This window comes from Ornithodoros turicata, chromosome 8 (assembly GCF_037126465.1).
Source record: "Ornithodoros turicata isolate Travis chromosome 8, ASM3712646v1, whole genome shotgun sequence".
Taxonomy (NCBI): Eukaryota; Metazoa; Arthropoda; class Arachnida; order Ixodida; family Argasidae; genus Ornithodoros; species Ornithodoros turicata.
The window spans coordinates 18,382,603-18,438,263 of record NC_088208.1 but is presented as its reverse complement, the minus strand read 5'-3'; the positions used below and the strand labels follow the sequence as shown (position 1 = coordinate 18,438,263).

At 45.8% G+C, this 55,661-nt stretch overlaps 2 protein-coding genes across 5 annotated transcripts; both read left to right on the top strand.

Annotated features, from left to right (window-relative positions):
* The first annotated feature begins 2,049 nt into the window (after window positions 1–2,049).
* On the top strand, window positions 2,050–50,815 carry LOC135366590 (uncharacterized). 2 transcript variants are annotated; one of them, XM_064599365.1, is made up of 4 exons: window positions 2,050–2,309; window positions 32,641–32,911; window positions 42,481–45,185; window positions 45,248–45,369. In XM_064599365.1, the coding sequence occupies exons 3-4, from the start codon at window positions 42,505–42,507 to the stop codon at window positions 45,273–45,275; spliced, it is 2,709 nt and encodes a 902-aa protein (XP_064455435.1). In that variant the 5' UTR covers window positions 2,050–2,309; window positions 32,641–32,911; window positions 42,481–42,504; the 3' UTR covers window positions 45,276–45,369. The 2 variants fall into 2 exon arrangements, with proteins under 2 accessions (XP_064455435.1, XP_064455434.1); XM_064599364.1 differs by adding an exon at window positions 49,704–50,815 and having other exon boundaries at window positions 2,051–2,309; window positions 42,481–46,165.
* Window positions 4,707–14,032, top strand: LOC135366587 (uncharacterized). 3 transcript variants are annotated; one of them, XM_064599351.1, is made up of 7 exons: window positions 4,707–8,329; window positions 8,393–8,489; window positions 8,583–8,780; window positions 9,220–9,556; window positions 9,673–9,830; window positions 9,909–10,226; window positions 11,480–14,032. In XM_064599351.1, the coding sequence occupies exons 2-7, from the start codon at window positions 8,447–8,449 to the stop codon at window positions 11,512–11,514; spliced, it is 1,089 nt and encodes a 362-aa protein (XP_064455421.1). In that variant the 5' UTR covers window positions 4,707–8,329; window positions 8,393–8,446; the 3' UTR covers window positions 11,515–14,032. The 3 variants fall into 3 exon arrangements, with proteins under 3 accessions (XP_064455421.1, XP_064455420.1, XP_064455422.1); XM_064599350.1 differs by having other exon boundaries at window positions 4,707–8,489; XM_064599352.1 differs by lacking the exons at window positions 4,707–8,329; window positions 8,393–8,489 and adding an exon at window positions 8,942–8,996 and having other exon boundaries at window positions 8,743–8,780.
* Window positions 50,816–55,661: the final 4,846 nt, after the last annotated feature.

Below are 55,661 nucleotides of genomic sequence, written 5' to 3'. Positions count from 1 at the left end.
AACAAAAAAAATATATACGGAAAAGATAGTTATTATGTAAATGCACAACATGTAAAGTTCCGCCCTTAGTTAAGTATGAACCCTTATTTGAATCGGTTACCGGTGTTTTTTAACGGGTCAGTTCCGGTTCAGCTCCAAGATGGCGTCGACTTTTCGGTTCGGTTCAAAAATAACGGGTAATAATGGTTTTCTGTTGGGGTTCGCTTCGACTCCCTGCACTGGACACATTAAATCTGAAACAGCGCATTACATCGACGTCATTTCAGAGCAGCAAGTACCTGACGGTGCGCGAGCGCCGCGCTAAGCCGCGGCCACAAATAGCATGACAAATGGCCTCGAGGCTTCGGGGAATCGGGACAACCATGGAAGAAGGAAACACAAGGAGCGGCTCTTCCTGCCACGCTAGCGTAGCCACCCTCTAGCGGTCGCTCGAGTGAAAATCCTGTCCACCCCGTGATCCTCTCTAAAGTTTCGGTTTTGCTAGGCTTTGTTTCTCGTGCTGCTCTCCGTGCGTATTTGCTCTTCGTAAGTCATTTATTGTGAAAACGTGAGCACCAGTACGTGTGTAAGCAGCATGTATGAGCACCAGCAGCTGCATGTATGGAGGCTGACGTGAGCGGTCACGTGGTAGACAGGATCATACCAGAGTGCAACGCGAAGACGGTCACACTCGTTCCGATGGAAAAAAAAAAAAAAAGTCGGAGAGGTCACTTCTGTGTCTCCTTGCTCCATGGGGACAAAGCATTCTCATGCGGCGTGGCAGACTCTGGTCTCCTGCTTACTTCTCCTCCGTGACCCCCACCACCACACTTCAAGGAAAATGAAAAACCGCCGCCTATGGCTGGCGTCACCGCTCGGTTAACTGGCAAAGTAGTAACTGGTTGAAAGATGAAAGATGAAAGTCGCTGAAAAGGTCAGCCAGCTGTAGGATTCGAACCCACATCTTCTGGATTACCGGTCCAGGGCTAATTTCTTAGGCAATTTGAGGCTTTGTTTGTATTTGTCCCTTCTATGTTGTTCTAGCCTCAGAACATCCGTCCTCTCATGTTCAACAGTTGCCTCTTGCGTCGATCCCGTCGTATGAATGTGTGTATGAGTGAGCAGAAATGTAAGAGTGAAAGGAGGATGAGTGAGAGAGTGTGGCTGGTTTGTCCCTTCAGATTACGCACCCTGGAAGTCGCTGGGGAGGGGTGTTAGCTTAGCTCAACTGGTAGAGCCCAGGACCGGTGATCCAGAAGATATGTGTTCGAGTCCTCCAGCTGGCTAACCTTTTCAGCGACTTTCATCGTTAATTTCTTAGGCAATTTGAGGCTTTGTTTGTATTTGTCCCTTCTTTGTTGTTCCAGCCTCAGAACGTCAGTCCTCTCATAGTAACTGGTTGTCAATTATGGCGTCAACTAAGCCCATGTGTGTCCTGTCTCTGTTGGTCATAATGGGTTGTATTAGACTGGTTCGATGAGTCACAGAATTAAGTGGTTAACTTGACATAACCTGAAGTTCATTGAGCGTACGGGATGCAACACTGTTGCTGTGGGGTACTTATCTGTCATCACAACCTGGAACAAGGTTACTACCTGTGTTCTCTACACGAACAGCGAGTAAACATTGAGCTTCTTCTGCTGTAGGTTCAGTCGTTTGCACGGAAACCGAAAAAAAGCAAAATGTTTCCCCCTTGCTGTACTTTGCTTTGCCGAATGCTGAACGAACATGCTACTACCATCTTTATCGGGATGTCTTACGCTCCATGAGTTCACGAAACGTTGCCTCTCATCTCGCAAAAATATGCAACCCGATACCATGTGGATAGCGTGGTAAACTACGAATCACAACCAAACTGTCTCGCCGAAGTTCCGATAGAATACGCTACCGTCTTACTCAGTTAATATCTTATCAAATGGCCAGTTGCCTTCGTGTCACTTCCAACGAACAAGCAAAGAAAATCCCAGGGCGCTCTAATCGCCGCGCGCTATCAGCCCTTTGGACATCTCTTCAAACTAGGTGCAGGTCTATGCATACGGCTGGAACTCCGCTATTTGCTGCTCAATGAGCGGACGTCATCCCATATCATCGTCACCATGTATTTCTCTCTCTCTCTCTCTCTCCGCTACTTGCCGAGCCGCTTTCTTGGAAGCCTATACTGTTTCGATTGCACAGTGTAGAGGTACACGGCGGCAGACATGAGAGATATATGGCACGTTTTCGTCAGCTTCACCCCAGGCCACAGTCATGATTTAGCTGTTGTTGTTGTTGTTGTTTCGCACTGAGCAAAGTTGGGCCAGTTTGGAGCAGATACTGAACATATACCTGAGGTAAGTGATTCGGTTCGTCTTGGTTTCGGGTGCCACGCAATGAAAGACGTTCGTCTGGGTTAATTGACGCCAGTGAATTTTCGCGAGTGTAGCGGAGTAGATCTAGCACTTCAGTCTTCGCTTCTGTTTTTTTGGGTTTCTCTTTCTGGAAACACAATTCATAGCGCTATCGCAACCATCGACGCATTTTATCCGTGGCCGAAAGATGGGGGTCTTCGAATCGTGAATGCTTTGAGGAATCTAGCTAGGCCTTGCACGGCACACGCCATATTGGCATTCACCCTCGCATAAATGAAAAGTGTGAAGATAATTACATTTATGACCCTGTAAAAGATCGACTTCTTTGCAACTGCATTTATGCATGTTCTGCGAAGTAAATTGTTTGGTGAAGTTGCTGGTTTCGTAAAATAATAAAATGAAGAAAGGATGGGGAAGGGCAGCTTCATCTCCTTTTCTGAGCGGGTACAAACCATTTCCTCGTCCGTGAGCTTTGCACTTTTTAATATAGACTTCTCTGGATGGGATTTTCTGCGCATGTTTTACGTCTTCTGCCGGGCGTGTTGATCGGTTCGACAGCGTGGCCGCAGTTCCCTAGAAGAACATCCCTAAAAGTAACATATACAGAATAGTTGAAAACAGTATTAATTCAGTATACAGGAACTACAGACATCAAAGCGTATTCCCCGCATGGGCGGGGGGGGGGGGGAGGGGAAGTGGGTGATGTCGAAAAAAGCTTGTTGCTCGCACACAAGTTCATTCTGCTCATAACTAGTGTTGGAATCCGGCCAGGGGAGTATCTACGGCGTGGCAAGTGGAAACACTCGCCCTGGGAGTCACTTCAGAGAGAGCTGCCCTGCTGAGTGAGTGTAGAGAAACTCAATAAAAAAGAAAAACAAGAACAGTTACTTCAATGGCATCATATAGGCCAGAAAGAAAGCCACTAGACAGAAAGTCAGAATGCCCAAGCTGTAAATTTCGTGTTGTGTCATCATATATCACAATATGTTATTTAATGCACTAAATTTATTAAAGGGGCTGTAAACTGAATGGTAAATCTGCAGAAACTGTGTGCTTTTCTGGAAGCTCTAACTATTAGACGCTACAGGTGCATAACAACTCAGCTGAACACAGAGCGCTTCCAGAAATTTACTTCGAGATGATGAAAGGGGAGTTTCACTGCCGGGGGCGATACCCTTCCCCGTTCCTGGTGGTGATATGGGGAATTAAATACAGTCGAGCCGCGTTTATCCGGATCCTGCGCTATCCGAAAAACAACAACAACAACAACATGGGAACGGACTTTTTCTGATGAGGTGGGAGTTACACGGGTGGGTTCATGAACCACCTGATGAAGGTCAAACACATGACACAAATCAATGAAAGAACGTTCTTCACTGCCAGAGGCTGAGGTGGATCTCCAATTAATTGAGGGGTAGTTGAGATCACCAAGAAGAATAACCTTTGGATTTGGGAATTTGTGAAATATATGATGTAGTGATTTGTGTAATTCTGGGATGAATGCATCACAGCGATTGAAGTTAAAGCCAGGGCACTCTGGTAACAGCTCACTGTCTCTTATATCCGGCGATAACCAAGTTTCAGTAAGTGCAACAGGGTCACATTCACAGGATTGCAACAAACTACACAAATCCTTACGCTTTGGAATCAAACTGCGGACGTTACAAAAAAACAACAGATAAAGCATGTGCGGTAGTACAGTGGTGGGAAACAGAACAGATCAGCTATGGTGTACAGGTCCCGACAAAAGTTTACGGAACACGCGAGCGGTGTATTTTCTCCTCGGTACGACACCCTAGCGGCAAGCGGAAGCTGGCGAAATCAGGCCAGTTCACTGCCTCAGAGGGGTGGACGACCGCACTTTTAGCGACACACAGCGGTAGTTTCGGTATGATTTCTGTTGTATGTGGCCGCAAAGTGAGTTGAATTTTACTGTTGTGCTCGCCAACAACACGTGATTCAACGATTGTTGAGACAGGGAGCTCGCCGCTATCATCGTGATAACAAGGATGAATCATAGTGGCAACACTTTACCGTGTATTGCTTTTATTGGAAAGCCAGGATATGTAGACAAGACAAAGAAAGGTATCTGGTAAAGAGTTGCCTTATTATGGACGACGCGTGACGAGCTGATAAACACTTGACGTTGACATTGATAATTGATTGATAAACAACTGATGTGAGTCACGAGTTGTTGACGAGCGCAACAGTTTAATCCAACTCACTCCACGGGCACATACAACAGTAATCATACCGAAACTACCGCTGTGTGCCGCTAAGAGCGCTGTCGTCCACCCCTCTGAGGCAGTGAACTGGCCTGATTTCGCCAGCTTCCGCTTGCCTCCAGGGTGTCGTACCGAGAAGAAAATACACCGCTCGCGTGTTCCGTAAACTTTTGTCGGGACCTGTACGTTCAACAACCTGTTTTAAACATTGTTTTAAAGCAACCTGTTTTAATGCATTAAAAGTGAAGATTTTGTAAACATGCACGACACAGTTGCTCTGCACCTCCGTTCTCATCAAACAAGTAGCTCAAGGTAAAAGTCGGACGCACAATCGTGCCGTAAAGGTTGCGGCAAAGTCGGAAGTAGTTGGCGCCTTCAGTAACCTAGCTACTGTAGTTAACTACTTAAAATGGTAGTTTAACTAGTAGTTGCCACTACATTTCTGCAAGTAGTTGATAACTGCTTTTTAACTACAATCAGGTAGTTTAACTAGTAGTTTAACTACATGTAGTTAACTACTGGCCATCACTGCGTTGAAGCTTACCGATGACCAAAACCGAAATGTACCAAGGAAACATGCCATGTGGGAAAAGATCGCTCTTGAAATAGAAAAGAGACACCCGGATGTCGAAGCAACGGTAGATGTGTACTTCAAAACACTTTTTGGGTCCCCATATTCACGGCGCAGTCGTTGTATCAGTTGCTGTTAATTAATAAAAACGAGTTGGCAGCATTCGCGTTCCAAACCAAAAGGTATCGGCTCAGGACGCTAGCAGTTTGGTTTAAAAACGACAAATGTGTGAGCAGTATCGCACGCCGGGTAAGACAAAGAGGGGCAAAATTTTATCCCCAAGCCGGCCACTGTGGGGTCACGTATGTTCATAGTTGTCTGGCATCATAAATTAACCTCCCTTCTGCAGAAAGAGGACAAGGTTTCTTGCTTTAGCGGAACGTGCGGCAAAGGGACCACCACAGACACACACACAATTGACACAAAAAGGTGTACGCTCCACTCTGTCCTCCAATCAGAAGTGAGAGCCCTATCATTCACGGCAATGATTGGCGCAGAACCTGCTATGCGGTGAAGCTGTTTTTACTGTGTTCGAAAGGTGTGACCTTTACGCCACAGCAGTCTCTGCTTTGCACCACACTCAACACCGTCAGACTGCTGCGGAGTCACGGTAAAAAACGACGACAGCTTTCACAGTACTCTCTCCTTCACTCTTTCCCGCTCACTCTTATTTACGAACGTTTTATGCATTTAGAGGCATGTTTAAGCGCACATAATTCGAACGAACCTGTTGCAGGCGGGTTACGGAAAGACGATCACTGGCTAGTATATTGTCCCGCATATTGGCCTCTATACGCTCCTTCTGCGCTTTGCTATGCGGAGCAGAATGTACTTAAAAGTGGCCGCATCCATTCTCAAAACCTTGCGGTAGACAAATGGGTCCTCGTGTCGTAGCTCTCGTAGAAGGCAATTTTGCAGACCGTACTCTTTCCTCAGCACCCATTCATTCGTCCATAGCTTCTTTAACCGCTTCTTTTCGTGGCAGCATTCACTATCGTCAATGAGAAAAGCAAGAGCCACAAATTTTCGCTTTGTTTCGTCCATTGTGTACCAAGCGCCGTGCATATAAAATTAATGCTGCAACGTTCAACCGCGGCGCGAACGTTATCCCCGGCTTCCCCAGCATCTGAGCCGACAGCACATTGTAACACTATCTGTGTAGGCGTTCCAAAAGGGCGTAGCCTCAGCGCCGTATTATTTACCCCTCTCGCTCCTTCAGTCGCTGCGCCGTCAGAAAACACGCTCGTGTGAATACACGGTAGTCGTCGCCTGTCTAATCCGCGGGCCGGCTGTGCCGTCTGGGGTTTTTCCTGGGTTTCCCTCAGATGTGTAATAGGCGTATGCCGGCACAGATCCCCTGAAGTCGGCCCATGGACGCAGCTATCCTCCCCCCGAGCGGATTCCGCTCGGTCTTCCACTTCACCCTTTCCTCTCCTCCTCTCCACCACCTTTCCCTTCCCGAGAAACATGCCACCTAATCAGGCAGGCGTGCAGACCTCTCGGGTTCCTCCCAACGACACTCCTCCTCCTCCTCCTCCTCCGTCGCCTGTCTTGTTAAGCGTAACATGGTTTTCTTGCCGTCCCCTTTTTCAAAAGCGCGTCAACATACACACGGAACCGCGCCATGGCCATGACCAGCAAAGTCGCAATATGTAAGAGGAAGAAATGAAAGCCGACATGAAAATCTGATGTTGAAACATGCAGCAGTTGATGACGGTGGATACGAAAAGCGCCGCCCTTGCCCTACGCCTTCGTATGGTATGACGAATGCCGAGGCGGTCTTTCCATTTCTGGTTTCGCCATCTGTATTTGCTGCTGCAGACGTAAAAACTTCTCGTCTACCAGATCATAAAATGGGCCTGAAGGACTTGATGGAGAACCTAGTCTCGTTGTTCCGGAAGATTCTGAAGGAAGCTTACGAAGGTGGGTGGTACCGGCTGAGTGCAGGGGCATCCGGAGGTGTTAGATCCTTAGCTACGAAGCGGGTGAAACTCTGGTGTGTCCTCTGCGCTACTCGATAGCTCCTACCGGATCCTCAGGAGAATTCGATACCGCCCTGACAGCGACTTAGATTGCTTGCACCAAACGAAGTTTGCGGATTTCATGTCTCAGCAACCCTGAGGCGACTTGCGCCATCAATTGAGGATGCGAGCAACATGAGTACGCGATGAGGCTAGTCATCTGGCGGAACACGATGGCCAGCTCAAATGTGGCTTCGCAGAGTTGTGTGCCGCGCCGCCAATTGACCCAGCGAACATTGACGCCTTCGCCTGCATGTTCATATTTGGTACGTTCGTAACGGTTATGAATAACCTAGCTTCCCCACCTTGATTGACTCCTTCCTCCTCCCTCCGGTGTGCACGTGCTTGGGGGAGAGGGAAGACTGCCGTGCTTGCATAGCAAATCCGTAATTTAGATGGCTGAAGCAAAAAGTGGTTAAACATACTGGTTCACCTTCTACAGTGTTCACATCGAAGCTACAAGAAAGAGACCTTGTTCGAGTACCTCTTTCGCGTCCCGAGCGTCAAATTTCTTTTCTGTGGATGTATGATGATACCAACCAGTTCGCTGCTTTCTAAGCACTCTGTCACTAATGGGTAGTTCCGCACCTAGCGAAGGAAGAAACTGAAAACTGAAGTGTTATTCGAAAAGTGCGGCAGTAGTGAGCATGCCGACGACCTGGACTGAACGCAGCCGCCGCCGCCGGAAAATAGACACAACGCCGCTGCCGACAAAAGCTGGATCGGCGTACCTCTTGCCCTCCAGCGCTTTGCCGTCGAAGCTCGAAGGTGCAGGATAGGTGCGTTCCGGAGGCGTATTTCCAAACCCGATCCTCCTCCACCTCCTCCTCCTCGGCCGCCTCCTCTAGTTAGCGCGCTGCGGCGATGTATAGGTGGTTTGCAACTTCCTGTCAAGATGATGTAGGGGAAGTTGCGATGTCACGTGGGTTTACGCTTCTGGTCCGAAGTTCTGCTGAATTGTCATTGCGTTAGCAGGTTTTTGACTTTCTTGAGGCGAAAATGGGCGGATGTTCAGCACTTAACTGTACTTATTCGGCGGAAAAAGGTCATAAAATGTATCGTGTACCCTGGGACCCTGTGCGGAAGATGCAGTGGGCTGTCGCAATTCGCCGCAAGAAGAAGAATATGGCGACTTGTGGATACCGGGCGTCGGGGCTCGGATATGTTTCGCGCACTTCGTTGAAGGTAATAAAATTTGTTATGGTTGCTTTACAGTGTCTGTTTAGTCTGATGTACGTGTCTGTACAGGGTCCAAGAGCGACGATCCAAATCATGTAGACTACCTGCCGTCCATTTTCGAGTATGACGATGCAAGCCCCGCACGTTCATACCGCAGGATCCAGAGGTAATTAATACTCATGCCTCTGAATTTTTTCTTTTTTTCTAGGAGTTGTTCATAGTGAACAGCCATTGTTTCACTTATTATGCTGACTTTCAGTCACTGGCGCCACGTCGCTGTTCAGAAGAAGCGTGCGACGGCGAGGGAACACGAAAACAAAGCCCCTTGAATACACTGCGAACGAAAACCTGCCATCCACATTGGTTGTGTCGGAGGCTCAGGACTGCGGTGACTACAATGACTATTTTGACTATCAACTAAGCCCTACAACATTGAATAGCGGAACAGTGGATGCAGGTAAGCTTCTGATGTTTTCTGTGGGAGTAGGCTAGTGCTATTTACAGCGTCACAGTTCAGGTTTTGTACTGTAGAAGAAAAAAAAAAAACAAAAAAAAACTATGTATCGGGGGGGGGGGGGGAACCAGTACAGGCACATGAAGTATACTTTATTTCCATAGGAACACAGACCTCAGACTATATATCATGGCTGCTCGAACTGTGATACACTTGCAAGTGAGTGTGAAAAACTAAAAGTAAGTCTTGAGGCGTCAAGAAAGCAGTGCCGGAAGCTAAGGGGTCGTCTTGCTGCTCAACAGAATGTTGAGAAGATGAGTGAGAAGAAAGTGGCCTTTTACACGAGCATGGTGTGCTGTTATTTGCACCTCTTAAAGTTTGTACTTGCAGTTTCTTATCACCTAGGTTTCACCATCACTTTCCTGTCTGTTACTACTTACAGGACTCACAAAGACAACATTTCTAGCACTGCTGGCAGTTGTTGCAGCTGTTGTGCCATGGAAGCGTAAGAATCTGCCTTGTGAAAGCCAACTTCTGCTACTGTTGATGCGGCTGAGACTTGGGCTACAAGTTACAGACCTAGCCTACAGGTTCAACGTCTCCATTGGTACTGCAAGCCGCATCTTCAAACTCTGGCTGGGACCAGTGGCATCTGTGTGCCGCACGCTCATTGTGTTCCCCAAACCGGACGTTGCTAGAAGCTGGCTGACAGACAGGGAGAGTTCCCATTTCCCAAATTTGAAGGGAATAATTGACTGCAGTGAGGTACCCGTTTCCAGGTAGGAGGCTCTAGCTTACAGTTATGATGATAGTGCACCATTCTGCAAAGGTACCAGGTGGTACCTGTGTAGTTGAGGCTGGTCACAATACACAACTGTTTGTTGTATGATTTTAGGCCTTACAACTTGTCCACGCAGCTACAAGTGTGGAGTAACTACAAACAAGACTCAACACTCAAGTTTTTGGTTTGTGTAAATCCACACGGGTGTATTACCTTCATCTCCAAAGCATTTGGTGGAAGGATATCTGATAAAGAAATCACAGTAGAAAGTGGTAAGAACTCTAGCCTAGCAATAACATAACACATGTAGGCCACATCGGAGCCTTAAACCAGATCTGATCTTTGCACAGGCTTTCTGGAATTGCTCCTGCCAGGGGACCAAATTTTGGCTGACAGGGGGTTCCTGTTGCATCAAGAATTCTTCCATCGCAACGTGCAACTCATCACGCCTGCATTTACAAAAGGAAGGACGCAGCTTCTTCCAAGCGAGGTGGAAAGTTCCAGAAGGATTTCGTCCTCACGCATCATTGTAGAAAGGACCGTCGGACACCTTAAGAAATGGAAGGTGCTCTCAAACACTGTTTCATATACGGTGGTGAAACACTTCGACGACATCCTTACCATAATCGCAGGACTGACGAACACTGCTCCTTCTCTCCTACGTGAATGTGAGTAGTTGCAAGAAGAACAAAAACAATGTGAAGCGACTGGATGATAAATTACAAAGCACATATACCATTCAGACAATTTATTTGAAGTTTATTTGTAGTAATGTATACTTTATCAGGTTACAAAAATGTCATTAGTCGTTATGTAGGATGAGCAGGAGAGGAGGAATACATTAGTTTGCGAAAGCTAGGGTTCACCAACATCAGTTAACATTTGGACTGGGATCAACGGTTCCTTAACCTGAATTTCACGATGAACTCTGCTTCACTAAAGGGAGTTATTGTCACTGAAACATTCATCAAGTCCAAAAACTGAAGTATAGACTGCTACACAAGGGTTTGTTCAACTAAATTTTTCTGGATGTTTATAACCATTATAAGGTCTTTTAACGCAGAGAACACAATCTTGGAAGCACAATCTTTTTGAAGAACTCTTCTAGTTTTGGCTTTTAGTGCACCATGAACTCGTTGTCCTTTTCAATAGGCACTAGTAGTCCACCCTTATCAACATGAAGGTAAAGATTACACATGTCGCACCCAGCAGTGTTTAGGTGTACTTGAGCCTGCACTTGATAGTAGTATTTGTGTGTGTGTTTCATTTGCCAATGTGAGTCCAAGCAAAAGTGTGTAAGCTTTTGCCCTTCTTCTATCATGGAGGAAGGGTCAACAGACTTAAGTGAATATAGGCATTTGACTTCAAGCACAGCAGGCGCATGGCAGTCACAATGCAGTAGTGCATCTGGGCTAAAGCCAAGGTAGGAGTAGCTGGGAGGAACCATGAGCCCGCAATCCTCCATACGTGCGTATTGGTGGCTCAACGAAAATGTTTCAAGGGCAGTTCGTTTGGCACTTTCTTTATTTTCAATGCCATACTGCACAGCGGCAGTGTTAATGAACGTAGGCCGGAAGATTTTGTTGATGAGGGAGGCGCACTTAGTCATTCTCGATGTGCACACCTCTTTAAATATGGAAGCTGTTATACGACCTTTCCTATTATCTTAATATTATCTTGATCTAATATTATCTTGATGAGCTTACTCTTGTACACTGACCTTTCTTAGTGCTGCTATGAATGAGCTTGAATCTGGTTCAGGTGTCTGCCTAACCGGCTGGTGGAGCACAGACTGCTTGTGCCCATCACGTGTGTACCACGTGTAGTTCAGTTGGTTGGCAGCCTTGGGATGTACCTGTTTGAAGTTGTACTTAAACATGTTTAGTTCATTCATGTTCATTAAGTGGTTTACCCTTTTCAGACGGGGTGCCAGCCACTGACGCGGAATGTCCGTAGGCACTGGTGTCTCCACCTTCTCCTTGTTCCACGCCTCAAGCACGAAACATACTGCGGCTGCATGACTGCCGCATACTCCGAGCCTTTGTAAAAATATAATCGTCAAGCGAAATCGAGCTACGGGGTGTAGGCACTTCTTACCAGTTCCTGTGCAATGTACTTACTGTGTGGAATTGTGCGTGGCTGTGATAACATTATAAACTCAAAATATAAAAACACCACTAAAGTCACGTCTCAAACTGAAATAGAACGACTACATGTAACAAAGCAAGTGTTTTGGCTGGTTGGTGCATATTTAATTTAAAAAAAGGTCAAATTATTCGTCCTTGTCCTACCCAGCACTGTTTTTTTTTTTCATTTTTAAGTTAAACGACTACATGTGTATGGTCCTCAGAGTGTGGAGGATTGCTGTGTAAAATATTGCCTGTATGCACATGTGCATTCATGTGACGACTTAATTATTGAGGTTTTCCCACACGTGGAAATACCCTTAGGTGGGCAAAAGCAATCCATCAGCCCAGTATAGTCCCACTTCTGATCAGTTCTTTTGCAATGTAAAGCCCTGAATTATAATATCCATGTTTGCTACTCATGAAATACCATGTATAAAGTCACTGTATAGTGCTCATGGCAACTGTTAAATTTGTTACAAAAAATATGAATACACAAATGCAAAAGTACATATATTGTATAACTACATTTTCTTAATGGGAATAAATTCTTATCCATATTCTTTCCTACGGAGAACACAAACAACATAATAAAGGATGACTGCAGGGGGTCTGTTGCTTCCAGGCCACGTAGCCATTCTTTAGAGGCGTTTTGAAAGCTGGGTAACGCAGGCAGCTGTTGTAGCCCTCCAGTAACTGCACAATACACAAGACGTCCAGACTTATTTAATGTTGTGACAAGTTCACTTTGCTGTGACCACATAAGGGAAGTACCTACCCTGCCATGCATGTACAGGTGGCATCCCTTAGTTTGCCACATGTTTCAATCGCCACCCAGCACACATAGGGTGCTGATGACCTTTGGCAGGGGCTTACGATTCCTTTCAGTATGATGTACCCTGGCTCTGGCACAGACACCAGTATGCTGTGCACTTCCCCTGTTTGTAGAGTGAACACAAAGTATGAAACAGTGAAAACAATAAACTGACAAAGAAATACCAGAGTCGCTTACCCGACGTAACATATAAAAACGCATTCAATGACTTATACGCCTTCACTGCTTCGCCGTCAAATCCGGGTCTCCCTACAAAATAATCGCAGATGTTGTCGTATGTGACACCTTGCCACAGCTCTTGGCATTCCCAGTAATTTCTTTTTTCGTAGTGGTAAGTTTCCAGAAGCTTTCCACTGAAACATCAAATTAACCGCGTTTTAATGTAGCGGAACATTTCGCACTTCAGGTCAGTAAAGATCGCGACTTCAAAGCGCGCGCCAAACGGAACCGAAACATGCACCAACTGTGTCGAAATCTAAACTTTTCCGAAAGCAAAGTGTCGGCAAGGTATCTACGTAAGTAACTTACCTGTTTGGGGGACAGGCGTTCCCAGGCGTACTCATTTTGATTATCGTTTAAGTTCACAGACTTTTCCTTTGCTCCCATTCAGTAAAACAAAAATTTCGGACCGGAAGTTCGAACTCCCAGCATGCGTAGCGCCACCTCTCCACTTGAAAACCACCCATTGCGTATTGCGGCGGTGGCAGAAGAGCCCTGTAATGTCATGACGGCCGCTACATGTATTTGTGTTCGGAGCGTGTTACCGGAAGGCTGATGAGTGAAAAGTAAACGCTAGGGCTAGTAAATGTTTAGGTGTCTTTGGATGACGATACGCAATGTCCTGTAGAGGACACGGTTGTCGAAAATTAGCACTCCGTGGTTTATCTCTTGTCAAATCTCCAGGTGTCGCAAGACTATTTCTGTCGAGTCATAAACTCGTTGAGCACATAGTCCAGCTCCAAATACGATACTAGCACCACACTTTCCAGCGCAACCAAGGTAATATGGGAGGGACAGCGAAGCACTGACAGGCATTTTTTGAGCTTGTTCTTCAAACATTTATGCGCTTTGCTTTCTGAGAACGTGAGACAACGGATAGTCAACGTTTTCAGTGAAAGCGACGTCGTGCTGCTGCTTTGTGTCTTCGGTTTGCGACGGCATGAATACACTGTTTTCGAAGAATAAAATGCAAACAACAACAACAACAACAAAAAAAAAACGAATATAGCCTAAAGCTTTGTGGTGTAAGTAGGCACCTTCGATGGAGTGTAGCAGTAAGAACAATACAGCAAGAGAAATAACGCTTGCCAGTCGCGTCGTAACGTCCTTTACTATGATTCTTCATAGCGACCACAATGTGTGCGGGGCTGTTTACGAGGAACGTTAGAATTCAATTATTAAAGAAATAAACCGTCATCTAATTATGATGTGGTCATGGCGTGTCTGTAAAACGAGCAAGACATAGTACATGTAGTAAAGTCTGTACGTAGTGACGTAAACACAACAATTTAGTGTGTGTGGATACCTGTGTGTTCTACCTTTTGGAACAACCAGCAGATTACTTTCAGTGCCCTGCTGTAACCAAAACACAACAATATGGATACATGACGGTAGCTGACAATAGAAAATCCGCTTGTTCAGAGGTTCCACGAAGTGGGGCATACGGTCGCGATTGCTGCAGTTCATCAGATAAATCAGAAGCAAATATGAAATAAAAGGAGCGTTTGCACCACACTTTTGTAATGTGCCCTGCAATGGTTTCGTTTGGAGATAATGGCAGCACAATATGTAAAACACCCAGCTACACTGAAGTGAAGTATGTAGTGGACAAGTTAGTGTTGGGAGCCCGATACCTGTACCTCTGCTTGATTGTCTCAATTTGGGAAATGCTTCTTCAACATTAGCACTGGACGCCGCAAAAGCTTATACAGGGCATCCCAGCTAAATGTGGCCATATTTAAAAAAAAATATATCACTTTTTCCGAGATGAAATCGATTGCAATATTGCGTATGTTGAAGGGCACTCCATAGGAGGGCACTAGCAGACTCCCAAGGCAATGTCTTAATTAACTTTCAATAATTAACTTTTTAATTATAAAAGCTACGAAGTTGTTCCAATGAGAAAATCTGATCTCTTCGGTCACCAAATACCAAAGCCGTTTTCAGAACAAAAATCCGTTCGATAGGTCGTCCGCAAAAAATTCGTGAAGGAACACCATATTATCTTACCATTTATCTCACCATTTATCTTGTCAGAACACCATCTCCCACGGACGTCCGAAATAGATCCCAATGTCCATATCCGAAAATGGATCTCCGTGGGACTTCCCTGGGAGGTATATCCGTAGCCGTATATCAGCAGGAGGTCCCGTTGTGGTTGTTTCACGGATTGTCCAAATCGACTCCGTGATGGGATGCTGCATGGATCATGTATTCCAAGAGAGAGAGAAACGCGGGATGATGTAGCACAGCACAAATTCGACTTGCCATAAACCAACTCAGTTTCTCAAACCGAATGAGTAAGAAACAGAGACATTACCTCCACAGTGACTTAATACGCCAAGCAGTTTCTCACATCACTGTTGTTTGTGCACGCAATCGAATTAAACTTGCACATCTCACCCTTCATTTCGACCCACAGGCGAACAGGGCTCTCGTACTTGTAGAAGCTCGCGAAAACACCAATGTACAGTGTCTGTTTTCTGTTTGGAAGTGAATACGACTTCATTTCCAAAGCTTTTCGGCTAAGTGGCCCAATCTCTTGTTGCTGTTTTTTTTTTGAATGCACAAATGTGCACTGGTCCTGACTGTCATATATTTACGAGTGCTTGTACTTTTTTTTGCGGGGTTTCGCGTTTTAATTGCACAAGTACGCTGCGCAGAATTTGTGAGCCTGGTAAACGTTGAAAATTAACACTGCATTCCCATGCTACCTGCATTTGTAGCGTTTAAAAATATATTGTTCTTAGTTCCTACGGTGTTTTTCTATATGTTACATGCTGTTACAATAAATTCCAATAAAAACACTATGCATTTTGAATACGTGTTTGTTAAGGCTGATAATCCTGCTAAGACAGCTGTGGGTGCATGAGCTCTAACAGTCCCATACATGTCCCTGCTATGACCTCTGAGGATCATAGCAGGACTTCCACAGGATATCAAACTGCGGCCACGCGGAGCTCCACAGGACATCCTCTACATGTCAACTCCCCAAAATGGTCATATCCTGTGGACGTCCGGATCTCCACCTCAGGTTTTCCACGGGAAATCCACAGGAGAGCATTGTTCCCTCTGGGGTCTTTCATTCACCCCAGTGTGAGTGAGTGAAAGAGCACAGTGCCGTCTCCCAGTCAGAAAATTCTGTCCTACGGATGTCCATCGGATATACTTTCACAGAGATACGGATATCAGCAGAATAATTAAATTCCTCCAGCGGAGATACTACGGAGATCCACTTGGCCGGGCTTCGAACTTCCTACGAACGTGCACTTTGCGGACATAACCAGGAGATACGGACAGAAACAGGAGCTCTCAGGGATGTAGCGTGTATCTCGAGCGCGTGTTACTTTTTTATTTTTCAGAAGTCAGTATACGCTTTGTAGTAAAATATAAAGCGTGTTTCCGCCATTTTTTTAACATCTGCCACCGTCGCCGGTCGTTTCACTTTCTGTTGCTCCGCTTTGCTTCCCATGAGGGAAAATCAGCGCGGCGTTTAAAAAATAAATAAATAAATAAATAAAAAGAAAAGAAAGAAGAAACAGCAACAAGAGATTGGGCCACTCAGCCGAAATGCTTTGGAAATGAAGTTGCATTCACTTCCAAACAGGGAGCAGACACTGTACATTGGTGTTCTCGCGAGGGGGGGGGGTGATGTAGGGGGAAGGTGCGGTCAGCCTGCTCTGAAGTGGCGGCTCGGTGCACCCAGGGGGGGGGAGAAGGGGGAGGGTGAAAGAGGGAGGGGAGAGATGATGGTGGCACAGGAGAGGGAGGGGCGTGCTAACCCTCTTGCTCTGGGATTTGGGTAGTCCAAGAGGACTACCCACCACAGAAAACATGCGAGCATCCCTCAGAGGTCTTCATTGGGAAGCTCCCTGTACCACGGCAACCGCCAGGATTATTGGCGAAGTTACCCCATCTTCTCGCGAGCTTCTACACATTCGAGAGCCCTATTCGCCTGTGAGTCGAAATGAAGGGTGAGCTGTCTAAGTTTAATTCGATTGCGTGCACAAACAACGGCGAAATGAGAAATTGTTTGGCGTATTAAGTCCACGTAGAGGTAATGTCACTGTTTCTTATTCATGTAGCTTGAAAAAGTGAGTTGGTTCATGGAAAGCCGAATTTCTGGTGTGCCGAAAGCCGACTTTGGAGGTGTGCGCGAAAAACGCGAAAAATAATTCCGCGCGAAAAAAAAAAACACTTCTACAGTATCTGCTATTCAAAGTGTTCTGGCAGCTCGAGTATGACCTCACAAGTCTGAACGTTACTGCAGGAAGCAGTGCACATGAAGTTCATCAAGACCTTCTACGCTGCTGTCTATAGGATCAGAATACCTGCCTCAATACCTCAGTATTTTGTAGAAAGTTTGATTTTGAAGATTACTGATTGGTGTTCTCAGAGCTTTCCGTTTAAAACCAAAGCCGTATCCCTAGTCCCGAGTAGTATGGACTGGACATAGACTGCCGCCAACTCACAACTTCGTCTAAACACGATTTAATTAGCAGTTAGAGCAATTGGGACCCCCACACTAATTGGGGAGTGTCTAACTCGTGTCCAGACCAAGTTGTGAGTTAGCGGCAACCTGTGTCCATAAAAAGAAAAAATAGAAATAGAGAGGAGGGAAACAATTTATCCAAAAACTAACGATGCAGTGGCAAAGAAACCGCTCCGCAACACCCGAGTGACAAGCGACCGCCATGATGCTTGTTGGCGACGGATAGTTGCAGAGATCGACGACAGGTGGCCATCTAGTTGCAAGGCATCACACCAGATGGCGCCACCATCATAGCTTTATGAGAGAAAGACAGAGAACAATAAGATATTAGCGGCACGTAAAATTGCAACACTGCTCAACAAGTCTAGGCATGCCAGAGAGCGTGGAAAAGGTCTAACCACTACTGCTAAACTGTACGAAGAAAACAGTACACATCAGGGTAAAGGCTTATGGGGCGACAGGTTAGGCCTAACCACAGCGTCACCTCACAATGCTACGCAACTAACACAAGACGTTAACCACAAAATGGTAGGCACACAACGCTAAACATGTGACAACACGCACAAAAGGCCACTACGGGTCATCGCTAAACAAGTCTAAACATGTGCATACGGGGCACGGCAAACATGCGAGAAAAGACTCAACATGAGCATGGTCAAACAACGTGTAAACATCGGTAAATCACTCACCTTTTCCCCCTCGGCGACGGTGCGACCAATCCCAACGGCAGCCAGGCACAAAATGAGCCGGCACGGGGACTGCGGAGCGACCGAGTAGCACGTCTGCACTCCACGAGATCTATCGATGGGTGCCGCGCCGCGGCCGCTACGCATGCGCGCGCTCACTCCTAGGGCCCTCTGCGACGCTCCTCGCTGTGGTGTCTTACACCGATTGTACAGGGCAGAGCCCAGTTACGCAGCCTGACTCCATCGTTCCATTCCCTAACTTTTATGTTCACGCGCCTTGAGCCATCATGATGATGCCTCGCCGATACCACATATCCCTCTTTGTTGAGAAAGACAATCCCATGACATACAAACTTCCAAAACAAAGAAAGAGGGGGAGAAAAAGTCAATTGCAAACGAAAGTCGTTGTAGAACTGCTCGAAAATTGTCCATATGCTCCTGCTCAGTTCGCCCGTACATGATGATGTCGTCAATATAGAATGATATCCCTTGACAGCCTTGCAGTAGGAGTGACATCATAAGCTGGAACGCTGGCGGAGCGGATGCAATTCCAAAGCATACACGTTTGAAACGGCAGAGGCCATCGTGGGTTATAAATGCTGTTAGATCCCTGCTGTCTGGATGTAAAGAAACTTGATGATATGCTGAAGCTAAATCGCGCTTGGAGAAACGCGTAGCTCCAGATAGGGCATTTAACAATTCATCTGTATGGGGCAAGGGGAAACAATCTGGTATGACTGCCTTGTTTGGCTCCCGGAGGTTCACACAAAGGTGGATGGAGCCATCTTTCTTTTTCGCCACCACGATTGGTGATACCCATTCTGACGCAGTAATCTTACTGTTCTAGTCGTCGTTGTTCATCTGAAACTTGTTCGTGAACTGTGAGCGGTAGCCGTCGCAATTTACCAGTAACAGGCTTGACTTCCGACCGCACTTTCACCTTGTGCACGTAGTTCTTTGCAATTCCTAGCATACCATCAAACAGGTGTGCGAAATCTGAAGCGAGTACTGACGGTAATGGAGTAGATACTGTGTTAGAGTACGTAAGCTGGGGCCCGTCGATCGTAAGTTCCAGTGCGGTGAGCACGTCAAGGCCCAGTAGAGTTGTACCGCTCGAAACGACGTAGAAGATCACACACACTGTGCGGTTCTTGTGGGTTACTGATGCTGGAAAGCAACCGACTATAGCGATGCGGCTCCTTGAGTAGTCGAAGAGGTTGATGGACGTCGGCATCAATGTAATGCCAGAAAAGTGGTCGTTGTAAATTGCTGCAGAAATAATGGATACTGACGAACTGGTATCCAACAGGAAATCGACGTTGGTGCCTTCAACGTTAACTGTAAGATACATTCCAGTCTTGCGCCTCGTTTCGGGTGATGCAAGTTGGAGTACTGTTGGGCTGTCGTCTTGCGAGGTCGATCCAGAAGTGCTCAGATCCGAAGTTAATGTACAAACTCGGCCAGAAGATCGGCAGACCGACCGAAAGTGTCCTATCTTATTGCAAGCCAAACACTTTTTGTTTCTTGCTCTGCATCAAGGTTCGGAACTGCTTGTTAGCAGTCTGCTTGAATCCTCGCTTGGCACCTTCTTGTACAGTGAAATCTTCTTCATACTTGTGGAATTGTTTCACTTCCTTCTGTGTTTGCTGAAACTGACGCGCGAGAGCCAGAGTCCTATCTAAGGTAAGGCCAGAGCCTTCGAGCAGCAAGCGCTCACGGAGATGAGGAACATTCGGACTCTCCACAATCTGGTCCCTGAGCATTGCGCCGCATGTGGATCCAAAATCGCAGCTGTTAGCTAGCTGACGAAGTGCAATGAGGTAATTGTCGGTTGTTTCACCCGATTGTTTACGACGTTGTCAAAAATTATGCCGTTCGGCGATTGCGTTTGTCGCGACATCATACTGCATGTCCAACGTGTGCAAAGCCTTTGCTAAAACATCCGGTTGTCCAGTAGAGTCTGATGATGTAGTTGAAGAATCACCCGATGGTAGCAAATCGAAGATCCGTTGACCTTCGCTTCCCAAGCAGTGGTAAAGAATCGCCTTGCGACGCGTCGCAGATTCACTGTCCCATCCAGTTGCGATGAGGTAATTCTGAAACGATTTCTGCCATGACAGCCAGGTCTGCGGAGGCTTACCAGAATTTTGAAGAAAGAATGGTGGCGGTGGAAGACCAGACATTGTAGCAAGTCATAAGTAGTTCCCGCTCGTCGCCAAAATATGCTGTGGTGTCTTACACCGAATGTACAGGGCAGCGCCCAGTTACGCAGCCTGACTCCATCGTTCCATTCCCTAACTTTTATGTTCACGTGCCTCGAGCCATCATGACGCTGCCTCGCCGATACCACACTCGCGGGCAGTTTCAGTTTCGCTCTCTGCGCTTCCCGCTGTGCGCGCTCCTACCAGCGACTGGTGGCTTCTCCGTTTCGGTTTCACTCTCGTTTCTTTGCGCGTTTTTATTTGTGTAAAGGCAGCTCCGCACTGCGCTCGCGTCATGAATACGTGAAAATGTTCAGCTACCACTCGTTACAAAATTGTTCTCGCACCCAAGCTTCTTGGGAAGAAGTGAAGAATGAATGTTTCAGCAACAAAAGTCCCCGCAACGAGCTTGTCATCACTTACGTGATAGACATGGTAGGCTTTGGCTATATAGGAGGGATCTCGCCAGGGCCGCTGCAGGAGATGGTGCGTCGGATCTACACCCGTTACAAGAACGCCTGTATAACGGTTCCGGACAGACCCCTTGGACTGATGAGCAAATTTGTGAGCTTGGCCAATGCAGAATTCAACTACCTCGCTGCAGACATCGTGGATCTTCTCGCTCGTGCCATCGCTCATATTAAGTACGCCCTGCAGAAGCAGCGACGTTTGCAAGCAGTCTACATCGTGACCTTTGTCACCAATTTATTGAAATACTGTTTGGTTATCGAAATGCAATGCATTAAACAGTCCGAATAACTTTGACGAGACTGTGTTTTTTCACTGAAACACCTTTATTGAATACGTACAAAAGAGTTGGCCGGTAGATGCCTGCACCATCACTCACTGTCTTGTCTCATCTCACGAACTGAATATTACAAGGAGATCTTGCGTGCCAGAAAAGGTATGGGGAATCTTAATCGCAGCGTCGTCATTGCGCGGGTCACGGTACCAGCCCGATGATGGAATGGTCATTCTTTTCATACACCCATTCCGCTACCACACTGCCACGATGACCTGTGCTTCTCGTATCTGCGAGAGAAAGATGGAGAGAGAGGGAAGCATATCTCGACTAGAACTTTTATTCTCGATTATATGCGCGTGCACGAAGGACTTGCTCTTTGTTCCACAGTCACTCCATGCCTGACGACGACGACGCTCTCGGGCTGTCTTCCGGGTTTTCCGATGGCACACAAAGAGAAAGTACTATCGTAATCCTATGCACGTCAAAACACTACGAAAGCTTCCCGTATTCGTAGCTTCCGTAAGAGAAGGAGTGCACGGCATCCACGAGATAGCGCTTGTCGTCCTAGGGGACCAAGCTCTTCTTGAGTCTCGAAATGGTGTACATTGTTTGCTTTATACTCTGGATGGTTCACTGCTTCTGAGAGACTGTTTTTTCATTCAACAGAGAATCTCGGTACTATTCGTGCATTAAATGTTTCCTCACGACGTCTTTCTCAACTCCTTTTGCTCTCGCGATCTGTCTGTGACCCAGCCAAGAGAATGCTGTACATTTTGGCTCAGATGGCTACGACTTCTTGAATAACACCAGCTCCCATCTCCTCTTTGAAGTATCCCATCTGATTAGCGTGCTGGTCGTTGAAAAGTGGGTGATCCACTGGATAGGAGAACAGATCTGAGTCGTCCTCAATTTTAATCAGCTGCTGCTCCAGGCTTTCACATGTGAGAAAAAAAAATTTTGCTGTCCGTATTGCTATAGATCAATTGCACTGGGCACGTCAAGCGAGAAAAGAGCGACCCGTAGATGAAGCTGTGCATTTGGACTTTGGATATCTCTAGAATGGCAAAGCCCACTTAAAGGGGATGCGTGCATTTGATACTATGCTATTTCATTTCATACAAGATGCACTTGTCACTCAGAATGAGAAAATGCTGACTGTCGATGGATCTAGCTTTTCAGAGTGCGCTTTCTTTGTCGTAGGCTATAGCGTACCCCTTCGTACGTCTCACATTTTGTATCGACTTACCGAACGTACTGTTCGACATGGTTTTGTATAGAAGTCGCTCAAATTTCGTGGTCATGGCATTCTTCAACGCGACATTTCTCTGCACGAAGATTCGCAAAAAGTTGTCTTGGCGGAACGAGAGGATGCTCTGAACACGTTTTATTTTCATGCCCAACATCACGTACCGAGCGAGCAATGCATAATGAATGAAGTAGAGTTCTTTGTCGTAGCACGTCATCAAGAGTTTCTTTGTGGGAGGGGCGTTCAGCGCCAACACGTGTTTCAAGTGTCGCTGGTAGGGGGAGAGTTCGTTCTCATCCACGCACCTGTGTTCGGGTGCCAGGGGAAAATCCCCGGTGAGCACGTGCAGCTTGTCGGGATACGACAAGTGTACCACGTAGACGTAACCCACTTCCGAATCGTGAGGAATGTTGAGAAAATCTATTTCGTTCCACCTCGAAGGATTGACCCACTCAAAACCACCTGTTGGGAGATGGAAAGTCATCGCGTACGGGTACAAACTATTCACGTTGAGGTACTGGATGAAAGTATTTTCTTGCTGGGGATTGTAATCATCGCAGCCCTCGTGATTAGCCTGACAGTATCCGTGGAAGCTGTTACAAATGCCTCCCCTGATTCCCTTCTTGATCGTTTCGTACATCTCGCGATCGCTCATAAGCTCGAGTTGATGTTGGTGAGCTTCAGAGCTCTGCCCTACGCGTAGCTGGCGAGGGACACAGTAGTAGGATATCTAACCTATCTGTCTCTAGCGCAATCTTCGTGAAATACAGCACGACGTCGCAGAGCTGACAGGCGTCGAGCGTGACGTAGAGACGGGTGTAACCGCCGAGGTTCTTACATTCGAACAATTCGAAAATGTCTAGAGCGTAATGTTAGTCCTTGTTTGTGATCTCTTCATCGTTCAGATCACTTTTGAAAGCTTCCTTTGGCGGTAGTCCGGGCAAACTGTACGCTTTGAAACTGTCGACGAAGGCATACGGATAAATGCCCTTCCTGAGAGGCGACAGAAACGGTCACAGTACATTTAACGGGTGCAATGAAACATGCCATCGCCACCTCTGGCGAGGAGGGTTTCTACCAGGTTCGACAAGGAGAGGTTGAAAAACTGTGTGGTATCGTGGAAATGGAGATAGGCAATGTTGAACCCTCTTATTTTTTCCGTACTCGAAGCTAAGATCCACGGCTTGCCCAGATTTCGAACGTGCATGTGGCGGAGAAGGGAGCTCAAATCGTATTGCAGGTTGGGCACGCACACGACGAGTTCTTTGGTGTTACTACACATAAGGTTACACGCATCACACAGCGTCGCGACAAAATTCGAAGAAGTGGGCTCTACGAAGCGAGTGTGGTCGTGGTGCGACACCTTTCGCGTATATTGGTTAAATTAAATGATTAAATGATTAAAGTTAAATGATTCCACAAAATTTGCAGTGCGTCGCACTCTCGTGTTGAAAGTGGTCTTCCATACTCATGAAACTGCGCGGGAAAACAGTTCAACCTTTCGATTTGATCGCTAAATCCCTTGAGCGAGAGCAAGCATTTCTCTGCCATGCCGGCCTCCTGAGCCATGGGCGTGGAATGAAGCACGACGTCCAAAATACTCCTGTAGGCGTACAACTCGTGGGAACTCACGAGCTTGTTGTTCGCATAAACGGTGACCGTCTTAAACATGACGCTCAACAGGTGGTTTATTGGGGAAACGACATCTTTCTCGTCCATTTCTTCCCCGTCGTCGCAAGCAATGCGCGTCGTCGAGGACATGAAGCTGCCGGAGAGATCCAAGTGAGCCCCCTTGTAAATTTTGAATAGAAAATTCGATCACTGTATTATTTACCCCATTGACCGGATAAAAGAGTTGGAACGAAGTATCTTCCACGCCATATGGAATGGAAGGGGGTTCGAATATCATCCTGTCACTCGTCAGACAGAGCGGCGACCGTTGCGACTATTTTTTGTTTTTCATCGACATCATGATGGACGTCATGTTTGACCCTCACGGCGAACCAAAGATACAGGTCCCGACAAAAGTTTACGGAACACGGGAGCGGTATCTATAGTCTTCTGGTGATACCGTTACTGCAAACAGGAGCAGATAGACTTACAAACAGGTGACTGGGTACTTCATGCACGTGTCAGTGAGTGTGTCCTCTCCCGTTCGCTGCTAGGGTGTCGTTCCGATCATGAAATACGTCGCTCTGTTGTTCCGTAAACTTTTGTCGGGATCTGTACCTGGACGTGCATCGTATGTCGGCGCCTTCTGTTGTCTTTTGTGACGTTTCTATCCATTGATGTTGTTTCCAGAGCCCTTCATAAAATCCAGCGCGTCTCTCACCGTTGCTATGGCCGTCTTTTTAATTGCGGGCGGTATTCCTTCCCCGTCGACCAAATTCCGCGCCAAGTGCTTCAACGTTCTCTTGGCGATCGGTTTTATTTGTTGCCAGATGGGGACAATAAACTTGGATATGTTGCTCAACACACCGCCCCCTCGTTGGAAAAGGGGTCCCGTGTACACGGGAATTCTTTTTGGGGCGTTACCTCCCCGAAAAAGTCTTATCATGGCCCTTTTCATTTCGGCGGGACGTTTCGTCTTTAGCGGTAGGGTGTGGAGAAAGCGGGAGAGGGAATCGATCGCCACGAGAATGTTGCGGTAGCCACCGTTGAACCTCTTGTATTTTGAAAAGTCGGCGAGATCCATTTGCCACGCATCATTGATCTTGAGCGTGATGATGCGTCTCTTATTAAACTTTCTTGTCACAGGATGGTGTAGCGTGTAGGCGTCCAGCTTTCTGGGAATCGCGAGAGCCTTGTTTTTGCTGATGTGACGCGCGTTTCTATAATGGTCCACTCCCCCCAAACCACCCTCTGGTTTCTCATATCATGTCGCCCGTGCAATGGAGTCTTGTTGCTGCTGCTGTTGAGGCTCGCGAGATTTGGGCAGAGAAATCAGCCGTAATAGTTTCGAGACTTTGGGGAACCAGGAAGGTAGGTTTATTTTCCATCTTACGTTGCAATAAATAACTGACGAGTTTGTAAATGGAGGAGTGCCTGATGGGCTTGCCTAACACGGAGACACAACCCTCGCGATCCCATGAAATAACCTTCTTTAATTCCGAGACGACCATTTCCGCTTCCTCTTCGTCCACCTCTGAAGAGACGAGCGAATAGTCAGTCATTTGCATAGGTGGGCATTTTGGTGAAACCTCACTCGCCCTCACCCTCACGGCCCTCACGGGCACATGCCCTCACTCGCCCTCACCCTCACGGCCCTCACGGGCACATGCCCTCACTCGCCCTCACCCTCACCGCCCTCACGAGCACATGCCCTCACTCGCCCTCGCCCTCACGGCCCTCACATACACATGCCCTCAATCGCCCTCACCCTCACCGCCCTCACGAGCACAGGCCCTCACTCGCCCTCACCCTCACCGCACTCACAAACGCAAGCCCTGAGGGTCTTACTCTTACCCTCATAATGTCTCCTGTGAGTGCACTCATGAGGTCTGAGGGGCGCCAGGTCTCTGTGAGTGAAGTCACTGGTGAGGCCTGAGGTATGTGAGGTCAGTATGAGGGCAATCAGAAATGAGGTCAAATGACGCATGATGTGGTTCCAGCGACACAACCACTGGCTGTGTACACTTTAAAGGGCTGGTGTGCACGTATTTAGCAATTTCGTCTACGTCGCGCTGGGAACACAGCAAAGCGTCCTGAGCTGACTGACTACTTTGCGATATGGTTCCAGCGACCCAACTACAGGCAGGGTGCACTTTAAAGGGTTGGTGTGCACGTTTTTACAAATTTAGTCTATGTCGCCCTGGGAACACTGCAAAGCGTCCTGAGCTGACTGGTTAGTTGGCGATATGGTTCCATCGACCCATATACAGGCAGGGTGCACTTTAAAGGGCTGGTGTGCCCGTTTTGAGCAATTTCGTCTACGTCGCGTTGGGAACACAGCAAAGCGTCCTGAGCTGACTGATTACTTGGCGATATGGTTCCAGCGACCCAACTACAGGCAGGGTGCACTTTAAAGGGCTGGTGTGCACGTTTTTACAAATTTAGTCTATGTCGCGCTGGGAACACGGCAAAGCGTCCTGAGCTGACTGATTACTTGGCGATATGGTTCCAGCGACCCAACTACAGGCAGGGTGCACTTTAAAGGGCTGGTGTGCACGTTTTTACAAATCTAGTTTATGTCGCGCTGGGAACACAGCAAAACGTCCTGAGCTGACTGATTACTTGGCGATATGGTTCCAGTGACCGAACTACCGGCAGAGTGCACTTTAAAGGGCTGGTGTGCCCGTTTTTAGCAATTTCGTCTACGTCGCGCTGGGAACACAGCAAATCGTCCTGAGCTGACTGATTAGTTGGCGATATGTTTCCATCGACCCATATACAGGCAGGGTGCACTTTAAAGGGCTGGTGTGCCCGTTTTGAGCAATTTCGTCTACGTCGCGCTGGGAACACAGCAAAGCCTCCTGAGCTGACTGATTACTTCGTGATACGGTTCCAGCGACCCCACAACCGAGAGCGTGCGCTTTAAAGGGCAGGTGCGCCGGTTTTTAGCAATTTCGTCTATGTCGCGCTGGGAACACAACAAAGCCCAGTACACTTGGCTGCGTTCCCAGCGCGACGTAGACGAAATTGCTAAAACGTGCACATCAGCCCTTTAAAGTGCACCCTGCAGGTAGTTGGATCGCTGGAACCATGTCACCAAGTAATCAGTCAGCCAAGACGCTTTGCTCTTTCCCAGCGCGACATATACGAAACTGCTAAAAACGGGCACACCAGCCCTTTAAAGTGCATACTGCGTGTAGGTGGGTCGATGGAACCATATCACCAAGTAATCAATCAGCTCAGGAGGCTTTGCTGTGTTCCCAGCGCGACATAGACGAAATTGGTAAAAACGTGCACACCAGCCCTTTAAAGTAGACCCTGCCCGTAGGTGGGTCGCTGGAACCATATGATGAAGTAATCAGTCAGCTCAGGAGGCTTTGTTGTGTTCCAAGCGCGACGTAGACGAAATTGCTAAAAACGTGCACACGGGCCCTTTAAAGTGCACCGTGCCTGTAGTTGGGTCGCTGGAACCGTATCACCAAGTAATCAGTCAGCTCAGGAGGCTTTGTTGTGTTCCAAGCGCGACGTAGACGAAATTGCTAAAAACGTGCACTCGGGCCCTTTAAAGTGCACCATGCCTGTAGTTGGGTCGCTGGAACCGTATCACCAAGTAATCAGTCAGCTCAGGAGGCTTTGTTGTGTTCCAAGCGCGACGTAGACGAAATTGCTAAAAACGTGCACTCGGGCCCTTTAAAGTGCACCATGCCTGTAGTTGGGTCGCTGGAACCGTATCACCAAGTAATCAGTCAGCTCAGGAGGCTTTGTTGTGTTCCAAGCGCGACGTAGACGAAATTGCTAAAAACGTGCACTCGGGCCCTTTAAAGTGCACCATGCCTGTAGTTGGGTCGCTGGAACCGTATCACCAAGTAATCAGTCAATTCAGGACACGTGGGTGTGTTCCCAGCGCGACGTAGACGAAATTGCTAAAAACGGGCACACCAGCCCTTTAAAGTGCACCCTGCCGGTAGTTGGGTGGCTGGAACCATGTCACGAAGTAATCAGTCAGCCAAGACGCTTTGCTCTGTTCTCAGCGCGACATATACGAAACCGCTAAAAACGGGCACACCAGCCCTTTAAAGTGCACACTGCGTGTAGGTGGGTCGATAGAACCATATCACCAACTAATCCGTCAGCTCAGGACGCTTTGCTGTGTTGCCAGCGCGACGTAGACGAAATTGCTAAAAACGGGCACATCAGCCCTTTAAAGTGCACACTGCGTGTAGTTAGGTCGCTGGAACCATATCACCAATTAATCCGTCAGTTCAGGGCGCTTGGCTGTGTTCTCAGCGCGACGTAGACGAAATTGCTAAAAACGGGAACACCAGCCCTTTAAAGTGCACTCTGCCGGTAGCTGGATCGCTGGAACCATATCACTAGTGCCTTCATAATTTGCCCACGTCTCGTAAGCGTCATTTAACCTCATTTCTGAATGCACTCATACTGACCTCAAACCCCTCAGGCCTCACCAGTGACTTCACTCACACAGACCTGACGCCCCTCAGACCTCATGAGTGCACTCACAGGAGGTCTCATGAGGGGCAAAACCTCATGAGTGCACTCACAGGAGGTCTCATGAGGGGCAAAACCTCATGAGTGCACTCACAGGAGACCTCATGAGGGTAAGAACCTCATGAGTGCACTCACGGATGGCCTGATCGCGGGCTTGCCCTCACTCACCCTCACCTCAAAGGCGTGAGGTGAGGGTGAGGGGCACTCATGAGGGCCCTCATGAGTGAGTTCGCCCAGCTATGGTCATTTGTAGCGTCGGACGCCTTGTTTTTATTGTCGTAGGGGTCGAATCCGTATGCTGCTTGAGTATGCGATACAGTGCTTGCAGTTTGAGTTTCACTTTGATGTCGTCACTCTCCTTAGAGGAGAGAATGTTCCCGATAGAGGTGGTAGTCACTTCGATTCTCTTGGCCATTGGCAAAGAGGTTCAACACGGCGGATAGTAGGAGAGGAACCACTGAAGAAAGAACGCCCAGCACTCGCTGCTGCAACAGATAGCGCTTGAAACGCTGCGGATTCTTGTGAATCTTTTGTGAATGGGTATTCTTGCATGGGTAATGCATGGGTAATCTTTTGTGAATCTTTTTGTAGGCGAGCCGACCTAAGCAGCGTTTGTGCTTCTCCAACGCATGAACGTGTATAGAGCCAGAGCCACCTTCCCGTTCAATACATTGAGACAAATTTTGGAGAGGTGTTTCATGTCGGACGAGGAAGAACGTCCCAAGACGTCCCGACGGCGCGGAGGGGGTAGAGTAGAGAGCACTTTGAGTAAAGTGAGGTGGGGTCGGAGATTCATTTCGGAGCGTAGATATATCGACGTTCTCCTGGAAAGATATTGTTACGCAACCTCTGATCCTTGTGCGTATAGTTGTGAAGATCCACGAGTAGATAAGCATGGGGTGACGACATCGCTTATTTGTATGCATCCAGAAAATACTCCAGTCTTTTTCTGCCAAATAGCTGTTGCCCGAAATGTTCCATCTGGTGCACACTGCGCACGGTGCGCCACAGGACGACTGGACTTAACCGGAGTTGTAGGATATAGCTCTAAAATGGCTACTGTTGAAAAATATGTTTCGAACGAGTAAGAAGATCCGACACGTTGGCGTGGTGAGAACCCCGAATGAAAAGATCGGTCACCTCCTTCAAGGAACTGGCGTCGGTCATGTCATTGTCGACTACGATGAGCGCAGCACGCGACGTGTCCCACTCTATCGGTAGCTCCTTGGTAAATTTTACAGAGACCCTAAATTCGTCCTGCGTGCTCAGCAAAGCATATTTCTGCACGTAGAATATTTGTGACGGAGGCTTCTCCACCATGTCGTTCAGGTTCCTCAGCACGTTCGCAACGAAAGTAGATTTGACGCACATGGACGGGCCGCTTAAAATTCGGCGAAAAGGATTCCGGAAACGAAAAGGTTCGGGGAAGACATGTTGCACACGTACACGTTGCACGAAGAGAAAGAAGAGACCGAGACTTGTAGAGAAATGCATCACTTTTATTTACACGTCGTCGTCCTCTAGATTGGAACTGTGTTCCCAATACAGATTATCCAGGTTAAAGCTGGACTTCTTTTTCGTCAGTCTGTCCGCCGCTAAGATGCAGTCGAGCATCTTCATCTTGTGCTGGCACATTTCTTGACGTGCTTTCAACCATTCCAGGCGGTGGACTTGAAAGGCCTCCTCCACGATGCCGCGAATAAATTAGGGAAGTTCTTTGTTTTTTGTCTCTTCCTGGCGACGACCAGAAACGCAGGAGAATAAACCACACATGGTGTTTTCCACGTGACCGCGGCGCGGCGCCGCACTCACTTGCTCGCTGGATCTCGTGGAGCGCAGACGTGTGCTCGGTCGCTCCGCAGTACCCACGCCGACTCAGTTTGTGCCTGGCTACCGTTGGGATCGGTCGCACCGTCGCCACGGGGGAAAAGATGAGCGAGTTCCCGATGTTTGCATGTTGCTTGGCCGCGCTGGTGTTAAGCCTTTTCTCACATGTTTGCCGTGCCCTGTTCGCGCATGGTTCGACTTGTTTAGTGGTGACCCGTAGCGGCCTTTTGTGCGTGTTGTCACATGTTTAGCGTTGTGTGCCTACCATTTTGTGGTTAACGTCTTGTGTTAGTTGCGTAGCGTTGTGAGGTGACGCTGTGGTTTGGCCTAACTGGTTGTTCTCTAAGCCTTTTCCCCGATGTGTACTGTTTTCTCCGTGCTGTTTAGCAGTAGCAGTTAGACCTTCTCCACATACTCTGGCATGCCTAGACTTGTTGAGCAGCGTTGCAATTTTACCTGCCGCTATAGTATCTTCTTGTCTTTCTTGCATAGAGCTATGATGGTGGCGCCATCTGGTGTGATGGCTTGCAACTGGTTTCCATTGTTTGTAGTACAAAAGCAGTGCACCAAATACCCATTTCCTTTATAAAAAAGTGATTACATATGTATGTGATTGTCTAAATGTATGTTTGTGTAAATCCGTGCTCTTGTCCATATTATCCAGGAAAGAACTGATGCAGTGGGCAAACACCTCTCTAGGCTCACATGTTTACTGGTCAAGGCTCAAGCAACGAGTTGGGTTGTTTACGTAAACAACCATGAAAGAGATGTCAACATGAAAGAGGAACACCAGTAGCGACAGCAATGTTTGAACAGAACAACAACAGAAAGAAAAGGACATAATCTGTCTCGTATATTAGTTACCAGTTATACTTGCCTAAGGCACCTAAGCCGCACAGTCATCACCGACATGTTCCCTAACGCAGTATTCGTCGAAAAGCTAGCACACTCTTCCACCAAGGCTCGGAACCGTTATTTTTTGGGAGGGTTCAGTTCAAGTTTCTGTTCAATGTTATCGGTTCGGTTTGGGTTCAGCGCAGCCAAAATAACGGTTTCAACCGATATTTATCGGTTAGAACTCGTTTACGTCTGCTGTACTGATCAGCAGAGTTCGAGGTAAATCGTAACAGTGACTTGTACTAGAGTTCCGGATTTATCCAAGAAATACGGATTTGTCAGATTTGTCGGATTTGTCCGAAGAAATACGAAAAGCACATAGCCCGGTAAAATTTTAAGCAATTCGGATTAATCCGGAAAACTCCTATTGGCAATTTTTTTTTTTTTTCTGATAACTGTGTTACTGTTCTTGGCTTTTTTTTGTGTGTCCTGGCTTTCTTCTGACCTCGGATACCGTCCCCGCTGGAACATGATAATGGTCTCCGCGACCTAGCATTTTCTTCAGCGGTCCTACCGACCACTTTGAGGATTCATAGCCCGGGTGTTTGCCCAGTCTGTTTCCCTATTTCCTTGTCCTACATTGATCTAAGCACTACAATGAGCATCGAACCGAGGTCATACGGAGTGATCTTTTTGGAAGAGTAACTAGTTGCAGTGCTGACGAGAAGATGGGACGCAAAAGAAAGCTGCACGGAGACTACGCCAAGGGGTACTCTGATTTCGAGGAGTTCACATGGTCCCGAGATCTCAATGTAGAGGTTGTCGTATGTAAGCACTGCTATAACAGTGACTGCACTACACGGAAAGCGTGCATTTGGAATTGTGGAACACTTTAGCGTGCGTATCACGAAATGTACTTTTAAGCTTGTGTCTCTTTGGTGTGGCGTTTTCGTTGCACAACCGTGCGTGCGCCGTCATGTTTTCTGCAAATTTCGGATATTAACTGTGCTGTAAATCATACATTTCGAAGGCTTCGTTCTTCGAAAAAACCAATAAACTCCGAAAAATATCCTTGGGTAAAGCCTAGAAATAAAACCCGGAACCCTACTTGTAACTTAGCTGGACACTTTTACGCCGTTGGAACTTTCAGAGGGACTCGTTTCTTTTTCAGGTAACTTTATCAAAGTAACCTGAACTAAGCTACAAGTTACTTCTAATTCTTTTTTCACACACGTACACTTATTTTCTTGCTTTTTCTCCTCTTCTTTCAAGGCATTTTAGGACATAAAACGTGGTATTGAATCAATGACTGTTTGACTCAGTAAGTCAGGAAATAAAGCCGCAGCCATTGAAATGAAGCTGAACCATTGTGCACCCACAGGGACTAAGATGCAGAGCGTTCGAATTGTTGGGCATAAACGAAAACGATCTAAGCGTGTTGCGCTCCTCCGTAGGCAGGTGAACGTTGAACTCAACTGCTCAGATGCCCAGCACATGTGTAGTGCTATTTTGTGTCCGAAGTAACTTGGAAGTAACTCGTTCTCTAAGGAACTAACTGAGTTACATCTCAGGCTGAGGAACTTGGATATTACCTTAGTTACGTTTTTCATGCGGTAACTTAACTCGTAACGGGTTCTTTTTAACGGGTAACTTCTCTATCTATGCTAATTAGTGTATCACATGTGAGAGGTCATAACATGTTCCGGCGACGGCTTGCTCCTCATTCCTACATCTTACTCCCTCGACAGAGAACCATGCAGTTCACAGAAGATCAACCTTTACTGTACTGAAAAGTGCTGGGAAATGGCTCACAGCGTGCCATTGCACTTCACTGCAAAAGGCCATCGCCAATTTCTCAAGAGAAGAAGAAAGCGGTCATGTGGTAGATTGGAGTATCTCAGAGTCCCATGCGCAGGCCAGCACGCTCCCCGCTGAAAAGAGGGTGCGGGAGGCCGCTCCTGTGTTCCCTTCCTCCATGCTCTGGACCGCACGCCAGCCTCTTTCCCTTCGTCGCTAGAGGTATGTGTTCCTTGTGGATGTCACTGTGAGCTATTAAAATTTACGCCGCCTTCACACTGCGGTGCGGAGTGAAAGGAAGCCGCCGAGGCAATAATACAAAATGTAGCTGTTTTGTAGCCCATCTTTTTTTAGACGTCAGTTACAGAAATCTACAGGGATGTCGTGAACCTTTTGGAGGTGAAGCTGAAGGCGGTGCATGGACTAACCAATTCTTAGTTTATTTATTTGTCTGTTCTAGAAATTCGGCAAGATTCCGAACGATGCATAAAGCTTATGCGCGGCAGCCGAATGAGAAGGCATAGGCGTTTTTACCGTCTCGCGAACCGGTTACCGCATCATATTTTTATCGGTTCAGTTCCGGTTCGTTCAAGGAGGGAGAAAAAATGTTTACGGTTCGGTTCGGGTTCGATTCGGCAAAAAATAATGTTTTTTTTGCGGTTTTCGGTTACGGTTCAGTTCTGGTTCCGACCCCTGCTTTTCACTGGACGAGGAAAACTGAAAGTGGAAAAGTTATCGCAGGACAAAATGCTCCAGTTGTCTTCCCCAACATATGTGCAAAAATAAATAAGTAATGCACGCGCGAGTTCGTGAGATTCTCATAGTAAAGTTGCATTGGGTTACTACATACTTTGCGAGTGGTAGCATCTATGGGTTGCTTTGATGTTGGCGCACTATCACATTACAGCAAAGTACAAGTACTATCCGCGTCAACACGTTAAAGTGATAAAAAGGACGAAGGCAAGAATGCGCACATGAGGGTGGGTAAAAATGAGCACACACACAGAAGATGAACCTATGGGGGACATAATAGAACGACACGATAAGCTCGGAAGAGGCACCAAACTTGAGGTGTTTGAAACAGTACGTGAGGCAATGAAATGATAAGGAAAGGTCACCAAAGAATAAAAATGAAGGCAGCAAAAGCAAATAAGCCGATGAAGGCAACTGACGTTAAAGTAAGGAAGATGCAACGTTACGCTTAAATTCAGCATGAGGAAAAAATATCCAATGAGGACGAAAAAGTGTTTACCAAAATTTGGCAACGTGTGTCTGGGTCATAAGGACAGGTTTTATGTAGGGGAAGGTTGGGCAAGATGAGACATAAATTTGCAATTGGATATGGTTATTTTTCGTGATTTTTCAAAAAATAATAATAACTAGCCATAGGCATATTGACAGAGATATAGAGCCTCTGATCTGTCAATCAGAACGGACGTAGCCGTTTCTAAAATAAACACAGAACAAGACGTTAAAAAATGCAGAAATTCAGAAATGCAAAAATGTCTAACATCTAATGTCTAATGGGCAAGATGAGACACGTGGTCGTAATGAACTACACAAATTAGTTTTTTTGCAATCCAAGCACCTACACAGCCCACCTTGAGCTCACCGCCCACATGGTATGCAATAAACCTACACAGAGCCCGGTACTATTTCCCTCCGCCGTCTGAAGCATAACACAGTCGGTCTCATGTGTCGCTGGTCGCTCGCATTTGATTGCGCTTACGTTTTGCTGGAAATATCCTAGGAAACAGGAAAATTCGCAGAAAAATCTTAGGCCATATAAAAAAAAAAGAAGAAAAATCCGAGGAACAAGAATAAGGTCACCCGATAATTGACTTATCAGGCTTTATGTTACATAAAATTTTAATTACATTGTCGCGTCTTGCCCAGTGGATATCATCGGGAGCATCAACTTTTCAGTTAAACACCGGGCAACCAAGAGTGCCTACATTTTGCATACAGGGTGTTCAAAATTAAGCTTTCACGAGCGCTACGCTACGAGCGCTACGCAAACACAGCGATGACAGGAAACAGGATGATAACTTTACGCTACTTGTGCAAGAAACAGGTGCTGCTAATTATGTAGCACCTGTTTCTTACTCAAGGAACAGAAAAAAATAGCACCAGTTTTCTTTTGTTCGCCTATTTATAAAGTGCTAGTGAAAGCTTAATTTTGAACACCCTGTATATCTAGGTGAATGAATAAATAAATAGGATGTATACCAGTATAAGCCCGTGAGACGCTGCTGCACAGCTAACAAAAAAAAAGGACTACAGAAAATCGCGCCTTTTTTGCGGGTCTTTTCATTAAGACAGAAGTAAACGTATTCTGTTTTTTTCTCTCTTCAACGCAAACGCCAATCCAGACAAGCCTAACGTATAATGAAACGGACATGCAGAGCCACCCAATGAGTAAAGCTTCAAGCACGTGTAGCAACAACGCGTCTCCGAGACAAGCGGCGTCCAGCGAGAAATGTCGCATCTTGCCCTGAGTCTCATCTTGCCCCACCTTACCCTACATAAAATGACGGGGGATTGCGAAGGGCACCACAAGAACAGCGGAAATTTATGTGGGCTAGCAAGAATGGGAAGCCAACAATGGAATGTTCACACTTGTAAAGAAATGTGGCATCACCTGTTTGACACCACTATGTCGGGGGAGGAGTTGAAAGTATTTTAAGAGACTTGGGTACAGTCGAACGATTTTAAAGCCAGGGATATCCTGGAGGTAAAAGTTGTAGAGCAAAGTGGACAGCTTGGAGGCGGCTGTTCTCAGTAAGGCGCAAACGTTCTATGCAACAGATGAATATTTCAGTTGCGGCAAAGCGAATACCTTGTAGAGCTTAACAGAAATAGAGGGAGTGCCAGAACACCTGCACGTATAGGTGAAGTAACTCGGTGTTCGAAGAGCAGAACGGGGTACTGCAGTGACATGATCATATGGAACGGCAGTTTCGCATCAGAGCTGACTCCGAGAGCACGAACAGTATATATCCACCCGAGATATTTTAGCACTTGACAGAGGCGGAGAGTTTTCATTTTCCCAGGGGGGGCAAGGGCGCACCGCGAAATTAGTACTCTGGCGAGGGTGGGGGGTGGGGGGGGGATATGTTTATTAATAAAAAAAAGAAAGGTAAGCCAGATGGATGTCGGCGTGTTATTCCAAAAAAAAAGTGAAAGGGGGAAAGCAAAAAAGGCAAAGAAAAAGAAAGCAACAGAAAACAAAAAGAAGGAAAGAAAAGGAAAAGAAAAATGGAGAACACTAAACTAAAGCTGAAGAATCACACACTCTGGCGGGATCTTATGATGTATGCAGAACTGGTATAGAAATAAGAGGAAGGAAGAACAGAAAAAAAAGAAAAACAGAGAGAACGTAAACAGTGAACATGTGCACAACTGAAGGCATTACGCCTTTGAAAACTGAGTGCAACAGGAACAAAATGCATTCAATCCTCGGTGTTTGACCCGAGATGCGCGCAATAGTATGAATATGGTCAATGAAATGAACCAGCGGGAGTTGGACCCGCTCCCAACGGATATCGTGTTCCGAAGATTCTACCGTTGCACCTCACTGGCAGCTGCAGGTACCTTTTCGGCTGCTTTCGTTTCATTGATCTGATTGCTTTGGGCGAAATTCAGGCAATGTGTTGTGTCATCCTCTATGTTTCTTCGCCTCACCTTCTACTGTGATAATCAGTATGGTGTGCGGATACAGCTTTTACAAATTGCAAGATGCATTTTTGGGGTTGATGCCTCTTCGCTCTTTTGACCCGGGCGCTCCGAGCCCCAAAGGTTGGTGTCAGTCTCTTAGCGGGACTTCCCGGGGGAGGCGGCGCCCCCCCCCCCTAGTTCATGTTCCGGGGGGGCAAGGGCCCCCGCGCCCCCCCGCAGTCGGCGCCTATGGCACTTGACATCTAGCGAAAGAGAGTAGCACTTGTTTTACGAGTAAACGAAACAATCTTAGTTTTTGCAGCGTTAACCTAGAGGTGGTTGTAAGTTCACGAATTAAGTAGACTAGGTATGTCTTTCTGCAATAGAGCACAATCTGAAGGTGATGATATAGTAGTTCGCATTATCTTGAAGTCTTCACCCTACTGTAAGTGATTTGAATGTTTAAGAGAAGGTGCAATGTCGTTGAGGAAAATGTTGAAGAGTAACGCGGGCCAAAGTTAGACCCTTGAGGAATGCCCCAAAAAGGAACGATGACGTTAGAGCGTGAACCAGATACAAGGACAGAGCAAGTGCGCTCGCGTGCGATTCAAATACAATTCAGGAAGACGAATGATAACCTAGACAGACAGCAAACCTAAGAACGTAAGCGGAACGGCGGTTACTTACGGCCGGTAGTCCAACCATCATTTCGAATGACATTGCTCTCTGCCCTTATTTGTTGAAAATAGGAGGCGTGCACCTTTTTGTGACAATTGTGCAGTTCATAATTGCCCCCCCCCCCTCACACACACACACACACAAAAAAAAAAAAAAGAACACACTTGCGCGTCATTGCTCACTTACGTTGTCCTTGGTAACTAACCGAGCAGGGTATCGAGAGTGCATGCCTCTACGAAAAAAGTAATCCTTCTGGAACGACGTAATCACCTTTATTGTCTAAACATAAACAAAAAGCTCACAAATACGAGGTAGTCGTTTTGAATGTGCCCATAACAGATAATTTTTGAGAAATGATATCAAGAATATCTGTGCTTATGCAATGCGCAAAAGCTGTCAGTGATTGGTCGTGGCCAGTGATGGGCAGTACTTGAAGTACCAAGTACTCAAGTAGTACTTTAAGTACATTTTAAATCGTGTACTTTGTACTGTACTTCAGGTACTTTTTTCCGAGTACTTTCCCATGAAGTACTCAAGTACCCAAACTTTGACTGCAGACAAAAAATCACAAAAGAGTATAAAAAATGCATCCTACTAAAAGCGCTAAAATGACAGCAAGAAGACGAAAACACACAGATAGGGTTATCGCTGAGTTTTCTTCTTGTCGTCATTTTAGCGCTTTTAGTGGGATGTAGAACCAAGAGACCCAGTCTGACATTTTACCAAAAATGATTTTTGTGCTTTTGAAGAGCATATTTCTTGAAGCAAATCTATTGTTGAGAGGCTTGAAAATTTGAAAAAGTATCAACGCTTCTATGATTATGTAAAACGAATGGAATGGACACTGTAACCAGCAGCACAATGACTTGGTCCATTGTCATTTCAGTTCTTCCAGTGGAGGGTTCTATGCTTTTTTATATTGTTTCATTCATTGGCAATTAATTATCATTTTATATCACATTATATGTGTGATTGCATTACATGATGAACACTCTGAAAGACACACATGCTTTCATTTTTACATTTTACGTTTTTTAATTGGTCACATGCATTACATTACTGCAGATCACAGTCGTATAAAAATGAAGGCTTACATCGTGTTTCATCCTATTTTACTTTCTTCATATTCTTTTTTTGAGCGTGTTGTATATCAAAAAGCATCAAGGAATGCCCAGAAATATATAATCTATGTTTGCTTGTACTTTTTTCCCTTGAAATTTCCTAGCCTGTTATAGCAGAAGATTACTACCGGAACAACACACTAGGCGGGTGATCTTGGATCAGTCAGAACATAATACTATTTTGCATAATCACAGCACAGCTGACAGCTGACTGATTACCTCTCTACACGTTACTGCAAATTATGACATCTGATGAAGTTCATATTCACGGGTTAGCACTTAACCTAGGACTTTATGGCTTCAGAGCATTTGTCAAGAATACTCGCTAAAGTTTTGACAAAAAGGCAAGACACGGATACTGAACAGTGAAGTGCAAAGTGATACAAATTAAATTGGCAATGTACTTGATGAGTACTTGAAGTACTTTGCCTAGTACTTTGTACTTTACTTGAAGTACATTTGGAATTGGGTACTTTCTACTGTACTTGAAGTACATTTGGAATTGGGTACTTTGTACTTTACTTGAAGTACATTTGGAATTGGGTACTTTGTACTGTACTTGAAGTACATTTGGAATTGGGTACTTTGTACTGTACTTGAAGTACTAATGATGCCAGGTACTTGGTACTTTACTTTAAGTATAATTTTGAGGTACTTTGCCCATCACTGGTCGTGGCTGTGTACCTGTAATTGTTAACCTCCAAAAGCAATGATGCATCCAAAAGGTTTGTAGCTTTCTTTGGCACATTGCTGTGTAGTGTCGTTTGCAGAAGCTGCTGTACAGAAGCTGATGCAGTGTTAATAGCCGACAAATTAAAGTAAGCAGCTGCCTTTTTTAATGTTTTCTAATGTAGCAGTAATAGTAGTGGCAGCAGCTGTGGTATGCTGAAATACGTAAAACACACATCTCATTTTCATCTATTCTTGCATGTGAATCCAGGGAAAATGGGGACCCCGTTCGCTTGTGCTCCGGTATTTTTATAATCTGGGAAAGCAAAACTTCAGGTGCCTTCAGTGTGTAACACAGGAGATGACACTCATAATAAGCGCCAGCGCTACTTATACTTGTTTTGAAGATGCACATTCACGTTCGTCCATCCGCACGCTCTCTCGGTCATTGGATTGGTATCTGGATTTTGTCCAGTGGCACATGTCGATGTCACTCTCTTTGACCACGCTTTGACGGTGTTTCTTTACGTTTTCCATGCAAGAGTTCGCAATAGCGCCTTCTAAAAACAACTGCAGCATTCCTTGCCCACGGTTACGCCGCTTTCTTTACTAACCAACGGTTCCGCTTAATTTTTCAACACTAAGACTTCGAATTAGTGCGACATCACCTACCGCAACCACTCTACGATAGTTTTTTCAACACACACGTTCACAGTTGTAACGTAGTTAGGCCGACGTTAAACTAGCCCCTCCCCTAATTTAAAGTACGTCCCATTCAAATGCATGGGTATACTAAACCACCGGTTTATGTAGCTTGGGTGGATGACCGAAATAGAATATTTGAGGCAAAATTTTCGTCCTATTGCGATAAAATCCGTCTCCTGTGCGCTTCTAGTAACTGTATCAATCAAGAGTTCCCCCAGAGTTGATGAACAATTATTCGTTAACCGAGGATTAGGCTTACCAGTCACCGCTACTTCTGGCAGGCTCTGGCGGAATTCGCATGAACAGTGCTGGCAGCTCGCTATGTGCCATAGGCTTCGCAGCAACAGGTGGTAAGGCATGGGGGTGGTGATCCAGGATTGGCGAACGAAAATGTCACGTGGCCGATTTAAACCCGACGTCACTAAACCAATGGTATAAGGAAGTTGGTGAATACGGGTAGTAGCAGACAAAGCATGTCATACATGTCTTTCATCCCTAGTCTCCGACCCTTTTTCAAGTAATAATTGATGCCAAATAATAAACATTTTTGACAAATAAATCAGTCAAATGAATAAATGACATCTTTGGATGACGCTCACTGGGTGGTGCTCCTATATCTCATATCGTATCTCTTGTATGTATTTTCCTAGTGTAGATCAGACACAGACTTTGCAGTTGTTTTCTCATACTTTCAGTGTCTATGAACCGTATCTTCAGCAGAAGCGGAGTTGTACAGCCATGAAACAATGAATAAATGGGCGTACAGCTTTCATTGTACATAAACATTGATACGCCTTAAGAAAAAAAAAATTCAGGGATGTATACGGGACTGTATACATAATCCTGGGTAGGCTGGGTTAAAGGTAGATAAAAAAATGCAGACAGCTCCCTCCTAGTTTTTATATAGCTCTTCTACGAAACGGGCGCGGGAGTCGTTACAAATTAGGCAACCAGAACGTATACAAACTCGAAAGCATATGGTTTAGAAACAGTATACATGTTAGCTCCAATTTCGAAACTGGCTGTATACATATTGTATGCATGAATTCGACAGGGTGTTCAAAATTAAGCTTTCACTGGCACTTTATAAATAGGTGAACAGAAGAAAAACTGGTGCTATTTTTCTGTTCCTTGAGTAAGATACAGGTGCTACATAATTAGCAGCACCTGTTTCTTACACAAATAGCGTAAAGGTATCATCCGGTTTCCTGTCATCGCTGTGTTTGCGTAGCACTTGTGAAAGCTTAATTTTGAACACTCTGTATATTAACTGTGTACAGTCAAAAAAGCCCATCATGTCTGCGGTACATGAGTACCCGCAAGAACACTCACAAAACAGTAGACAGCAGCGACAAATCACTTTATTGACCATTCATGAGTGCGTGCCTTTCAAAATATATCCATTTATCATCAACACACATGAGGGTTAAATTCATGGGGGCACCAAACTGGTAACGGTCGAACGGTGAACAACAACGAAAAAGAGCACACCTAGGTCCTTGTTTCCGGTCCAACTTGCCTTCCTGCCGCAAAAGCTCTTGTAAACAGAGGTGGGCGTTTGTCCTCACGAGACTCGCCCTCACTTCAATTCTCCGGGAGAAAAAGTTTCCTCACCTCACCTAAAAAATTTTCGAAAATTTTTCCTGACCTCACCGTACCTCAAAAATTTCTTTCGAAATTTTCGTCACCTAAAAAACTGAAAAATTCCTCACCTCGCCTTATCTCAAATGAGTTTCCGAGACTTTTCCTCACCTCACCTCAGTCTTTTAAAGTTATGTGTGTGACGTTCATATGGATTGAAGAAGGGAACAGGGATTCATCATTAAAGTCGCGTTGGCTTTGAGTGACTGCCAATGAACTCGTGAAATTGCTTAATCAATGTAACGTTTTCTTTTTTCTTTTTTTGCTGGCAGATTTGGCGGGCCTAATCAATCACAGAAAACGCTTCGTGGAACGATCGTTATACCTGTAAAAGTTGCACGAAAATTAAGTTTTAGTTGCGGAACGACGCTCAAAGTCGGGCGTCAAATCACCGGCAGGAGAGGAGGACATTGCCCGCCCGGATGAGAGACAGAAGATGCGAAAAGAAGGAAAGATATCCCGTGTACGCACGGAAAAAGTTTTAATAAAGTATGCGTTCATGAAGTTTTTATCACCTCGCCTCACCTCAAAATTTTTTTCCTCACCTCACCTAAAAAACGGATAATTTTCCTCGCCTCACCTCAAATTAAAAAAAAATTCTTATCTCATCTCACCGCCATTTTTTTTCAAGATTTTCCTCACCTCACCTCAAACATCACCAGAAAAATTGGCCCTCATCTCATCTCCCCTCAAATATCGTGAGGTGACGGTGAGGTGAGGATCCCTCACCCTCGCACGCCCTCGTGCCTGAGCATCCACTGTGAGAAATTCTATGAGAAAGAGTTCTCTTACAGCTCTTGAGAGAAATTGTGAAGTTATCTTAGGAGCCGTGAGGCGATGTTACAGAGCTCTGCATCTTTCCTCACAAAACTCATCCTTGAAATTTCTCTTAAGATGCTCCATGAGAAGTTCATTTAAAGGATTTTGTGTGAGAAAATATGTTCTCTGTAAGAATGTCTGTGGGTATCCACATCGTCTGTGAGAATTCCTAAAAGAAAGCTCTAATCTTGTAAGAAAGTTTGTAGGATTTTTCAATAAAGGGGGTGGCGGTCTATCTCGTGACGGCGAAATGGTGACCTCGCCGAGGACGGCGGTCGTCTGGGGAACGTCTTGATATTTAAAAAAATCGCTGAACGGTGGATAGATTAAATGCTGTGTCTAGCGCTTTGTGCGCACTGTACCAGAAAGTCCACATCTCACATCTGATGAAAGGGCTATCCATTTTGCTAGACGAATAGCACTGACTCACCGATTTATCTTACAGAGATGCACCGATTTATGTACACCAATTTATTTACACCTTCTGTCATACACATGCAGGGCCCACTAGGCCTGGAAAGAACGATGGCTGACATATGGCCTGATAGTAGCAACAGCAGCAAGGAGAGGTCCCAGGAGACTGCACCAACCCGGAAAGCGATGCATGACGCCATCGACAAAGGCGACTTCGATGAGGTTGAAAAATATCTGAACGAGAACAGAGATTTCAAACAGTGGTTGCATCCGGACACTGGCAGATCAGCTTTGTGTAATGCGCGAGAGAAGAAAGAACTTAAAATATATGCCCTGCTAATGTTCCGTAACTGCAAACTTAACAAGGCGAAAGAAAAGGAAGAACTCTTCGAGGAGCTCAATGACATGGAGGAACGCGAGTATCATTACAATTTCCATCAGTTTTGCTACAAATGCGATATTCCTGTACGACTCTTAAGTATAAGCAACGTTTCTGCAAACAATGACATGTTTGGCAAAGTTAAAGAACTGTATGAAAAACTGTACAAGATCCCGATGATTGACACTATTCTTGAAGTTGTTGCTACGGACCCCAAGTTAGAAGTAATATTCGACTTCGGTAGCGAAACATTGGACCGCTTGCTAGGGAACAAACACAAATCCAAGCAGGGCCTTACTAAATATCGAGAGCGAAGAATCTATCTTGGTGCAAATCGGGGGGACAATGACCTTCTAGGAACAATGGCCCATGAATTTTGTCATCATGCCCTGCACATGGTGTACAACAATAATGGACTGCCGTATAAGCAAGATGACCCTGTCCTCAGCCCTTCGTACCTAGGCATTCTTGATAACATCAAGCGTAGCAAGATTACGCTTCACGATAAAATAGCAGAGGCACTTGATAACCCAAAGGAACTTATCGTGCGAGTTCCGCATATGCTCGCTTTGATGCATTACGGAAAGCACGACACTCACGAGGCGCACATGCCAACAGGAGAAGGAAAAGTGCTTCTGCAAAAACAAGTTCCGGAACTACTCGAATTTTTTGAGAAGTATGTTCTTGAGGACATGAAAAAGTTCATCACGCAAAATAGTCCCGACAAAGATAATGATGAAATACGTGAACAAAATCGAGAGCTTGGTAAAGCTAAGAAGACAGAGAGCCTCGGAATACAGTTTAAGACGCCGTACGATTTAGAAGATTACCCATGTCTCGTTCTTACGGCTCAAGGGTTGACCCTCCTTGAAGTGAAGATTAACGACGCTGTTAGGTTGAAGGGACGGTCGTATGTATTCCTCGACCTTATGCAATGGGACGATAAGCTTCAACTAGCGCTGAAGGAAAACAAGTGCCACTATGTGGTCATTTCGTCGAACAGCAAAGATTACCCTGAAGAGAAAATCCTAATTGCGATGAAAGATGTGTTACGTGACTTGACTGAATTTAGAGCCACTAAGGTGATTGTGTTGACCCAAAACTCAGAGCAAGATAAGTTTGTAAAAGCGATTAAGGATCTTTTCGGAGATAAGGCACGGGACCTTGCTGTGCCCGACTGTGGGCTTGCCGATGTAACAGATCAATGCAAAGCGTATGTGTTCGAGTCATGTTCTATTCAGTTTCAAGAGGTGTGCGAACTATCAGTTGCTAAAGTAATGAAATCATGTACAGATGGAAGACACATAGACCTAGATGAGGAAATGGGCTACGACACGTTTATAAACTTGCGTCGAGGTATAAGAGTTGATGTGGGACCCAAACTAAAGACGCTTGACAAACGCATAGATAGTTACTACCTTGAGCGCACGTGCGAACGAGTCACTCAGGTGGACTTGAGTGTCGCGTTACGTACTCTGACGAACGAGGCATTTGCCATCGCGGGTTCCTGTTCCGAAGCCATCGATGCTTTGCGTCTTCCAGGGTGCCATGCGTGCCACCACAGCAAAGTGCAACGTTTCGAGGGATGTGTACTGCTGGACAGCATGGACGATTACGATGCACTTGCGCAATCGTCTTTCTACAGTGGCAAGACAGTCCACCTTCTTCGGTACGATTCAGGACTCTCACAATACTACTGGGTCAGATCTAATGGACCCCTTGGACCTCTCGTGAAAGTGGTTTCTGGCGAATGCGAGATCTGTGACACGAAAGCGTTGATTCATGTCATTCCTGATAAGGTCGTGGCCATTTGCGGCGCTTCAGGAATGGGGAAAAGTGTCATGTCATTGCGCATGGCAAAGGATATAAAAGCTCTAGATCAAATGACATATGTGCTCCAAGTAGACCTGCGAAATCCTGAGATTGATTCTGTGGATTGCAGCACTGTGGGAGGTATGACGCTTGCTAAGTTATGCGGCTTAGACGAGGACAGCTTCGGGTTCAAACTTCTCAACAGAAGTATCTCCCTTTCGTCGCCAGTCAAGGTTGCCGTCATCTTCGACGCTCTTGACGAGGTAGACGACCAACGCCGTAAAGACTTGGCAAAATTGGTAGCTGCCTTGCGAAAAACCAGGATTTGGAAAATATTTTTGTTTGGTCGGAATTGCTCCAAGTCCGAAATGCAAGAGAAGTTTCACACCATACCTTTTGAAATGCTTGGTCTCAAAGATGATGAGCAAGTGCAATTTCTGAAAATGTGTTGGAAACGAGATCATCGTCAAATCGATGATGAGGACCCGGACGCACTCGCACAAAGTTACTTAAGAAGGTTTTCTTCGCAGGAGGAATCTCCAATCACGTCAAACCCGATGCTGATTGAAGTGATAGCAGTTGTCCCAAAAAACTCCACCAGGTTAGAGATCTATGAGAAGATCGTTGAAATGAAGTTGACAATTTATCAAAACAACCTGACAGGAACAGGTGTAAGCAGAAGGCGCGTTGATGTACGATATGAAGAGGACCGAGCGAGGTCGTCTTTCTACGAGACCCACGGCCTTCTCGCCATGTCGGCCGTTTTTGACAAAGAATTGCAAGACAAGTTGCTAAAACGAAAGGATCGTCAGAAGCTGGAACCTGGTGGAGAGGTAATGAAACCTCTAGTTAAGGGTTCCCTTAAGCACGGGTTTTTAGAGGGACACGACAATGGAATTCCTGTGTTTGAGGACAGAACATTTGCCGATTTTTTCGCAGCTCGTTTTCTTGCTCAGGAGATTAAAGACGAAAATAACGCAGAGGGTGACGTTACAACGGTAGTCAATGGCTTGTGCGGAAGCGACAGATATAAAGGGGTCCTCAATTTCTTGGATGAATTCAGAGCAAGAGAGCATGTTGGAAATAACGCACGATAAGGAAATGTCTGTGGAATTTGTAAAAGAAAACGGAGACGCTCATGGAATGACGTGATTGAAGTACGCCGACAGGGTGTGCGCTTGGAAAAGACACTTGGAAAGCATATGACACGTACTCGGCACGTTGCAGACGATTGTTTGTCGTCTCATTCTCAGAGCCTGCCTTCAAGTCTGTTTCGCGTTCGCTACGCAGTATTCCTTGTGCGAAGTGTTTGTATGTCGACATTCGCTTGTGAGTGTGAGTTTTGATGCGACAATGTCTCGTGGAATGCGTTGTTGCTTTCCTGTATGTATGAGCACGTTCAAGGGGAACCCAGAAGTGACAAATCCCCAGCCGAGAGACAGCTATACAAAACGAAAGTGGGAAGCAGCGGTCACCAGCAGAGACCATGGCCTGCAACGACCAATACATGCGCATCGTGTCTGTTCTGCACGTTCTGTGGACGAAGACTGACGCTGTGCCCACAACCTTTCCAGAAAAAAGGTGGGTGTATAGCTTTCGTACATGTCAAATGTGATCCAGCAAAGGAAATAATAAGGATACTACGCTGCAGAACTGTTTCAGGGGTGCAGTTTCGTTTCGGTTCGTTTCGTTTTATTACCTTAAGGGCCGTAAGGCATTAAATAAGGCGGGAGGGTTACACCAAAAGAGGGCAATTGCACAGTAACACAGTAACAAAGGGGAATAAGAGAACAAAAACAAGCATTATTTCATACTTACAACCTATTTCGAGAAATAACACAACATACTTATTTGTACGCACATGCGTAAATGCATTAAAAGAGATACAGCTAATCGCACATGTTAACGAATCGTGTTTGTCCGCCGCCTTGGAAAACGTCAGACGGAAGCATGTTCCAATCCCGTACACATGACAACAGAGGCGAGTTTTTAGGATACTCCGTCCGTAATAGGGGAACAAACAATGTATGGGGATGGCGTGTACGCTCAGAATAGGGCGGTGCCGCAGAAAGATAATCAGAATTTTTATCGTAAAGATTGTAAATTATTTGTAGACGGTGAATCTTTCTCCTATTTTCTAGCAGGGGAATTTCTTTTTGTCGTTTAAACTCTGTTATACTGGATTCGCGATCGTATTTATTAAATATAAAGCGGACCGCCTTCGATTGCACAGATTCCAACTTTTGAACGAGATAATTTTGCCATGGGCTCCTAATCGACGAGGGGTACTCTAATTTTGATCGTACAAATGAGGTATATGCCAAAAATTTGACTTCGGAAGATGCAAGATATAGTGTGGAACGCAAAAAGCCAAGCGTCCTCAAGGCGACACATCAAGTCTGTTCAATATGATATTTCCAAGAAAGATCATTACATATATGCACATTTAAGTATTTATACACAGTAACCCGATCTAGCTGTATACCCTCAACGGTATAAACACTTGTTATGATTCTTTTCGACCTTGTAGGACTCATACACTTAGTTGTAGATACATTTATCTCCATTTGCCATCTGTTGCACCAAACGCACAAAGAAAGCAAGTAATTTTGAAGAATAACAGAATCGTCTAAACAAGTGATTTGCCGATACAATACTATATCGTCAGCATAAATCCGCACAGTACTATGAATGTTTAAATGAATGTCACTGACATAAATGGGAAACAAAAGTGGGCCCACGACAGATCCCTGTGGGACACCTGCCAAAACCTTCGAGACGGGGGATAGTGTGCCATTCCATTTAACACATTGTGTTCTATCAGTTAGAAAACATGAAAACCACTCTGTGATATTTTTGTCGATGCCCTGATGTCTCATCTTACTTAGAAGTCGTTTATGCGGGACTCTGCCGAACGCTTTTTTAAAATCGATAAAAACTGCATCAACTTGTTTCCCGTTATTCATACATTCAAAGACATCAGTGACGAACTTGAACAACTGTGATTCACATGAACGATATTTTCTAAACCCGTGTTGATTTCTAAACAGAATTTCATTTATGTCTAAGAACTTTCTGACATGTGAGCATATAATATGCTCCATAACTTTGCAACAAATACACGTTAACGAAATGGGCTTATATTGAGAGATGTCAGTGGGTTTCTCAGTTTTCGGAATAGGAGTAACAATAGCATGCTTCCAGTCTGAGGGCAATTCTACATTATCCAGTGATTGTTGAAATATTATCTGGAGCATGTTTGACGACGAGTTTTTAGTAATTCTTAATAACTTAGAAGAAATGTGGTCACAACCAGGAGAACTAGATAGTGGCAAGAAATCTATTACTTTAGAGATGCCCTCAGCTGTAAAGACAACTGGTCCGCAGTCATTCACATGTGTAACATTTTCATCATCGAACATCAGTACACGTGGGAGAATGTCCGATTCTTGAACAAACACACAGGAAAAATAATTATTCAAGGCAACAGAGCACTCCTTGTCGGACATAACTTCCCCAGTATCGTGGAACAAGGGTCTATTTACATTTTGCCCAGCTTGGCACCTAACTGTGTTCCAAAATCTTTTAGGGTTGTTTCGTAGCATTTCCGACAGGTCATCCCTGTAGAATTTCTTTTTTGAGATTTTTAATTTCTGTTTATACTCTGAAGCGAGAAAATGATAACGTTCCCACGCATCATGTGCGTTACTATTTCGGGCCCGCCGGTAAAGTCTGCTCCTTTTTTCTTGACAAGCGTCTCAGCAACTGTACCAAGGACAATTATAGCGATCATTGATTATGATACAAGGGACATACATGTCCGCGCAGCATAAGATCGCATTTTTAAATGACAACCGATTTGAATTTACAGATCGGTCACGCCATGAAGATGAAAACTCTGAAGCATAGTTTTGCATAAACGACTGAATGCCAGACAAGTCCGCATTTTTATAATCAAAAATACGTTTAGCCGTTTTACTCTGTTACACATAATTAATGTCCATTGAGATCGAAACCGCCTTATGATCACTGATCTCGTCAAGATAATCAACCTGCGGGACACGTTCAGGTCTGTTAGTTAACAACAGATCTAAGACAGCACTTCCACGCGTGGGACAAATGATTACCTGCTGTAACAGAAATTCGCTGCAAATATCAAGATATCCAACTAACTCCGCTCTATTCCGACTGTCATGGGCCACCTCAACTAAACTCCAGTTTATACCAGGGTAATTGAAGTCACCGCCTAACATCAGCATTTTATTTGGATATTTTGCACAGATCGTAGAAATACAGGCATGAAGCTTGTCATTAAAATCTGCTGCAGCATCTGGTGGCCGATAACATACTCCGGCAATAAAACTGGACGAACCACCGTCAATCTTTACAAACAGTACTTCAAAGTCAGTCTCGATATCAATAGAAAATGAATTTAGCCGTTTGTGAACAGCGATTATTACAGCACCACCCCGTTTCCCCAGTCTATCTTTCCTATGAATATAGTAAAAGTTGAACATATGGAAAGATGACAATCATCTATATCACTTGTAAGCCATGTTTCGGTGCCTAGGATAACGCTGGCATTACACATTTCTGTTAACTCATAAACTGAGTCTTGAACAGACATAAAACTACTAAAGTTAATAACAAGCACCACAAAAGGAGAACGAGAAGCATACGAGGTCTGATTTCGTCATATGCCAGTATTTGCGGGGGGGGGGGGAGCATTTACCTCTGCACTGGTGAGACGGGAAGAACTACGTTTATCTTCTACAACTTTCCTCATATTTTCATCGAAGACATATGTCAGATTGTCGACTCTTAGTTTGTCAAATGAAAGTTGGACACGCTTCCCGGCCTCTCGAAACTGTTTCCCGAACTCCCACAGACATTTGCGATGTGTTCTTACTCGTGATGAAAGATCTTCGTGTATATAAACATTTACTTCACGAACGTCTTTCAGCACTCCTTAGAATTAAATCTTTTTGCTTAAAGTTCACAAGCTTGACAATAATTGGCCTGTGATGCCGTGCATCTCGTTTGCGACCAAGCCTATGGGCCCGTTCAATCTCTCCAAGTGATACATCAAGATATTTGCTAACATTTACAATCTTTTCAGTATCAGCCCAGGTTTCATTAGAAAGCTCAGGAATGCCCCTGAAGATGAGATTATTTCTTCGCATACGATTCTCCAAATCATCAACCCTTAACGACGTAATTCCTCAGTTCTCTCTCAATTCCTGGTATGTGTAATTGGACACTATTCACCTGCTCTTTTAGGGCGTCAAGATCAGTCTGAAACTGGGACACTTTTTTCATGTCAGATTCAATATTAGCTACCCTGTCGGTCAGTTCAGTTAGGCCCCTGGCTGTATCACGAAGTCTGACAGAGTTTTCTTTCTGGTATTTTGTAATAGATGAAGTCAATGACTCTATTACCGACTGTATCTTATCCATGCGATCATGATCACCTGGGCCGGGGTTCATCTCAATATCACCAGACAGAATCAATAGCAAAAACAAGAAAGCACCAATACATCGATCATAATTGCCAGTCTTAACAGAGGCTACAAACGATAACAACAGAAAATCGAAAACGCACATTTCACATTGTATCACAAAACGGTGAGAAAAAGCAAGCGCTGAACATTTACATTCTTATTTGGAGACTTGTAATCGTTTCGCGATCGGGGAGGAGTAGGCAGGTACAAGAACCAACGAGGTTTTAAGGAAGGCAGCGTATAGTACTGACCTGTATAACAAGAAGGGCGTTGAGTAACATATCGCTGTTTGTGCCTGCTCCAACTCCCGATGGTGCGTTGGCGACGGTTGACTTAAGTAGTGGAAACTGTTCATGTAATATGTAGTGCCGTGGGACTTGAAAAGCAGCAGATGACGATAAGAAGCACGCGTCATCCAAATAGTAGTCGAGCCATTGTTGGTTTGCTAATTGTTATGCGAGCATTAGCAATAGAGAAACACCGGGACAACTTCCTATTAATGCCTGCTGAAAATGTTGCTTATTCATGGGATTGCAGTTAAATATACGTATGACGTCTTAGCTGCACGTTACGGTGAACGCCAGAATTCACAGGTCAAGGTTTCGAGCACAAAGAAACGCAGACAGCAGTCCCGACACGCACACTTCATAACATTGCTTGATGATTTTTATTTTATTAGACCATCCTGAGGAGGCAGATTTTTTTTGCATACTTAACCTGCTACGTACATGTTTGCAAGGACTCAATCTTGGCTCCACTGGCCAAGCAGGGCAAGCCAGACGGGCCTGAGCCTTCCACCTTCTATCTCCCTTCCGTTGATGCCATCTCAACTGGTTGCACAGTGGCCAGAAGACAGCACCACTGCAAGTGCAGAGGCCCCCAGCGCGTGGACACACCTACATTTGAAGACCCGATGCGGACGGATGTGTTTGATGCTTCTGCTCCACTCCTGTCTGTGATGGACTTGACACCACTGTTGTATCCACATGGTAGGCTGCAGTACAAATGTATTTTATTGATGCAGAGTTACTCTCAGTGTTGCTGAGAATGTAACAAAATGTTGCATTCACTGGTGGGATGAATTACACTTAGGCTTTACATTGTGAGGCAAGCTTCGTGATGAGAGATGCAACATCAGTCAGTCTGCGGATTAACATTGTCCACTTGAGACTTTTTAGCATCTCTGCGGGTGATCGTGGACCTGTGGAACGAGTAGCCTGCAACAGGCACTCCTACTGCCTTCGATTCAGTTTATACCTGTGATCATCAGATCAGTAGTCAGGCATGCTGTCTAGTGGATCCATTACGGCCAGCTGAACATGAATATCACAGCCGTAATACGCAAAGTTAGATAAATATATGTTTACGTTTTATGAATGTTATTTACTTTTGTGTATTACATTTGTGATAGTCATTTATGTTTCTTCATTAATTCATACATGTGATCTTCTGTGATATTTATTACATATGGATGCATTTGTTTCTGTATTATAGCCAGTCCGATCCGAAAAACTTGACTCTCTACCTATCTGAGCTAACAGAGTCATCGGGAACTATAGTCCCCGAGGGAGTAAGCTTCGGACTTCTAACCTGAAGGTAATTCTTATGATGTGACCATTTTTCTTGGTGACGAATATGAGAAGGAGCAAGATGCCCATCGTTCCCAATCCCACGTGCATGGAACATAAGTGCAGCTTACTTAAAAAAAAAAAAAAGAAATGCTGTGCCAGGATGGTCAGGAGACAGAAATATCTGTTTAACTTCCAGGCTAAATCCAGGGGAACACCGATCTCTGGTGGCAGAATCAAATTTGCTGCAGCTTGTGTCATAGTGTCCATCTTATATATATATATATATGAAAAAAAATAGCCGGAGCTCTTTGGCTGCACGTAAGAAGGCCGGAACAGCTGTCCAGTACTGGCATGGCGACGTTTGAGTTGCAAACATATGCATACGTGCAGCCAAAGAGCTCCGGCTATTTTTCCTAGTATACTTCACTGGCTTTGCACTGGGCTTTCAGTGAGTGAGTTATCTCACCCTGGCGGGAGGAATCACGTGTTACGTGACCTTCTTACGCCATCCACTCAAACGTTGCCAGCCTGCGTACTGCTGATGAGGCCCAAGAGGGCCGAAACAGCTGTCCAGTACTGGCATGGCGACGTTTGAGTTACAAACATATGCATACGTGCAGCCAAAGAGTTCCGGCTATTTTTTTCCTAGTATACTTCACTGGCTTTGCACTGGGCTTTCAGTGAGTGAGTTATCTCACTCTGGCGGGAGGAATCACGTGTTACGTGACCTTCTGACGCCATCCACTCAAACGTTGCCTGCCTGCGTACTGCTGATGAGGCCCAAGAGGGCCGAAGCAGCTGTCCAGTACTGGCATGGCGACGTTTGAGTTACAAACATATGCATACGTGCAGCCAAAGAGTTCCGGCTATTTTTTTCCTAGTATACTTCACTGGCTTTGCACTGGGCTTTCAGTGAGTGAGTTATCTCACCCTGGCGGGAGGAATCACGTGTTACGTGACCTTCTGACGCCATCCACTCAAACGTTGCCTGCCTGCGTACTGCTGATGAGGCCCAAGGGGGCCGAAGCAGCTGTCCAGTACTGGCATGGCGACGTTTGAGTTACAAACATATGCATACGTGCAGCCAAAGAGTTCCGGCTATTTTTTTCCTAGTATACTTCACTGGCTTTGCACTGGGCTTTCAGTGAGTGAGTTATCTCACCCTGGCGGGAGGAATCACGTGTTACGTGACCTTCTGACGCCATCCACTCAAACGTTGCCTGCCTGCGTACTGCTGATGAGGCCCAAGGGGGCCGAAACAGCTGTCCAGTACTGGCATGGCGACGTTTGAGTTACAAACATATGCATACGTGCAGCCAAAGAGTTCCGGCTATTTTTTTCCTAGTATACTTCACTGGCTTTGCACTGGGCTTTCAGTGAGTGAGCTATCTCACCCTGGCGGGAGGAATCACGTGTGACGTGGCCTTCTGACGCCATCCACTCGAACGTCGCCTGCCTGCGTACTGCTGATGAGGCCCAAGAGGGCCGAAGCAGCTGTCCAGTACTGGCATGGCGACGTTTGAGTTACAAACATATGCATACGTGCAGAGAAAGAGTTCCGGCTATTTTTTTCCTAGTATACTTCACTGGCTTTGCACTGGGCTTTCAGTGAGTGAGTTATCTCACCCTGGCGGGAGGAATCACGTGTTACGTGACCTTCTGACGCCATCCATTCAAACGTTGCCTGCCTGCGTACTGCTGATGAGGCCCAAGAGGGCCGAAACAGCTGTCCAGTACTGGCATGGCGACGTTTGAGTTACAAACATATGCATACGTGCAGCCAAAGAGTTCCGGCTATTTTTTTCCTAGTATACTTCACTGGCTTTGCACTGGGCTTTCAGTGAGTGAGTTATCTCACCCTGGCGGGAGGAATCACGTGTGACGTGACCTTCTGACGCCATCCACTCGAACGTTGCCTGCCTGCGTACTGCTGATGAGGCCCAAGAGGGCCGAAACAGCTGTCCAGTACTGGCATGGCGACGTTTGAGTTACAAACATATGCATACGTGTAGCCAAAGAGTTCCGGCTATTTTTTTCCTAGTATACTTCACTGGCTTTGCACTGGGCTTTCAGTGAGTGAGTTATCTCACCCCGGCGGGAGGAAACCCGCTTCCCTCACCGCGACCGCCACGCAAGACCGCAACTTGGAGAACTCCCGTCTCTTCCGGCCAGCCTCCCCGAACCGTACTCAGCGGATCGCTTAACGAGCTGGTCCCTCTTCATAAAATTGCTTGGTCCCTGGCCATATCCAGCCCACCAACGCTCTGCCCTCAAAGCTCTCTTCACCTTTCTAGATACCATAAGACTTCGATCCTTACTGTGAAGAGGCTCATGATTTCATTCCACGCGTCATCACGAGCAATAGGGTAGAGTATCGCCCCTGACGATGAAACTCCGCATTCATCATCTCACAACAATGCTGTTCGTTTTGGGGAGGGGTAAAACGTTGAGTAGACGAGCTGTGTGCCTGCCTAGGTTGGCGGCACGTCGCTCAGGGGACAGGTCAGTGGACAGGAGAGGAAGTGGATCACTGTTAACCTATTTGCACGCGAGCAGTACGTGTTCCTATAGCCGCCTTCAGGGTCGATGAAGCGTTTTCTGGAGAAGTTTGAACGAGCTTCAGTAGTAGGAGGCGGGGTCGAGGCTTCGGGGGTGAGAGTTAGAAACCTGGACACCTGACCCCTGCCCTGAGCCCTGCGCGTATTTTTCCCCGCGCGGCGCGTGTTTTTGTAAAAGAAAACGGAGACGCTCATGGAACGACGTGATTGAAGTACGCCGACAGGGTGTGCGCTTGGAAAAGACACTTGGAAAGCATATGACACGTACTCGGCACGTTGCAGACGATTGTTTGTTGTCTCATTCATGATGTCACAACCCGCGCGGCGGGTTGTCCGCGCGCTTACCGGCGGGGGAGGGCTGCGCGTGCGCTCATCGTAGCGTGTTTTTCAGCCTGGGCAGACTTCTTTGGCCGTACGTGGGCCGACTTCACATATTTTTCCGATACAACACGTGAGCGGTTTACATGCAGAGACATGCAAAGAAGGGTCATACACAAAAAGTACAAGTGAAAATATATTTATTAATGCCAATTGCAATGCCAATCAAGTGAGATATATTTATTAAAGCCAATAGTGCTGGGAATTGTGCCAGTTGTGATGCCAATCAGGTGACGGAGAAAAACCCAGTCGAAAAACCTTCACCACCTGTAACAAGGTGGCGCTCGGGTAGAGGGCTGCTATAGTGGGCGGAGCGTGACCAGAGGGCTGCGTGCGCGCTTACCATTGAGCCTGGGCTGACTTCTTTCACCATTTTCCTACTTGGGCCGACTTCCTTCCCGCGACCGGTGGGCGGCGCTCGAGTGGAGGGCTGCTGTGGTGGGCGGAGCGTGACCGGAGGGCTGCGTGCGCGCTTTTCCTTCAGCCTGGGCCGCCGACTTTCGTCATTTTTCAGCTTGAGCCAACTTCAATCGTAATTTTTTTCCCAGCTACAACAGGTGTGCAGTAGGCTGTTTACATGCAAAGGATAGCCATACACAAAAGTAAGTACAAGTGAAAATATATTTATTAAAGTCATTAGTGTCAGAAATTATGTTATGACTCCGCGTGAATGGGAAAAACTTAGCCAAAAATCTGAAGCAGAAGGAACATAATACACGTAACAAAGAATATACTTATTACAGGTATGATACACTAGCATTGAATAGGTATCACAAATCAAACACAATATTTTTTATTAACTGTAATCACACAAGTTTTCAATGAATCAAAACGGACACCACATTTAATCAAAGAAGATATTCTTAATCAATCTGATTACAAACAAAATTACAAGTTGTATTATAAAAAGTCTGAGATGTGAGAATCTGATAGGTGTAAGTAATTTCGACCACAATATGCTAAGTTTAATATTCCAACATGACACAATTTTAATTAATCAGTTTCTTATAGCGCAGGCATAAGGCAATAATTCGAATCAACACGATCAACACATAGCATTAATATAGAA

Bases quoted from the DNA above. Each gene is read 5' to 3' on its own strand.
- LOC135366587 (XM_064599351.1), top strand. From the start codon at position 8,447: ATGACGATGCAAGCCCCGCACGTTCATACCGCAGGATCCAGAG. The intron at 8,490-8,582 runs GTAATTAATACT...GCTGACTTTCAG, and splicing joins TCATACCGCAGGATCCAGAG to TCACTGGCGCCACGTCGCTG. The intron at 9,557-9,672 runs GTAGGAGGCTCT...GTATGATTTTAG, and splicing joins AGTGAGGTACCCGTTTCCAG to GCCTTACAACTTGTCCACGC.
- LOC135366590 (XM_064599364.1), top strand. From the start codon at position 42,505: ATGGCTGACATATGGCCTGATAGTAGCAACAGCAGCAAGGAGAGGTCC.